At 41.2% G+C, this 72,089-nt stretch overlaps 1 long non-coding RNA gene across 1 annotated transcript; it reads right to left on the reverse strand.

The window, feature by feature from the left end:
- Nucleotides 1-29,681: 29,681 nt before the first annotated feature.
- Nucleotides 29,682-48,492, reverse strand: LOC119861074. The gene is made up of 3 exons (XR_005294789.1): nt 48,281-48,492; nt 30,926-30,968; nt 29,682-29,759 (listed from the first exon to the last, which is right to left on the reverse strand). It is a non-coding gene; the product is annotated as an uncharacterized LOC119861074 (long non-coding RNA).
- Between the last annotated feature and the right edge of the window lie 23,597 nt (nt 48,493-72,089).

The raw sequence follows: 72,089 nt of genomic DNA on the forward strand, positions 1-72,089 counted from the left end.
TGACAATCATGAGTTTGCAGATTGTATACAAGGTGCATTCCCTTTTGCTTGTGCAATTACACACACACACACACACACGGATATTTGGCCCTGGAGCACTAACTTATCTTCAATGCTTTGTGAGTCTGGGGGATTTTGTGGTCTCTGTGTGGTATGTTATGCTCAGTAGTTCAGACCAATTTAAAATAAGCATTTAAAAATGAGCATTTTCCGTAAGTGAGACTGCATATTAGAACTGCTCTCTGTACACTTTCTTCATTTACTCACTACAGGTTACAAAATATAGATGTATTCTAAATACATTCAAATATTAACTGATTATTGGTCCTGGTGCAGTAAATGTCTTGAGGGGAGCCAGTGACATCACATCACTGACATGCTAACTCAGACTCACAGCAATATACTACAGTGTCAGTTTAATTTCTGTAGGGCTGTATGATTTCTCCTTCCCTGGAAAGACGAGCAACCTATACCCAAACAGAGCAAACTAACTACATCTTTCCAAGTGGCATGCAACAAACTGCAGCTAAAATTAACCCAGGATACAGTGCTAGTTCAGATTTAAATAAGAATGTACCCCTCTAATTTAGAGGCAGGAAAACTGCATTAATTCTTCTCTTGAGCTTAACTTCTCCTTGCTCTACCATATCCTTGCTTCCTTCTATTTTTCTACCAAGCAGATGGGAGCGAGACACTATTGAGCCCTGAAGCACGTTCTCCATACCCCTGGACTATATTAGTCAACAGGGAGACAGAAGGTTGGGATGGGGTAGTCCAGGTGAATCCAAAGCCTAATGTCCATGGGCTTCATGGGACTCAGATGGATAATAGGTCTCCCTAATGCCAGAACTTTGTAGGGGGGAGAGATGGGCAGCATCACATCATAGTTCTGACCCAGGGCCAGCTGCCTCAAACCCACTCCTGCCACTCCCTAGCTCCAGAGGCAGTTCTGCAAATGATCTCCTTGCTTGTTGGAAGTACAATACAGTACTTGCTATCTTTCCTCTCCTACAGCCACTGCTCAGGTAGCCTGAACTTCTCCATTAGTATGGAATACAAATTCCCCAGCTCTGTTTGCTGTCCTAGTTGGGATCTTTCCTCTCCATTCCCATGAAATATGGTAATATCATGAGAATGGGAGAAAGCTAGGACTGGAGACCAGTTTTATAGTCCCTTAGCTACCCCCTTCATTGGCTTTATCCAATCAGCCCTCTCTATCATGCTGTTTTATTCCCCTCCCCCCAAATCAATTTTGTGTGTATGTATTTCTCCCTCCCCACTGTTAAAAGGAGTTTCCCTCCTTTCTTGATGTGGCTAAGAGGAAGTAAGGAGCCATGGACAACAACCAGAATAAGAACAAATAAATCGGCTAATATTTAGCCATGTCCCAGGCATCAGTAGGAAGCTGAAGTGCTGCCTGCCTGATAATACTGCATTCCTAACACAAGATGGTTAACACCAACGTTATCGACAGCAGCACTTACAAGCCCAATCCCATGATCTAAAATGGACCTAACCAGGAAGTTATGTGGCTTTTCCACAATCTATTTCCCAAAGGTCCGAATGTCCAAGTCTCCCCCTTCTAAGATAAGGGTAATTGAACAAAGGAAGAAGTCAGCTCTGAGGTGTGCATTCTGCAGTTGGATTCCATTTTCCTTGTCTTCCCACTAACACTTCCCACACAACTCAGTAAGGGGGTTTAGTGCCATTAAAACATCTTTGAATTAATCCTTTAAGAAGAGCTCTATCCCTTGAGTTTCCACATGCAATGGAGCAAGCTGGGTCGTAAATGCACTCACCCACATTTTCCATGATCTCCAGTAGATTATGTGGGGAGGGAAAGAGCCAGGCCTATTGTGATTGGGGACTTGAGATTTGGCAATGTGTCTGGTATGCATCCAAACTTATTGGATGTTGCTCAAATGAATGTCAGCCTTTTGAAGATAGCCCATCGCTATTAGTTATAACCTAGACCTACAGCTACAGCTTATTTTAAAAAACACAACTTTTAAACAAATGTGTGAAGCACTTGAGTGCCTTTGTGTTTCAATCCTAAGAGCTTTAAGATAGTGGATTTGTTAGGGTAGATTGAGTGCAAGTACCCTTCTTTGAGCTGTGGAGCTTAATTGGACTACAGTTGCTTCTCACTGTGTGGAGAGAATAGGAATTTACTGACTTTCATTTTCTCCACTGTACTTCCATCTGTATAGATTTTATCACCCTGAGTGTGAGGGATGAGGAACCTAAAATGGAGGGGAATCCGATGACTTGCAAAAAACCCAAGGTGTGGTGCTTCCCAAGTGAAGTCAGCAGGCATACCACTGAGGCCTGCTGGGGCCCACAAAAACAACACTGCTTATCTCCCGAGAGTGCACCCTGCACTGCGCATTATGTAGCAGAATGCAAGTCTCCTAGGTTGAAAAGATCAGAGAAGAGGCCAAAGAAATGGCAAGAATGACTGAAGTGCAAAGATTAGAAAGTAGATTTGCAAGGTGAGAGCTAGCCATAAAATAAATAAATACATAAATAAAAATAGAAGCATTGATACTATAGCACGTAAGTGACTTTCGGAATCTAATTCCCATGGGCTTTCATTGGAATTTACGTTCCAAACAAAAATAAACCCAATACTATTTTTTAAACAATCCAGCCCCTTCTCTTTTTAAAAAAGGCATATTATAATTGCTAAATGTCAACATCTGTTTTTGCACCATTCAGGCATGTAATTATAAAGCTCTAATTTCTAGAATTAATGCTTCAATTTGTATATATTTTGTTTTGAGGCGTTTCATCATTAATATAAATATGAAGTGGCTGGTCATTATTAATTTGATGTTTATTGAAAATTAATCACAACAAAAGGATATTTAAGCTCTGCCATCATTTTGTTTAGGGCTTGAAATATTTAGCAGAGAGCTATAAGCAAGAGGATCAAGCCTATTGTGCCAGACATGGATGCAAAATTTGTGTGGGGAGAGATCAGCACAGATCCATCTTGCACCCATAGCTACTTAGAAGGGGGAGGATGCAGTCCTTGGATCCAGCTCTTTCATCTTTTTATTGGTCTGTGGGTAGTAGGTGTCTCAAATATGAAGCCACCTGCTTCTTCCCATTGTCTGGTTGCTGGAAAGGGGAAGCAGCTTTACTAGATTCTCCCCTCCCCTGCTCCCCTTATAAGAAGCTTTCTGGCTGCTGGGGAAAATCTATTACTGTAGCCTTTCCTCAGCCTCCTGGCTGCTGTGAGTGTGTATGTTGGGGTCACTAATAGTGCTCTACCAGTTCTAGTTTTTGTGTCCTCTTCCCAATTGCATAGCTTCAATGCAAGAAGCCCTAGCTGCTGCTCAAGAATTTGCCAAGCAGCAATAGAGTGAAATTGACATGATGCTTTTTAGTTTCACTACTACCACCAGGCTCTGATTAGAAGCAAGGGAAACTGACAAATCTTGTTACCTCCTTTGCTGCTCAGAGCATAACCAAGATAATGGAAGCGTCTGTCTGCAGACACAGAAAGATTTGGTTCATATTTGGAATCTATCTTTGCAACAAGAAGGGCTACGTAGCCCTTCATTTTCAGACCCAAGTTTCAAAGATGTGAAAACTTTTTCCTTAATTTGTTAAAATGAAAGTTTGAAATTGACAACTTAACATTCCCCTATGCTCAACACAACAAAAACATTCCCATTTCATATGAAAAAATGAGAATTTCATTGCATTTTTGTTTACAATTTAAACTTTCTCTTTTTACTTTCAGTGTTTCAGACCCTAAAGCATGGAGGTGCTGTTTGCAAAAATTGGAGTTTCAGCTGTCACTTAGTAGCCAGTGCTGAGCCTGACAAGGGAAATTTTGAACTCCCCCACTCAAAAACTTGTCTCTCACCAACAGAAGTCAGTTCAATAAAAGATATTTCCTCACCCCACTTCATTTCTCTGATATCCTGGGGCCAACATGGCTACAAACACTAGATACAGGATCAGTTGTCAGAGTTACAAAAACTAAGTGCTTTAAAATAATCATTCTTTCCCAACTTTCACTTCCTCAGTTTTCAGCAGGCTGACACCTGTTGCCATGGTAACAGGCATGGAGTGCATCCACCAGGCAGGAGCAGGGACGTTAGATCCCCTGTTTAATTTCAGCTCTGGACAAAAGCTGAGAACTGAAAATACTATTTAACACACAACACCCATTGGACCATATCCCACTCTGACTTATGCCCTGTGCAAACCCATTACCTGAAAAAACAAGTTACCAGGGATGTAAGTCAGGGCGAAACAAGGTCCATAGGCTCAGGATTCTACAGATATAGCACTTCAACTTAAATTAAAGAAAACATCTCAAAGACGTGTCCTTTTATTTATTGCCCCTGTTATGGTGGAGGCTAGGTGACACCTGTTTGAATCTGGGGGTGTGTAACAACTACCCTGCATTCATGATAAACGTCAGAAGCAGCTAAGGGGTTTTTTGGAGGTGGGTGGGGGGAGGTTGGAGTAAGACAGCTGAAACAATAGGAGCCACCTTCTAAAACAGGCCACGTGTAAGGTCATTTAGAAACTGAGCTTTATGTGCAGGGAACTTCACTGGGTGTTGTGCATATCTGTGAGCAGAAGCAACAGAGAACAAGGAGAGAAGCAGTCAAAAAGCTAAGCAGATAGCCAGAGAAGCACTTGCAGCATGACTTTGGGAGAAAACCAAGCATGTGAGCTTCTTGGGCAGAGCACTGGCTGGAGAGAGGCTTGGACCCACGAGCAAAGAAATTACCTTCAGTTTGATTCCTACTGCATTCAGGTAAACAAAACTTTGTACATTATTTGTAAATAAATAGGACTGCATCAAAGAAATACCCGATTCCAACATCAATTTTTCCTCGTAAGGAAACAATCTTCAAAACCCTGAATGTTGGCTAAATGCTCAGGTCAAAAGACTAATAGCATCTTAGACAGTAAACAAAAATAGCTAGGAACTTGCAATCTCTGTGATTGTACTAGTTAAACAGTCTTACAGCCGGACATTAGATTGATCTGAACTGCCTGTCTCTGATCTGTGAACTGGACTCTCATGTTCCATTTACACTAGCAAACTTTAATGACTCCCGTGGGCTAGGCTGTCTAGCAACTTTAACAGAGATTTCTGGGTGGAAGCAACATAAAATTGACATATAATGCATTACACTGGATAAATATATACAGACATGATGTATGCATTACGTCCACGTGTGGATGCTATGCACTTATTCTGGAGCAGCTCTGCAGCCAGGTAAAGCTACATCTATACTACAAGCAAAGGGTTTGATTCCCAGCACACATACTGGTACATACTCAATGAGAGCTAGCACCAGTAAAAATAATAATGTAGCCCTGGTAGCAGGGGCAGCAGTAGCAGTGTCACAGATTAGCTGAGCACAAACCTGCCTGAACCCCATGGGTATGTACTTGGAGTGGCTAACCTGTATTGTCACTGTCACACTACCAAGGCTACAATATTTATATTCTCACTAGCTCAATGAGAGCTAGTGTGCATGTGAGCAGTGAATCACCCTCCTAGCTGGTAGCATCGATGTAGCCTAAGGGTTAGATTCTTTAGCGCCCAGGTGCAGCAGAGGCTGGAGGAAATATTGTGTGTGAACATACTGTTATGGTTTACACAAACCAGGCTGACAGGTGAGAACTGTTGCAGGATCAAAGAATACTAGAGAGCCTTAGCTGGGATACCCGCATTATCAGACCCGATGTGCACTGGTGACTCATTTGAAGCTTCTCTACCAAGTGTGCCAGAAGGGCATCTCCCTCTAGCCTAGTCAATAGGGGCTGTGCTAAGTTGGTCTCAGCTGGGAATCTCTCTGCATATCTTACACTTACTCAGTTGGACCTATTGCTTGTAATCAGCTGCCTTTTTTCATTATGGCTGTTTTATATCATTAAGATCTGAACAAGTCCATAACTGAGCTAACCAAACAGAATCAAGGAGCTCACAGGAGGTCACTGAAGTATTGCTATCACTAGGGAATGGAACGGAAGCAATTGCCCAGAGTACAAATTAACCTAGTCTTGAGTCAGGCTGTGACCGGAAATTCAGATACCAATGCTGGAATAACTTTTGTCATCTCTTCTATACCAAAGGCGTCGATATCTTTAAATATTCATTAAGTAAATCTTTAATATTTTAAATTCTACATATCAGTAATTATTCTTAGCTTTTTGATTACAAGCTTTTATTTGTGTCTAGTTTGAGACACCATATTTCCGTAATGGCTCAAGAGATTTGTACCTCAATTTTAAGTATTAAATTACTAGGAGATCTCAGTGTATTAATCTATACTTTCCATATCATTGGCAAAAATGCAAGACTCACAGTTTAGGGTGTTTGGGTTGGTTTTTTTTTGAAAATAGGCTGTTAATTTCACGTACAGTGTCATTTAAAGTGCTCAGACTTGGAAAACCCCACCTGGCAATTAATAGGACTCTAAGGCTGATAGGCCTACAATTAGATCTGTGGTACTAGCTACCCTTTGTGAGCAGGTTTGTCCACACCCCTCATTTTCCCTCTGTCCTGGTTGTGAAGAGACAGGACTATGAATATATAAAATCCAAGCAGCGTGATCTCCAAACACTACTGAGAGCAGGATGATTGGATAATTCACTCTTATGAAAATTCCATCCTGGATTTATTGTTGGGATACTCAGGAGAGAAACTAATTTTTTTCCAAGGTTTCATTCATTAGTTATTCAGGATCAGAAAGGCTTATACAAAAAACCCCGTGTTCCACCTAGGCTATGTTTTATACTTTGCAGACGATCACAGAGACACTCTCAGGAGGCTTGCCAAACCAGTTAAAAAGTCACCACACTTGTGAACCCAGGTTCAAGTAATTAAATAGAGGATTTTAAAGTCAAGAAAAATATTGGGCATCAATAATACATAAAACCCACTAGGTCAGTCCAGAAGTCAGTAAGGCTCCATGCCAGCCACTGAATGATAACAAGGAGAGGGAATGCCAACCCACAATGGGGAATTCTAGATAGAAACAGGACAACAGGTCCATTATCTCCACTTTCACAGCAGAACAAAAAAAAGGGATGCAGCTTGTTTGTGCATTGTCACTTACAGTTACTGACCAACATGCTCAAAAGTGCCTCTTACTGTCTTAGTGTGTTTCACCTTTGCCGCTCTCAGGGCAATGGGAAGCAATGTTGACTCATGGCTAGAGTAGTGGTGGGGAATTCAGGAGACATACATTCTATTTTCATCTGCCTCGGGTCTGCTGCGTGACCTTGGGCAAGTCACGTCACTTGTGTGCCTCAGTTTTCCCCTCTGTAAAATGGGGATAATGGTACTGACACTGCAAGTGTGCTATCCAGCATCGTAAGTTGTTTCAATTGTACATTTCTCAGAATAGGGACTACGTTTTCAACACCAAGCTCACCATCTGCACACAACTAACAAGAATACTAATCAGAATTAATAGAGTAGATCAGCAGCTGCTTCTGCAGCAGCAGCTACTGGATGGAAAGAACAGAAGATAGCAGCACAATATTAATAAGAAAAAGGACTTAATTGTTCTGTAATAATTCCCGTCTTTCTGTTACCCACCCTTTGAAAAGGACCTGGCAAGTGGCCAGTTCAGTAGATGGAGCAACATACAGTCTCTTTCTCCTCTTTTTCTGTCTAACAAACAGAGGAATGTCTGATTTTTTTGCTTAAGAACTAGCTGGATTCATCATGTTGAGAATTGCCCACTATTGATATTTAGAAAGACAGAGAGAAAGGCCACTGATATGATGAATGATATATTTCCCCTTCACGGGCTCATTGCTGGAGCCAGAGTCACCCCTCCTTCTTTCTGCCTCTCCACTGAACCATAATCATATTTTAATCTTCTCCATAACTTGGGGACATCAGAGGGAGGTGAAGAGATTGCTTTGCTGGAGTGTGACAGTACTAGTAAATGTGATAGAAGTAATTAAATCCTATTCAGTCGGCTTCTGACTTTCCCCATCCTTAACTTTCTTCTTGAAACTTCCAAAAATAGGTTTCCCAGTCGCTGGCTACACTAATTCACCCCACCCTAAAATGGGCCTTATTATATATTTACTTATTTGTAGTGTGGTAGCAACTGGGAGCCCCAGTCAGGGACCAGGACCACATTATACTAGGTATTCTACAAACACAGAACAAAAAGATGGTCCATCCCTGCCCTAAATAGGTTGCAATTTAAATAATTTTGCTATGGGTGCATGCTGGCCATAGGATAACTTGTCAATGTCAAGTGTAAATGGATGCACCTACTTTTCTTCAAGATTTTATTTGCTGCCATTTGATTGCCCCTCCTGTAATGATTATCCTCTGCTTATATGAACTCTGTGAAGAGTTTTGTTATTTGTACTGTATTCTGGTAGTGCCTACAAGCTCCAGCCCAGGTTGAGTCCTTGGTGTATGAGGCATTGCACAGACACAAGATCGAAGGCAGTTTCTGTCCTAAAGAGTTCACAGTCTAAGACAAGACAGATACTCCAATGTAGACAACAACTTATAAAGTGCCAAAAGCATAAGCCGCCTTAGGTAGAATGACTAATTTTTCAAGCTATTGCTCTGTCAATCCCTATTCCACTCCATCCTTCATAAATTGGACCTTCCACACCACGTATTTACTATGTGTGAATATGACAGGCACAAGCTAAATTTAAACTCTGCATTTGGCCAATAGGTTTCTGGCAAGGCCTCAGAGACTGAGAAAGTAAAAAGGCTCAAATGTTCTAAAAAACGTTCTAAACCTGTTTATCTGGTATGTCTCCTTAAGAGTGAAAGCCTATGTGACTTTTTAGAGCCTCTTTCCTAATAATCATCATCTCCATCCACTCAAAAGATACCATGTAATTTATGTGACCAATCACAATTAACCAAAGCAATTTGAATTTCAAATGTTGAGTACTGAAGACTTGTAAAAAACTGATCATGATCAATTCATAGAGGAAACAAACAACCCAAAGAAACCAAAGTGTTAAATTATTCAAATATCTAAGGCTTTTAAAGTAAGCATATTCTGCTCTTGGACTCTGTGAGAGAGTTGAAAGAGACTAAATTTGCATAGTAAATTTGATGTTCATTATTGGCTCAGATTATGTAGCAACCTATATGTCAGGTATTTGTTTGTTTATGGAAGTGCTCATGATGTGGTGGGTGCTTTCCAAACCTTAAAGAGATAATGCCTGTTCCTAGGGGGTCACAGACATGAGTCAGAGGGAAGGGAAAACAACAGTCAATTTATATACAAGTCTCTAAGCAACATGGCAGAAATGGGGCAGTGAAGGATTTATGTGTGGTCAGGGTAGTGATCTTTCAGATGAGCTCAGGTAGTTTATACAGCGCCTGGATGGGTGCTTGGAAAAATGCAGAGAGGTGACTGTGCAAGAAGCTGAGAAATGGGCAAACAAGATGGGAATGTTGTGGAGCAGAGGGGACTTTTCCATTCAGCTACACTTTTACATCTTATTTTAAATAGGGTATGATTAGCTCACAAGAGGTGAAGATGGGGCTAGTCATGGCCTGGTAGCTTTGAAGGGGGCTCAGGAGACATGGGTTGTGTTCTGTCTATAAACTGGAAATAATGATGCTAACTTCCTTTGTAAAGCACTTTGAAATCTACAGATGAAAGCTAGTCAATATTATTACAGTCAGTCTGTCTCTGCAACCAAGGAACTGCTTCAGAAAGGAAGCAATCACTCTTCTTCCCCAACCCCCGTAGCCTTGAGAAAATAATTCCATATTTCACCCAGTAAAACCTCAGCACTAAATACAACTGGATACACAGAAGCATGAACTATACTTTTTTTAAAGATACCTCAAACTGATACTGTTTTATAGGGAACAAATAATAGTTTACATGTTGTATTCTTTAGCCATTCTTTGCTTTCTCTCTACTAGTAGGTATAGCATAGCAATTACTAGCTACCTCCAGGCTCCCTAAAACATGCACAAAGGGTAAATGAACACAAAGCCATATTAAGCCTTCTCCCTAGGAGGCTTGAGGCATCTGTCATTACTTGAGAGTGTCTCATGGAAATATTTGCATTGTACAGTAGGAGTGTCTACCTGAAAGACGACATCACCAAAGGGAAGAAGGAGCACTTGGTGGATGGGAATGATTTTTCCACCTCTCCAGCTGCAAAAAATGAATTCTGCTTCATTGTCTTCCATCTGAAGCCAGATGATATAGGAGAACAAATGTTTCACATTCTGGCATTCAGCCAGGAGCCAAGACTGCTCCATACATTCAAAGCCAGCCCAGTAAAATTAGCCTATCTGGTAGTGAGCTATAGCCATACCAAATCAGGCCATTCTAGCTAGTCCAGTAATTTCCCTAGCAGCAGGCAGCACCAATTATTTCAGAGGAAGATATACCCCTCCTCCTTAATCCACCTACTAAATTGCATCTCTTTCGGGGGAGACTCTCTCCCCAGACTGCAGCATGAGATTAGTTTATGCCCCGAAGAGTAAGGCTTGATTTTCACTGTTTAATTTTGCGTGACTGCAAATGTTATTACTGTCCATGGGATTCTTAAATCCTTTCCAACATCCAGCTAAGTTATTTGTCAAGAAAGGAAACACTTCTTTACACACCATGCAGCGAACCTGTCCTCTACATTGTTGTAATGAATAACCTAGATTGACTGACTACATTGTGTATACAAAGAACAGTTCCTTTCATCCCTTTACCTTTCACCACTTTGCAATTTTGAGCATCTTTTTGATCATGAAATGGGGATTTCCAGTGAGTGGTTTATTATCCCCTTTGTTATGCCTCAGTAAAGTTCCAGTCCTTGTAGTCTCTCTTCATATGAGAGACCGCCTATGCCTTAAACAATTTTCTCTGGCAATCCATGGACCTTTTCAGGCTCTGGTATAGCCCACAGTGATTAAGAGACTCATCACTGACTTTAATGGAGTTACACTGCTCAATGGCTACATGCAGTGCTTCCAACTCCACAAGCACAGGGAGGAGGCCAAACAGCCTTGTGTAATAGCTCTGCATTTGAAAGAACCAACTCCTCCGCAGCCATTTCCTTTGAGCTAAGTAGTAGTAATCAGGATTACTACTTAATAGCAGGGCCAGTTTCCCCTACCCTCAGTGGCTGAACAAATCACTGTATTGACAATAAGAAAAGGAGTACTTGTGGCACCTTAGAGACTAACAAATTTATTTGAGCATAAGCTTTCGTGAGCTACAGCTGTAGCGCACGAAAGCTTATGCTCAAATAAATTTGTTAGTCTCTAAGGTGCCACAAGTACTCCTTTTCTTTTTGCGAATACAGACTAACACGGCTGCTACTCTGAAACCCGTATTAACAATGAGGGTCTGGAAATTCTGTTTCTACCTTTGGGCTCAACCTGGATTCCCCCCATGCAACACTGCTGGTTGCACAGTGGAGATGCACAATGTAAATGAGATCAGAATTTTGACCTCTAGACTTCAATTTTCAGTTAGTGATGCAATTTTCTGGACTCTTTCCTTGAAATCTTGGAGGCTCAGCATGAAGGAGAAGTACATCTGCCTCATGTTCTCCCAGGGGCTCCAACAGTTCCTTGAGTAAACAGTGTCTGGAAACCTACTGTGATCAATGACGGTTTAGTATTTGCCATCTCCTCATGAGGCCTTGGATTGCCCTCCCTCTACCAGCAAACATTGTGCAGGTCCCCAGGAAAGCTGCCCCAGTGAATGTCCATCTGGGACTTGAATCATTAAGTAGGAGGGGGAACATAATGCCTGCAAGTGGGGAGACATGCATGTGCAGCACCATCTCCTTTGAGCAACTATAATGAAAATTAACAGATCTATTTTTAAAAAAATAAGTAGGTGCATTGCCATCTGTCCTCATTATAAAATATTCATGTGAAAGTCAGTATATTGTCTGAGGTCTAGGATTTTTTTAAGGGAGCAAAGAGAAAATTTTCAATTACATTCTGTCAAAGCACCTGGTGTATTTTTAATTTTAAATTCCCTCTGCTTGCATTTTTGGGGATCAGGCTCTTGAAGTTAATCACTGTACAGGGAAGTTAATTCCTGCTGATTCTATTGGTTGGCATTTCTTTCTCCATATTCACAAGCATCTGAATCTCTCCCACTGATTGGATAGTATGTCTCTAGTTTCAAAAAAAAAAAAAAAAATTATGAGTGGGAGATGGTTCCAAAATGTAGATTTATCCTTCCAGAAGCAAGAGACTTGGCAGCACTAAATGGTGATATTTGCTGGTTCAGGACTTAATGAATGTTGGCAGTAATGCTCTCTGTGCCCTACTTAAAAAACTGTCATTTTCTCAGCATATGATGTTCTGTCTTGTGTCACATCATGAAGTGATTCAGTGTATGTAAATCACCATCAGTCTGCAGCAGTTCATGGAGAGGGAATATTTCGTCTTTGTTTGAAATTAAGTACCTGCTACAACACTCAGGGCATTTATGAAAGGGGAAAGTGGAAGAGATACATGTGAAAATAAGCAGTTACTCTAATTTTGCTGGTAGATAATCACTACTAACATTTATTTTCCATTGAAACACAGGTGAATAAAGCAAGATACCTACATAAGTAAGTGGGTTGATTTTTTTCAGAGACGCTGAGCACTCCTGGTTCCAACTGACATCACCAGGAGATAGATGTACTCAAAACCCTTGAAACTCCCCACATATTTAGATGCCAAATTCTGGATTTAGAGCCTGAACTCTAAGCCCACAAGTTTGAAAATTTTCGCCATAGTTATTTGTATTGCCCCCCCCAAGTCCTGTCCAGCAATAATTGCTCTAGTAGCCATGTAACAAACTCCATATTGAGCATAGGCAGAAGGGGAAGAAGAATCTTTCCTATTTACAGGCAAGCAATGCAATCCCACCCCTGCACAGTTGCCAGAACTGCTAGTCATAGAGACAGGCACCCACAGCTGTGGTCAATAGAGAAAACAAGACCTGCTCTTAAAGGGAGAGAACAGAGAGGGGAGGAGACAGAATGGCTTGAGACAGCAGAGGAATAATAGTTCGGCACCAGACTGCCTCTGGAAAAGCAACCAGGAGCCAGACAGACAGAAAGGCTGCAAGCCTTGGAGTTGAAGGGCAGATAGACTCAATTTAAGGGGAGTGTTCATGAATTGATCTGACTGAAAACAAACTGAAGAGGGTCACTTTGGAGAAGCTGGGACCCCTAGAAAGACCACACCAAGTAGTGTTGACAGGCCAAAGCCACAAGATTTTTAGCTATCCCCCAACCTCTCTCACCATCCAGCATTATCAATATCATTCTTTGTAGTCCCCTCTTCTCCTTCACATTATAAATGCTTAGGGCTCTGCAAACATGCCAAGTTTCACTTTGTTTATGTACATCCAGAACTTCTATTCCCCACTCCCCCCAAATCAAAACCAGGATGAAATTTCATCCATTTCACTACTTGACAGCAAAAGCTCAAATTCTAAGGCCAGAAGAGACGATTCTGATCAACTAGTTTGACCTCCTGTAAAACATGTGCTATAGATCTTAGCCAGGATCATTTGTAGAGCATATCTTTAGATTTTTTTTTTTAAATCTTGATTTAAAAATAGTCAGTTGATGAAGAATCCAGCATGACCTTGGTAAGTTGTTCCAATGGTTAGTTACTCTCAGTTAAAAATGCATACTTTATTTCCAGTCTGAATTTGTCTAGCTTCAATTTCCAGCCATGGGATCATCTTATACCTTTATTAGGCTGAAGAGCACATTATTAAATATGTTTTCCTTCTATAGATACTTATAGACCGATGATCCTGCATTGACAGTTACATTTTGAGACCTGTCAGTTTTTAATCTATTTAAAGTGTGCTCATTAAAAAAACTAGAATGATATAAAATTAATCAAAATGAGGCACAGCATCAAGTCGAATGCCTTACAGAAGCCCTTATATTGCATCAACACTATTATCTTTATCAACCAAGCTTGAAATCTCATTAAAAGTTAGTTTGACAGGATGTATTTTCCATAAACCCACACTGATTTGCATTAATCATGAACTAGAGGAATGTAACATAACCAAATTCTGTATCAGTCACCCCATGATCTTGCCCAGTATCAATGTGAGGCGGACAGCTCTATAATTATCAGGATCATCCTGTTTTCCCTTTTTTAAAAAGTGGCACATTAGCTTTTTTACAGTCTTCAAAACTTTCCCCAATGCTCCCGGACTCATTGAAAATCAACATGAATGGCCCAGCAGGCTCCTCAGGCAGCTCTTTAAAAACTCTTGGATGCAAGACTTGCCGATTTATAAATGTTTAATTTTAGTAACTTCTGTTTAACATCCTCCAGAGATACTAGTGGAAGGGAAAGAGTTGAGATGGCTTCATCTGTGTTTTCCCTAAATACAGCTTAGAAATATTTATCGAATACCTCTGCCGTTTCTGCATTATTATTGATAGTTCTACCCTTTCCATCTAGTAATGGGACATACCATTGTCAGGATTCTTTTTGCTCCTAATATATTTTTAAAACTCCTTCTTATAGTCCTAACTCTATTGGACATAAATTTCTCCTGGTGTCCCTTTGCTTCCTTTGTCAATTTTCTACAATTCCTAATGATTTATATTCATAACTATCAGCTTCCCCTTTCATTTGTTTTTATTTATTTATTTACAGATAAATGTGATTTAGAGGGCAAATAAAGGGTTTTTTTTAAAACTAGGATAGCCTCCTTCCCCCAGTGTGACTTTTGAAGCATCTAGTAAGGTGTTCTTAAATTATTCCCAGTTGTCATACACAATTTCTGATTAAATTCTTCCCCCCAGCTGATTTGCCTTGTAACTGTTTTCAGTTTTGTGAAATTGGTTCTAGTAAAGCACCAGGTGTATATAGTAATGGTCAGGACTTCATTCTGTTTGCACATTATAAATGTGATCAAGTCATGATCATTTGTACCTAAGCTACAATTAACTTAGTTGTGTGATCAGTTCCTCTGTCAGTTAGGACAGAGTCCAGTATAGAATTGCCCTATGTTAGCAACAAAACTTTGAGTTAGAAAATTGTCATTTATAATATTTAAAAATTCCAAAGATGTTTTAGCCCTGCACATGAGATCATTCAGCTCATTGGCCAAGCATGCATCACTCAGACTGAAGCCCCCCCATGATCACTGAATATTTTTCCTTACACATTGTAATAAGTATCTAAGGAAGCAGTCATTCTGTTCCCTAATACCATTTGGTAGTTTGTAGCAGACACCAGATAATACCCCATCTTGTGCTTTATCTGCTAGGAGATTGATAACTCGGAAGAAAACTGCAACTCAGAAACAGGTAATGCCATTTTTGACAAAGTGCCATTTCCCTTTTTGCCCACTCAATCCTTCCTAAATAGGTTGTAACCATTGATTTTTAACATTCCAGTTGTGTGAATCATCCCACCCAATTTCAGTAATACCAATGAGGTTGAATTTATGCTTATAAATGAACAATTGAAATTTCTCGTTTGTTACCCAGGCTCTTAACAGTGTATAGGCAACCCCAAGAAATTTCTCCTCCATGGCCTTTGGTTCCTTGATTAATTTTGTTTTCAACATCTCAATTTTGTGTTAACTGAGTACTCATATCTTTCCTCTTTTTACCTATTAGTTTAACCCTCTTCCGACTACTCTAGCCAGCCTGTCCCCATGGAGATTGCCACCCATCTTCTACTGTGGTGGTGGTCACCCAACCTACAGAACCCTTTTCTCCCCATAGAAGGTGTACCAATGTTCCACAAAACCAAAGCCCTCTACACCACACCACTTACCTAACCAGTGATTTACTTCCAGAATCTTCTGCCTGCTTTTGCTCATGGGATAGGAAGGATCTCAGAAGATTGTTTGGATATTCTTCAGCACTCTGAGTTCCCAGAAGTCATCTACTATTTGTGAGAGATGCTGTGATGTAGTGTCAGTGCCGATATGAACCATCACCAATGGATTCTTGCCTGTAGGCTTCAGGAGCCTATCCAGTCTTAGATGGCTGTCTCTTGTCTTGGCTCTGGAAAGGCAGCATATTGACCTGTCTCTTGTAGAATGTTCTTTTGATTCTTCTGAGTATTGAACATTCAAAAGGATAGTCTGTCTATCTTGGACAGTTGGAAAACTCTGGGGTAAGCTTGATTTTCTTACATGTTGGGCCAAGCTGCCATCCACACATGTTCCATACATCTCCCCTTCCACTGGGGCTGTTGGATCTTGATATGTATCTTCTATAATTTCCATGCTGAGTACCTGAAACTTCTATTTGAAACTTCTGGCCGTTGAATTCTTCCTGCTTCTCTTCTCTCTGATGACCAGTGTGCTCATCCTCTTCCATCTCCAACCATGTAAAATGCTGCTGTGAGCTCTTGCATCTGGTGGTTACAAATTGCCAGGCCTCTTCTCTGACTTCCTGTCTCACCGATTCCTTTGTGGGCAGCTCCATTTTTCCTTCAACTGGGAGTACTGGTGTTTCCTGAACCTATTCTCTAGGAACTCTTCAGCTTCTCTTTCTTTTCTCATCCAATCCAATTTTTTTCCCCTGTGCCACAACTACCAATTTGCACTTCATGCACAGGAAATCCCTTGTGTTTTCAGGTAGGAAAGAATATGACATTTCCATTGCAGGTCACCAAAGAGTGAAGTTTTGATTTGAACAAGCATATGACATTCTTAAAGTTTTACCCTAGGTTAAAATTGTGTTTTTAACAGATAATTTTGCCCTTTTCCTAGAAAAAACTTTCTGCACTTAAATGGCAGTTATTTTCCCAGGTATATGTTGTTTCCCTTCAAAACTAGCAAAAAAGGTGAAGTGGAAAAATTACTTTGGGGAAGTGCTGAAGATTTTTTCTCACTGATGTAGCCAAGACCATTTCTGAGTTTGTGGTGCCATGATTGAACTGGTCATTAGCTAGTACTAAAGAGTGATGCATAATTCCTCACTCCTACTTCCTTGGAGTCTGAAAGTCATTTCTGTGTTAAAATGTCAGCCTGTTGCAGGAACAAAGGATCTATGGGCATAAAGGAGGGGATCTCTCTTGCAATTCTCCTCCCAGAGATTGCTCTCCAAGTGTTCAGTTGTCACACACCTTCCCTGCCAACTCCCCATGGAACAGGCTGCTGGACTTTCCTAGAAGATCCATTCGATTTGCAGACTAGAGTCCAGGATTCCCATGCATGGCAAAGGATTCCTATGCACAAGCTTAGTGCCTATGCAGAAGTGCTCGGTCCCTCTAACTCTGGCACTTATCCTTGTCAGCCCTTCTACCCAGGAACTCTCCTGGCTGCAGCTGCCCAAGGGGCCTGTTTAAAAGACCACAGTGGAGGGTGATGCCATAGACAAGTAACACACTGTATCCCAATGCCTCACTTGTGGTCTGCCCATTTCTCACCACCTCCCCTGCACAGATTTCCAGACCTATGGGGAACACTCTGCAGTGTCTGTACATGGTGTCATAGAGATGACTGAGCTCCCTTAGGTGGTCTTATGCAGGGGTCCCCTCCACTCCCATGGTGTGTGGGGGGAGTCACAGTGATATGATTGGACCCTGAGATTGTCTCTGCTGATACAACACTGCCTTGTTTAGGGATAATGTCCACCTGATGCTGTGTGAGATGATCAGTGAAGTAAATTTGGCAATCAGCAGCATCATGTTCCTATTACGCCTCTGGCACTTAGGGCAGTAATGAAGCTCCTCCACTCCTGTCTGTTTCTGGCAAGTCTTTCAATGGTTCCCCAGAGGTGCCCCAGGTTTTTCAGCTCTGCTTCCACAGCTCTTTTCCATGTTGTCTTCAGACAGCCTCGTTTTCACTAGCATTCAGGTATCCATCTTATTGCTACCCTGGTGATGGAATCTGTTTCCATCTGAAGCAAATGGTCAATCCATCTGCAATGCCTGCTGGCAATGATGGTGCTCATATCCTCTTGGATGCACTGCGTCAATAGATCTTGGTTTGAGATTGTTCTGGGCCAAAAGACATGGAGGATTTTTCTGAGGCAGGTTGTATGGAATGAAAACAGTTTGGCCATATCATACTTTCTCATTCCCCAGTATTCTGTGCTAAAGTAGTGTTGAAAGCATGTAGCTCTGATAAATCTTGAGTTTGGCTTTGGTGTTGTATTTTGAGGATTTCCAGACTATATTTAAGCTCCTGAAGGTGTTTCTGGCTTTATTGATTTTGTTCTGGATGTCTTGGCTTGTTCCACCATCCGTTGCTGCCCAAGTATGTGAATGTTTCTACATTATGTTCTCACCAATCTTCTGTCCATACTGGTGATGGTGAGGCAATATTAAAAAGGTCATGATATCTGTCTTATTGCGATTTATTTTCAGTCCAATTTGCTGGCTGAATGCATTGAGTCGATTTGTTTATGGTGTTGGGTATATGATAGGAGAGCAACATCAGCTGTGAAGTCCAGGTCTTCAAGGGAGAAGAGTGTCCATTTAATGTGTCTTGGCATGTCTTCTGTTGTATGCCACATTAGCCAGTTGATGGCAATGTTGAAGAGGATTGCAGACATGACATACCCCTGATGTTCTCCTGTTTTGATGTCAAAACTGAGCTCACGGTGATCAACACTGCATCTAAAGTTGAAATAGAAGCTTTTGATGACGTTGATTATATGGAAAGGAATTCCATATGCCCATAGAATGCGCCATTCTGTGAATGCTATCAAAAGCCTTCTCAAAGTCTATGAAATTTATGTAGACTTGCCATTGCCATTCTAAGCACTGTTCTATTATGTTTCATAGAGTGAAGATCTGGTCTGTATATCCATGCCCTTTCTGAAAACCAGCTTGCTCTTTTCTAAGAATGCTATCAACTACCTCCGATATACGCTGGACTAAAATCTTACACAATGCTTTGCTTGGCACAGATAAAAAAGTGTGATACCATACCAGTTATTACCAAAGAAAGGAACTCTGCAATTGATTGTATCTTCACTATAACCTCATTGATCCACTTATCTGGCACTTTTTCCCTTTCCCAGACTGATATAAATAGAGGGGCCAGGATAGATGCTGCTAATTTTAGATTTACCTTGAACTATTCTACATTCAAGTTATCCTTGCCAGGAGCTTTCCCATTTTTTAGGGATTTGATGGCTTGAATGATCTCTTCCTTAGTTGCAGTGTCTGTGTTGATATCGAGATAGTCTTCTGCCTCCTGGATGTTTGCTTCCTCTTTAGGTGGCTCCCTGTTCAGCAATTCTTTGAAATGCTCTGTCCAGTGCATTTCTTGTTCTTTTTCAGTTGTTAGTAGGTGTTCTTGTTTGTTCCTGATCAGAGTGTTTGTCGGTATCTGCCATGTCATTTTGTAGACAGTTTCTTGTTCACCATGAGCAGCTGCATCCTCTGCTTGTGTTGCCAAAATTATCAATGTAATGCCATTTGTCTGCTCTCACAAGGCATTTGACCTCCTGGTGTGCCTTGCTATACTGCTCATGGTATTTGTCCTTTAGCTTCTGGGATTTAGTGTCTAAAACTTTTTTCTTCAAGGCTCATCTGGTTTCTATGGCATTCCAGATGCTGGGTGTAATCCACTCCTTCCTTCTCTTCTGCCTGTAGCCTAGACAGGCTTCAATGCTCTGATTATAAATTGCTGTTACTTTGTTCCACTTCTTGTTGATCTCATCTGCATTCCCCATCTCTTCATCAAGGTCTGCAAGTGTTTGAAACCAGTTCTTTATTTTCAGAATGAAGGCTTTCTGTATTTCAAGGGAATTTAGCTTGCCAATATCATAACGTCTATGTCCCTTGTTTGGTGGACCCACACTTCAGTTTTAGCTTGATGGATGCAGTCACGAGGTGGTGGTCGCTGCCAACATCTGCACCCCTTCTTACTTTCACATCTGTCAGAGAGTGTTGCCATTTGCCATGAATCATGATATGGTCAATCTGGTTCTTATCTCTGCCATTTGGAGAACACCATGTGAGCTTGTGAATTTTGCAATGTTTAAATAGGGTTCTGCTGATGACGAGGTCATTCATATTACAGAAATCAACAAGCCTTTCTCAGTTTTCATTCATGGTGCCACACCCATGTCTTCCCATTGCTTTGTCATTGTTTGAGTTGTCCTTACCAACCTTGGCATTCAGGTCTTCCATGGTGATAGTTAGGTCCTGATGTAGTACTCTCTCTAACTTCGCCTGTAGTGTAAGGTAGAATTTGTCCTTTACTTCTTCATCACTGTCATTCATCAGAGCATAGCACTGAATCAGCGTGATATTATGATGTTTCCCTTTCAGTCTGGCACTCATAAGTCTGCTGCTGCTGGATTTCCATTCAAGCAGGGAATACTCCATTCCCTTCTTCAAAAAGGATGGCAACATCCTCATGGTGTTGTCCATCATCCCATCCAGAAAACAGCAAAGTTTCTCCCCAGGCTGCTGTTAAATCTTCCAGATTTCACTTTTAACCTAATGCAGATCTGATCTTGGACTTCAAGAGCTATCATGCATTAATCTACTATGGAAACTATTCCTTTTTGCTCTATGAAATAGAGAAGTTATTTAATTTATATACAAAGTGTATAGTAGAATGCTGGCCAGTTTGCACACAATGTACCTACTTATCCCTATGAAGATAGGGTAATACTACAGGGTATGTCTACAAGCATCTAGGAACGAAGCTCCCAGACTGGCTAGACAGCCTCATGTTAGGTGGGATTGATTTAGCACACTAAAACTAGCAGTGTGAGCATTGTGGTTCTGGAGAAGGCTCAGGCCAAAGGGTTTGGGAAGAGGGGGAGGTGTAAGACTGAGCTGCCACCTGAGCCATCCATGCTGGTAATTTTAATGCACTACCTCCAGCTCAGCTCATGCAAGTCTGTTTTCCTGGGCTGGGGGTTTCACTCTCAGCAGCAATGTGCACATTCTGTAAGCAACCCTCGTATGTAACGGAAAAATCCTGATGATTTACCCTGTTGCTGAAACAAAGTAGTCAAAGCCTGGCTGAAACAGGGCGTTAGAATTAAAACTGAAGAGGCCATATTGTCATGGTGGCTTTACTTTAATATGATTGACATCCAGTGACCTTCTTGTCTGTACTTTATAGGGCCCTACTCATGAATGTAGAATGTTGACAATTGGGTCACCTTTCTGCCGATTTTCTTTACATGCAACATGAAACTGTTTTCTATGCATAATTAAACAGTCAGTGATCTATAGGTATACATCAGAGTGTGTGCAGGGTCTTGGCTGGTGCAGTGCCACCCAAAATAAGATTAAGCTAGGAGACATCTTTTTCAACACAGAAATGCCATTTTATAATAGATCATGTCTATAACAAGAACTAGGAGTACTTGTGGCACCTTAGAGACTAACAAATTTATTAGAGCATAAGCTTTCGTGAGCTACAGCTCACTTCATCGGATGCATTCATCGAAATGCATCCGATGAAGTGAGCTGTAGCTCACGAAAGCTTATGCTCTAATAAATTTGTTAGTCTCTAAGGTGTCACAAGTACTCCTTTTCCTTTTGCGAATACAGACTAACACGGCTGCTACTCTGAAACCTATAACAAGAACTGTTTGAGAATTTGAAAATGGAGGGCAACCTGGGTGAAAGATCATGAAATGGTAGAGTTCATGATTATAAGATATGGTAGGAGGGAGACCACCACAATAAAGACAATGGATTTCAAGAAGGCAGACTTTAGCAAACTCAGGGAGGTGGTAGGTAAAATCCCATGGGAAGCAAGTTGAAGGGGAAAAACAACTGAAGACAGTTGTCAGTTTTTCAAAGAGACATTAAGAGCACAAAAGCAAACTATCCCACTATGTTGGAAAGTATGGCAAGAGACCACCATGGCTTAACCAGGAGATCTTCAATGATCTAAAACTCAAAAAAGTCCTACAAAAAGTGGAAACTCTGACAAAGTACAAAGGATGAACATAAACACCACAAATATGTAGGGACAAAATTAGAAAAGCCAAGGCACAAAACGAGATCAGAATAGCTAGGGACATAAAAGGAATCAAGAAAACATTCTATAAATACATTAGAAGCAAGAGAAAGACCAAGGACAGAGTAGGCCGATTACTCAATGAGGAGGGGAAAAACAAACAGAAAATGTGGAAATGGCAGAGGTACTTAATGACTTCTTTGTTTCAGTTTTCACGTTGGTGGTGATTGGACATAACATAGTGAATGCCAGTGAAAATGAGGTAGGATCAGAGTATAAAGTAAGGAAAGAACAAGTCAAAAATTACTTAGACAAGTTAGAGGTCTTCAAATCACCAGGGCCTGATGAAATGCATCCTAGAATACTCAAGGAGCTGACTGAGGAGATATCTGAGCCATTAGTGATTATCTTTGAAACATCATGGAAGATAGGAGACATTCCAGAAGACTGGAAAAGGTCAAATACAGTGCCCATCTATAAAAAGGGAAATAAGGACAACCAGGGGAATTAAAAACAAGTCAGCTTAACTTCTGTACCCGGAAAGATAATGAAGCAAATAATTAAGCAATCAATTTGCAAAAACCTAGACGATAATAAGGTGATAAGTAATAGTCAGCATGGATTTGTCAAGAACAAATAGCATCAAACCAACCTGATAGCTTTCTTTGACAGGGTAACAAGCCTTGTGGCTAGTGGGAAGCGGTAGATGTGGACAAATGTAGTTCTGGGTGCCACATTTCAGGAAAGATGTGGACAAACTGGAGAAAGTCCAGAGAAGAGCAACAAAAATGATTAAAGTTCTACAAAACATGACCTATGAAATAATTGAGTTTGTTTAGTCTGGAAAAGAGAAGACAGAGAGGGGACATAACAGTTTTCAAGTACGTAAAAGGTTGTTACAAGGAGGAAGGAGAAAAATTGTTCTTCTTAGCCTCTGAGGATAGGACAAGAAGCAATGGGTTTAAATTGTAGCAAAGGTGGTTTGGGTAATTAGGAAAAACTTCCTAACTGTCAGAGTGGTTAAGCACTGGAATAAATTGCCTAGGGAGGTTGTGAAATCTCCATCATTAGGGATTTTTAAGAGCAGGTTGGACAAACACCTGTCAGGGATGGTTTAGGTAATACTTAGTCCTGCCTTGAGTGCAGGGGACTGAACTAGATGACCTCTCAAGGTCCCTTCCACGTCTATGATTCTATGTCAACACATACAATACTTAGAGCCTTAAAGTTACTGATAAAATAATTGAATAAAGCACAAATATCCCACCTTTATCATATTCTATCATATCATTATCATATCGTTTATCATATTCTACCTCTTTTTCAAAATATGAAACATTTCAAACAGATCCATTAAAAAAAATCTAAATTCTTTTTTCAAATTTCCAAAATCTTGAAACAACTAAAATTTCAGAATTGGAGAAGTTTGGTCTAGCTCTTGTCCAGCTTACAATGTCTCAAGATCATAAGAATGCATCATGGATTAATATTACTGGTCTTACTCACATGACTAATTCCAAAAGGAATCTGTGGGATCACTTCTTGAGTAAGGTAATGAGGACATTATCCCCATATGTGATGGGTGGTAGGTCCAAATGTTTAAAATCCCCCAAGATTTTCCACCAGAAAAATCATGTTACAGATGGGCAGTTTTAAAACTAATTCAGATGTAAAGGCCTTTGTTGCATACAAAGGTATGCCTGATTTCACACACACCCCCCCAAGAACTTGAAACTCAGCACAGGTTCATCCAAAGACTTGCTAAATTTCAATTAATTTTTGTGTGAATCTTCTCTCAATTTCAAGTGCAGGCTTGAGTTTCAGAAAAACTTCCTTGGAGGATCCAAGAGGTGAAGGCACTGTAGATACCACTAGCCAATGTCCTGTTAAGCATAGATTTCCCTGAAGAGTGGAACTGTAGGGTTGGTCTACAAAGTTAGGTTGGCTTCACAACATCACTCAGGGGTATAAAAAAATGTCACACCCTGTGAAATATACTGGGGCGGGGGGAAAAAAAGCAACCTAAGCCCCATTGTAGACACCACTAGGTCTTCCATCGACCTAGCTATTGCTTCTCTGAGAGTGGATTTACTAGAGTGATGGAAGAACTCCTTCAGTCACTGTATTACTTGTCTACACTGCAGCAGTAGCATTTCTAGTGTAGATATAGACCAAGGTCCAAAAGAACTGAGATCCACAGAACCACCTGGAGGCCAGTATGCTACTGGAGAGGAGTGCGGCAAGGATACATGGGGAAATTAGTCAGTTGGTAGCAGGGATTGGCCCTGGCTGCTGTCTATTGCCTCCTGTGTTTCAATGTTAGGATTTTACTATTATGTATTATGGGGCATGTTCTCAGACACTCCATAATGCACAGCATGGTAACCTGCACACATGGCAGGCCAAGCACTAAAGGAGCTGGGGCCCACCAAAGAACAACAGCAGGAAGCCGGGGCAGTGGTGCTTCCAACCAGAAGATTGAAAAACATTTTTTCCAACCAAAAAAAAAATGGCTTCAAGATTAAGCACAAATTGAAGAAAATTCATTCATTCATTCATTTAAAAAAAAAAAAAAAAAAAAAAAAAAGGATTTTCACTTAAAAAAAAATCAAGTCAAATGTCATTTTTTTGTAAAAAAATGGGGGGGAGCATTTTCCTTGTATCTATTTCCAGCCCCTCCCATTATTGCATTAGTAAGCATTTACACAGAAGCACTATAGTGGCAGTAGTTGCAGCTTTGCCCCATAGCATTTTAAGTGTACACCTAATTTACACCTGAGCAGCTCTGTCCAGATGGCCATAAGATCTCTCCCCTGTACCCCTCGGTTGCTTTTCCAGCCTGAAATGTTCCAGCAAAGCTGGGCCAATTTATTATTGTAATTCAAAAGCAAAAAAGCTTTTTATTTGGTGGTGGGGAAAGGTGCAGGGGAAAGGGTTGAATACAGCAGCAAAAGTGACCAAATTAATGGGAATTGACTTAATTTATAAAATAGTATTTCTGAGTAGGGCTCGGTGAAACTGGTGGCAAAAGATTGTGAGAAGTTATTAAAATGTTTTCACTAACTTATTTCACACTCTTCCCCCTTCCCCCTCTTATTTGTGTGTTTATGGAATTTCAAGTGTGTAATTCACAAGTGTCCAAAAATCTAGGAAAGCCACCTTTTCTTGAAAAGTTGCACTTGTGAATTATGAAAGCTCCTGGAAGAGGTGCTCTGCAAAGACACGGTGTGAGAGAGGGTCTAAGCTCTTCTCCTTCTGTTGTCTCTAACAATACTTTTCATTTATACACATTTCTACACACACTGGCTCTGATCTCATAGCTTCAGTGTAACTCCATGCAGGAGTAAGGGTGCATGTGTGCAGATGCAGTTCCAGAAGGAGGGTGTACAGAATCCAAGAGGAGTGCCAAAAAACACAGCCACAGCCTTTAAGGACTCCAACACCAGTCAGAACTCCAAGTTTCCTTAATATTCTAGGAAGGAGATTTACAGGATGGCTGGCTTTCTCCCTTTACCTTAGGCATCAGGCCAAGAGCCATTTAACACAGTTCAAAAGGTCCTTACCTCAGCCTTGAGTCAGAGCAACCAAATTTATAGTAAAATTCTACACACAAATAATGGGGGAGCGGAGGGGGAAGTGTGGAATTGCATTAAATCAAATAGTGGAAACATTTAAGTAAATTCTCAATCTTTTCCCAGCAGTTTCACCTAGCCCTGCTCAAATACTATTTTGTAACATTACACTGATTCCCATTAATTTATAGTTAAAAAAATTTTATACAAAACTTTTATGCTGAGTTTGGTTGCTCTGAGGTAAGGGACTTATGAACTGGGTTATGTGGCTCTTGGTCTGAGGCCTAAGTGAGAAATATATATTAGAATCCAGATCAGACTAGTGACCTGCATCCTACATGTATGATTTCTAAGCTTTCCCTCTGTTCAATTTCCTTTTTGTGTTTATATAGCCCTACCCCAGAGCATAGGATGGATCCTTGACTGCACCCAGACTGTCCCTTAACAGGATAGAAACCCCTTCACACAGGGCCCTTATCTAGTTATATTAAGAAGGTAAATCATTATCCTATTTATCAGATTGTAAAATGAAGTGCTTTCTAAGAAAGGTTAATTGACTTGCTGTGTCCCAATTTCTCTGCTTTGTTGTAACAGGAGAGTGATTATAGTTATTCGAAAGAAAATGTGAAAATATACTGGATACAAGATGTCTACAACAGCAAGTAGATCGATAAATAACAATCCTAATACTCAGAAAGGTTAAGTGGCTTACATAGAAGGCATTGTGGTCTAGGTATAGGCCTAGCAACAGGACAGATGGTTCCTCCTAACCTTGGCTCTAGCAGTTGTTGTTTGACCTTAGGCAAATAAATTTAGCACCAACCCTCCATTTCTCCAGCTACAAAATGATTATTTACCTACCTGATTATTAAATATTTAATACTACATAACCGAAAAGCAGTTTTAAGGTCACTTCCTGGCTGAGACAGGAATAGAGATAGGGATCTCCTGGCTCCTCTTAGACTAGGTTTTTGGGTGACACCAACAACTCCTATTTAGGGAGCTTTTTACAAAAATCTGGAGTGGGACTTTGAGTGAAGTTGGTTTTGATTTTTTCTCCCCCACATGTAGATCATGGAGAGAAAAAAAAAAAAAAGGGTTTCACAATGACTGTCTCCTATCTCATTTGAGGAACAGGAGAACAATACACTCAAACTCCTCCCTTCTTTTGTTTGAGGTTTGTTTGTTTTTTGGTAACTTGACAAAATGAAATATTCAGATTTCTAAAATTCATTCCTGGTGTGAAAGCTTCTGTGCAAAGTTTCAGTGAAGCTGAATTTTTATATCTAGGTTATAAACCCTTGCAAACTGAAGCCTATAATGCTGACAGCAGTTGTAACAGCAAAAATATGAGTATTAACACTAATACTGATCTTTTGCTGCATCTCCCCAATGGGCATCAAGTGGAAGAAATTATAAAAGCATCAAATATAATCCATTAAAAGATTTTTCAGCATGTGATAGACAAGTTTTTATTTGGTTCATTGTAAAGTTTGAAGGTGGATGTAGTGTAAAACTAACTGATTATTATAATGGGAGGGAGAGATGAATGGTTGAAGTAGTAAATTGGCAACCAAGAGAGGTGGGTTAAATTCCTGCCTCTACTACAAACATCCTGTACAGCAAGACATTTAGAGAGATTTTTAAAAGGTATTTGGGTGCTTAATGCCCATTGAAATCAATGCCTAAATACCCTTAAAAAAATCTGGCCCTTAATCACTCAGTTCCGCGTCTGTTACATGGGAATGCTCTGTTTCCTTACACAGTCTGGATTGTCTTTTTTGACAGTTAGTGCCTCAGGCCAAGGACTGTGTGTATGTGCATTGTCTAGCTGTTACTGTCATACAAGTAATAACTGCCCTCCAGGAGGGAAATCAGACCTCTCTATGTTTTGTAGTTCCTTTAGGAGCAGACTCAAGACAAGCAAATTTACAAAGCACTGATAATTGGAACGTGGTGTCCTTCATCTCATCAACCTAGGTCAGGGCAAGAGGCGCAGATTAAAGCAGTCTCCGACATTCAGTTGTTTTGCAGTATTGTTGTAGCTGTGTTGGGCCCTGGATAAGAGACAAGCTGAGTGAGGCAATGTTTTTTCTTGTACCAACAAACCCCAAACCTTGCTAAGCTCATCAGAGCCAAGCTCCACACAAACCAGGACACAACAGTTCAAAGAGTCATGAGACTCTGAACATGTATATCCACTAATACGATGATCAATATTCCTCCCACAGACATGGGCGCTGACTCCATGGGTGCGCCGGGGCTGGAGCACCCAGAGGGAAAAGTTAGTGGGTGCTCTGCACCCACTGGCAGCCAAGCTCCCCTCACCCCCCACCACCTCCTCCTCTTCCCCCGCCCCTGAGGGCACCTCATCCCTGCTCCTCTGCCTACCTCCCTGCATTTCCCGCCCAGCTGCCATCAAACAGCTGTTTGACAGTGTTAGCATGCTCCAGGAGGGAGGGGAAGGAGTGGGAACATGGTGCACTCAGGGGAGGAGGTGCAGAAGAGGCAGGGTTGGGCCAGGGATTTGGGGAAGGAGTTGGAATATTGGCAGGTAGGGGCGGAGTTGGGGTGGGGACTTTGGGGAAGGGGTTGGAATGGGGGTGGGAAGAGGTGGGGCAGGGCCTCATAGAAAGGGTGGAGTGGGGGCAGGGCCAAGGGCAGATGGGGGGTGTCAAGCACCCACGGGAAAGAGGGGAAGTTGGCCCCTATGCCCACAGACATACCTCCCAAGATCCATGGAGCCTATGCATGCCTATCGCAAAATAGCGTGTACTGCATCCAGTGCATCAAATGGTGAAGCCAGACAAGCACTACACTCTTGAATGAAGTCACAAAAATAAGACAAAAACCTATCAACTCTTGATGACCCCTTTCCTCAAGCAATCACTCCTTATCGGACCTCAGTCTTCAGCCTCAAAGGAAACTGATACACAACATTTTCAAGAAATGAACCTGGGAAACGGAATTCATAACTCTGCTAGACACTTAAAAAAAAAAATCAGACTCAGAGACACTGATTTTATGTCTTACTACAAGATTTTATAACCTATTAATCCTCCTTTGTCCTATGACAGCAGAGGTGTCAATTGCCCACTTCATTTTAAGTGGTCTCCTGCAACATGTGTTAGCCTCTCATGCTTAAACTGTCCAGACCTGAATAAGAGCTCTGTGAAGCTCATAAGCTTGTCTCTTCCACCAACAAAAGTTGGTCCAATAGAAGATTTTACCTCACCCACCATGTCTCTGTTTTGACATTCAGGTCAGCCTGCTGAGTCTTAATTTTTCCCCATAATCTATCAATTTCCTATAATACTTTTTTCTTTTAAATACAGTAAAATATACAGGAGTTCACCTTGAGTATATGTCCAACAGGATATATAACATCATATGCGGTGGTAATGGAGCTGACATGCGACAATATACAAGATAATTGCATATTTTTTTTTAACAGTGGAATAAAACTTGTTAGTACGAGCCAACAATTATTACTGTTGACAAGTTGCAATCATATTGGGAACTAATTTTATGAAAAATAACTGCCTTTCTCTGTAACCAAATCCAAATATGTGTCAGAGTTAAGCTCACATTTTATCAAGTGGCTCGGGATCTTTCTATAGTCCAACCCGCTTTTCCAGTCAAGCACTCACTTCTATAAGGGAGAAGGAGGATTAATGAGTTATTGATATGGCATAGTACATTTGGTATTCTTCAACAGCAGGAATGCCATATTCCCATCGTAATAACCCAAATATATTTTTATTAAAATAAAATCTCCTGCTAATTATTAAAAAAGATGGGAAGAAAAAAAAATATAAAGTCTAAGTACAAGCTGGGAAATGTAATGTTGAAGCCACAAATACTTTGGTAGTCGTTTAATCATTTTAAATGGAATGGCTTTACAAATGAAGCAGGTCATCCCTTAGGGTTTATGAATTCTACATTTTTAGGTTTTCCTCACCTAGAAAATAACCTCAATGAAAATTTAATCTGCTGGGGGGGGGAAAGCTTCTAGTAAACTGTTCTCTAATTTCCTTTCAAAGTTTAGCTATGCCCACACTATCAGTTTTAGTCTGTCATTCTGAGAGAAAGTGAAATATTATTTGGAAAATTTATAACCCAACAATTTTTTAAGTGTGTTCCCTGTGCATGAAACATATACATAATTGCTACTTCATAAAAGTTTGATAAATGAGAGATAAAATGCATGCAGACTTGCCTGTAACGAACGTAGGGCTTTATTCCAAAGGTCATTTTAAATAATGAAATAGATTCACTCAATCTGAGAAAACTAAAAAGAGAATTAACAAACGCTGCAAAAGGATCTAAGATGAATACTATCCAAGGTCTAACATTTCTTAGCATCTTGCACTTAAACATGGGATTGTTGTGGTTTCATTCTAATCTTCTTTGGGAACCACAGAACCGGCATTTGACTGAGAAGCCAGCACCCTCCCCTGCAGAGGCTGCATCTGTCACTTCCAAAATGGAGTTTCTTTGGAAAAATCAGTAAACAGCATCACCTTTTACAATCTGTTAGATATACTCCCAGGGTACTCTCTATTCTGTTTCATGTGTGATCATTGTCCAATTTATTATATTGGTGCTGAAAGATGGTTTCCATTGTATGTAGACTTTCATGTTCTTACTGGATAAACTAGGACATTACAGGCTTTCAGATCCCGAGGGACAGATTTACAAATGTTTAGTTTTCACTGAACAGGTTTTGCAATATCTTTCTGCTTGGGTTTTACATATCTACATGAAGTGACATTCCTGGCCTGATACCAGTTTGACTTAAAAATGTCCTGTTAAACGCTTAATCCTTAAAAGCAAGAAACTCAATTTATTTTAAATCATAACTTAAAAATTGCTGAGATAAATTTGACAGCATCACTAACAGCAAGGACAGAAAGCAATATGATGTACAGTGCATGTGCAAGGCTGTTTGCTTCATTACAAGAAAGAATCTAGGTGACTGATTCAAAAGGGGGTCAAGATAGTAATGACTGATAGACAATCAAATGGCAATGAATGACTATGTGAAATGAGTTGGTGTCTAGGTCAGTTCATAGCAGACAGGTGTCTGCAATACAAAAAAAACCCACCACAGTGGGCACCCTTGTTGTCAGTCTCATTATGGAAGCCAAGCATTAACTGGGCATGGAGAATGAATTAGAGATAGTCACTCAGAGTCAGGATTGAGGCATATTGGCAGTATGGGGTTGTTTATATTGCCACTGCCTGTACTATTCTTGCTTCAAGCATAAATAAGACTTCAGTCTCCAGTGTTAATCTGGCTATGAACTAGAAAACTAAACATAGGCCTAAAATGTGTATGCTTAACTTGGGTGGTGAGTTATATGTGCAATCATATGTCAAGACTGGAATTTACTCCATAGATTTCATTAAAGTAAAAAATAGACAAAGTAAAACCTTCAATGTGCCAGTACTTACACTTTGTTTTACAGAGCACTGCTGATCAATGGAGCTTAAAGTCCTGTACAAAGATAGATAGTATTAATTCCACATGTTATAGATGAGGGCTCAAGTGGCTTACCCAATATTACCCCAGACCTCAGTTGCAGAGGTAGGACTAGAAACAAGATCTCCAGTCTATTGGGCAAGCCTGCTACAGTACATATCCACAGTGGATGGCTTAGCACAAGCCGTGCCATGCCACCGCATTTTAAACACTATTATGAGGACTACCATACATCATGGGGAGTGTTTAATCAATAGTATAAAATACATTGAAGTCTTCATAGGCCACAGACTTATGTAATTGTATGATGACAGTGAGTTACGCTTGATGAGGGAAGGAAGAGAGATTCAGTTTTCCACCTTTTAATGACAAGAATGATTTCTAAACAGTTTATTGAATCTTTGATCACATAAAACAGGGACAAGTAACACAGAGCAAGTCATAGCACACACAGAAAATGTGGCACACCACTGTATATGACATGTACTCATTGCTGACACTCAGCATTCCTGGTGTTCTCCCGATCAAAAGTTAACAGCTATGCTGATTTGTGTGATGAGGATAAACATCCCCTGGGCATCAAGTTTTAGACCCCCAACAAAGCAATATTGCCCATTCAATTTCAAACAGAGATTTTTCAAAAGTAAAAAGCTGTCCATTTATCCACTGAGACATATTTCCTTCTCATTTCTTCCTCATAAATTTGTTGAATCCGTTGGAGCTATACCAAATTACACCAGCTGAAGATCTAACCCATTATCTAAAAATCTATTTCTCACTTAAGTATAGTTATTTACCTATATGTGGAAATTACATATTATTCAACAGAAAACTTTTCTTTCTTTCCTTTGACTGATTGATTTTTTTTCCCCCCGATGCCTGTGGGAAAGAATTTTCAATGAACCATAGACAGCCAGTATATATGGTTCATGGGTAATGGACAGTGTCTACACATTCAAGCTTCAGAGGATGAATTTCAAGCATTACTACATGTGATATAGAGATATCAATTGAGCAGGCACAACAGCTTTTTCAAACTTTCAAAACGTATAATTTTTCTAACCTTTATAGAAGTTTGCTGTTAGTTTGCAAACTTTTTAATTATTCTTACAGGATTAGAAATAACCCAACATGAGATGGAAAGTTATTCTTTAACAAAATAAAACAATTAGAAGACCATTTCCAGGAATCAGATACAGTAGAATCAGCATTTATCAGACCTTACAATGCAGCCTCAGACATCCACCTCCCTCACTATCACTGAAGTAAAAAATTCTGAATTTATCATTCATTCTGCCAAATACTAGTATATATGTGATCGACTGCCACATATGCTGGGGGTGAGGGCACACACGCACGCACACACACACTGCTTATCTTAAATACCATCCAATTAGTTTAAATGAAAATATAAATATTATGTTGCCATTAATCCACTTGCAAATTTTGGGGTTACTGCTTATTGTTGCTAGTGTTATGTTCTTCAGAACTTACAATTTCTAGATCCATTGTTTCTTTTGATCTCCATATAATCATAGTACCGTATTCTCTTGCCCTTTTCATTTATTCCATTAGTACCAATAACCTTCTCCTTACTAGAAATATTGTAATTTTAAATAGGTATTTTTGTTGGAGGGTTTTTTACATTGCCAAGTAAGATCGACAGCAACAGGATTGGAAAGGCCCCAAGTAGCAGCCAAGAGCTACTAGATACTAGTAGGCCATGTTGGGATAATAGTTTCCTGTATATTATTGTATTTAAACACATTGGACCAATTTCCCCCATTGCAATTCCACTGAGTCAGTGTAATTACACCAAGAATAAATGTGGTTTGTAGCCGCTAGGAGAGTTCTAGAAGGGTGTGCTTCTTCCTCCACATATCTATATCTATAAGACCAGTTGGATGGGAGAGGGGTAAAACATGACTGTAGAACATAATAGACGGGATCCTAGAACAGATGCTTGTTTAGATTTAGGATTAAATTCTGAACCCTACCCTCACCAGGTCTCCATTTTGGTAGACATAAATCAATATGTTAATGTCCAAGTATCTGATTGCTACTGTAGCCATCTGAGGTTACCTAAATTGCACCTGTCAATAACTGTGGATGTAAAAATGAGGTCATTGTTTGAAAAAGTAGGTGCTGAGCATATGTTGAGATCCACAAGAGCCAATTTAAAAAAAAAACCCAGCAATTTTTAGGAAATCTTTTTCATCTAATTGTTTTGATGTAGCAACGTGGAACACCTTATTTTTAATAAGGCTTCTACTAGTAGTTTTTCAATGGGGAAACTTTATTCTTTTTTAAATTAAAAACCCTTTAAGTGTTACAGTGGTTAACTATAAGCAATAACCCACTTTATGATGGGTGATATTATACACTCACACTTCATGATTATTGCTTAATAAGCCTTATATTCATAGTTATTTGGGAGGAACCTTTGAACGTAGTCCAAAGGTGCTGGCCTGGGACTTAGGATATGTGGGTTTCATTCCTAGTTCTGCCACAAGTTTCCTGTGTGTCCTGGAACAAGTTGGTTAATTACTCTTTGCATCAGCATCCAAATAAATAAGATCATATAAAAAAAGATTAACTGACTTTGCCAGCGTTACACAAGGAGTCTGCCGTAAAGTCAGATTTAAATCCAGCTAACTCACAGGGATGTGAGGATAAATCTATAAATACTTGGAAGGTGCTTAGGTGCGATGGTCCATATAACTAGCTATAATCTAATCATGCAGTGCAGTCTGGACTTGATTCTACTTCCAATGAAGTCAGTGGAAAGGCTCCCATTGATTTAAATAAGAGTTGAACCAGGCATTACATACACATCTCATATAACAATACACTGTTGTTTGTTATTGCTTCTTTATAGAACTGCCTATGGTACATGGTAAATGTATAGCAGTATAGTAGGAATGAATTTAATCATTCTTCTGAAGGTAGCCCAGAGGGGTCAAGAGAGTTATAACTGCAGAACCAAGTCTTACCTGCTCACTAATTGTATCTTTGCATAAATTACATCAGTAAACAGATTGCATAAAGTTGTCCTGTTCCCAGTGGGAGCAGCCCATCCCAGGTTTTTTGACATCTTTAAAACCACTTGTAATGGGGCACACTACATCACTCTGTCCAGTAAGTGGCAATGTCATTCCCGTCACCAACAGTCTTGTACAAAATATTTACAGTGTTTCTTATCCTTTAGCACAGGGCCAGAGATCTCAGAGCACACTGGACTCAGTTAGCCCAGGTCCTCATCACTCACAGCCTTCCTGTGTCTTCTTTTATAACCCTCAGTTGATGGCTAATTGGTTCATTTGCCCTCTGAGCCTCATCAGCTAATTAGCTGCCTATCCCCACTCTGCCTTCTCCAAGGGAACTGATTGGTGCCTATATGATCAGTGTGCTGGCTAAGGCTTCCAGCACTCTGTCAGATCTCCCCTCTTTGAGCACAATCATCATCAGGAAATGTCTTTTTTTCTTGGCCACTTCTGTCTCCAGTTCAGTATTTAGAAAGCAGAAGGTATAAATATTCAAACAGTGACATTTACATGTTCTACAATTTAGAGATTTTTTTAGAATTAAGCACACATTTAACAAAAAGCATTTATGAGGTATTCCAAACTGTCATAAAATAGCATCATTTAGAGATTTGCAAGGAAGTTTATTTTCAGCTTCATACACAGATTATAGATATATAATGGATATTTTAGCAATGCCCCATAATACATCTTCCAGCTGCAATAAAATTTGAAATGGGCAGTTGAGTCACTGCCCTATATGACAGCGGGTATCTGATTACAAAAAAGGGCTCAGTTTAATTTTTTATGCGTTATCTGAGTCATGTTCTAAGATGGCTACACTAGTGAGCTTATAGCAGCACAGCTATACCGATGCAGCTTGCAACTGTAAGATCCCTCATGTAGCTGCTCTATGCCAATGGGAGAGAGCTCTCCCATCAACACAATTAAACCACCCCTATAGCAGCAATAGCTATGTCAGCAAGAGAGTTGTCTCCCACCAACATAATGCTGTCCACACCATGGCTTCTGTAGGTATAGGTGTGTTTTTCACACCCATCAGTATAAAATATGTTCCTTAGGGAAGTACCAGTGTAGACATAGCCTAATGGAAATCCATGAAACCTGGAAAAAACCCACCCCTCCCCCCACAACAACTGTAAATTCTGAGGATTTAGGGATTTCCTTCAGATTTTGCTGTGTTGTCCAGAATCTAATCTTTCACTTAAAACAAATGAAGTTTGAGACATCCTTAGTTGTGAAGATAGCCTTGACAATGTAAATCTATTGGCTTTGTGATGCTTCAGTCTGAAACAATAGATTTATAGGACATATCAACTCCCTGCTAATCGCTGTAATGGAGAGTCAAATCTGAAGGCTAATTATGACTCCTTAAATTTCAAAATCATTAACCCTTTACTGGTGATAGTTAGACCCAAAAGACATTCAATTGTATGTATTCTAGTTCAGCATTGAGAATCTTTGAGCATAGCAGATAACTAAGTTATAAAACTGCATAAGTTCTGTTGCACATTGGAGCACACACATTTGAATTTGAAATAGGAAGTGGTATGTGTATATTACAGTTATAAGTTGCAGGATAGATAAGTGAACAAACAGCACTGGAGATCAACGTAGGTAGGACTGAATTCATCATTAAAGTAACATTGCGAGGAGATCACTGACTAAAGGAGAAGAGGCATGAGGGATTTAGTGGAGGTGGGGGAGCAGGTTGCTATTGCCAAGATTTTAGTTAAAAGGCCGAGAACCACTGCAATAGAATGTGCATCTGTGTGCATATTCCAGATGTTCAGTTTAATAAACTCAGGATGCACCCATAAGCGAAGCATATTTCAACTGTATTGAAAGTGTTGATCCTACAGGTTTGCACTTATTCAAGAAGAAATATAGCTAATTAAATTTGATAATTTAATTTAATCTAGGAGTGTGGTGGATAGAGAATAGAAGTTACAAATAGAGAATCTTTCCAATAATTTATAGTGTACAAAAACACACTCGATTTGTATTGTGTAGATAGATATTAACATTGTGCCACTTTGTAAATCCTATGGTCCATTAGGAATTCAACAGTTAGAGGTAGCTGAATACTGGAAGAAGGGTTGTGAATTTCCTCTGCTAGCTACAAAACATGCTGTCAAGGTTTGCTGTTTGTTACTGCTTCCCTTACCCCATGTGGGAAAGATTAGTGGTTTGGCAGTTGCACAAAGGGAAAGCTTCGCTGTCACTAAGCACAGGAACTATCCCCGGTGCTGAAAATCCCTCGGAGTGTTTATGTGGTAGGGACTGACAAATATTTCCAGATCCCAAACTATTTCAGGCAGGCTTGGGTTTAGAGAACCCTTCCAGCTCTGGCTGGAAAATGTCAGGCTGTGATATAGGACATTTGGGGCTGTTTCGTAAGTGCAGAGTTTCAGAAGCTTCCTTAATTGTCGGACTGGTCATCAGTTTTCACCGGAAATAGTTTGCATCCTGCGCTAGTCTCATGAGTAAAGAACTGGTTGGTACCACTGTGAAATAGAATGGTCATTCCACATCTGTGCTTCTACATAAAATGGATTGAAAAACCCAGAATCTACTCCACAATTGTCAAGGTCCAAGTATGGCCTGTTAGAATTTGCATGTTTAATCTTAACTAACTGTTCTCAATTGTCTTAGTTGCTCACACTCCTTATAGTCTATAGGAGAGATTGTGAACCCTTTTCTCATGCTGCTGAGCACTTTCCCACTTACATAGCACTATTCAAGTCAATGGAACTATTTATGTGAATAGTTGCTCCCCACTGGGACTAAGGGTATAATCTGACTAAATTTTCTGAAAAATCCTTGCAAAAATATTTAGATTTGTTAACACATTGCATGAGAAAAACAATGGCTAACTTATGATATGGGAACACATTACCCCCTTTGTCTAACACCATCTCTTGGCAACTAATTACAGAGAATGTTGTAATGCAGAGCCTGATCAGACCCTTTATAAGAGATTATATACTGTAATGGTTCAAAACACATTGCTTATAGTAGTGTTAGTACAATGCATTGGACCACTATTTTTGGCAAGGCAGGTAGCGATATCTTTAATTAAGGTTGCCTGGCACTTCCCATTGTAAGATCCAGTTTTTAGTTGTTTTTAATTAAGTCAGATTCTAACTATTCAGGCTGAAATTTTCCAAAATGGATGTTTGCCAGATGCTCAGTTGTTTGGTGTTTGGAAATTTTCAGCAAAAATTGTTCAGCCATTTCCAGAAACAAGATTAAGGAAAATTATGTTTGACTTATGTTAAATTGTTGTAAGGCTTTGGGGTTGTGTTTGTTTTAAGAAGCTCTTGAACCTATATGCTTCAGAGCCAGAACTTAAAATTTGGCAAAGGGGTGCTCTCAAGGATGAGCCTTTTACTGTTCCCATGAAAAACTGCCTTAAATCGGTCAAGTTACACAACAGCAGCAGCAGCTTCATATGGCTATGTTGTAGTCATAGTGGCATGTACAATGGATTTCCATCTTGAAAGGTCCTTTGCAAGTCTGTTTCCTTAGGCAACAGTCAGGATGAGAGGATTTAGTCTCCTTAAATCCCTCAAAATTGCATCTTCCAACCTCAGTCACGGCTAGTCTCATGCTCTGCTTCCTTCAACCTCAGTTCTATAAACCTTCTGTAAAAGTGTCAAGTAATGAGCCTTAAAAGAACTTCACTTAACACATGGTCAATAGAGACTTGTTCAATGTTGGTGACCTTAAATGTGGTGTTTCTGAAATTGTGAATGTTCAACTTCACAACTGTGTTATAGATTCATAGATATTAAGGTCAGAAGGGACCATTCTGATCATTTAGTCTGACCTCCTGCACAATGCAGGCCACAGAATCTCACCCACCCACTCCTACAAAAAACCTCACCTATGTCTGAGCTATTGAAGTCCTCAAATCATGGTTTCAAGACTTCAAGGAGCAGAGAAGCCTCCCTCAAGTGACCCATGCTACAGAGGAAGGTGAAAAACCTCCAGGGCTTCTTCCAATCTGCCCTGGAAGAAAATTCCTTCCCGACCCCAAATATGGTGATCAGCCAAACCCTGAGCATATGAGCAAGATTCACCAGCCAGATACTACAGAAAATTCTTCCCTGGGTAACTCAGATCCCACCCATCTAATATCCCACCTGAGGGGATTAGGCCTATTTACCATGAATATTTAAAGATCAATTAATTACCAAAATCCCATTATCCCATCATACCATCTCCTTCATAAACTTATCGAGTTTAATCTTAAAGCCAGATAGATCTTTTGCCCCCATTCTTCCCTTGGAAGGCTATTCCAAAACTTCACTCCTCTGATGGTTAGAAACCTTCATCTGATTTCAAGTCTAAACTTCCTGGTGGCCAGTTTATACCCATTTGTTCTTGTGTCCACATTGGTGCTGAGCTTAAATAATTCCTCTCCCTCTCCTGCATTTATCCCTCTGATATATTCATAGAGAGCAATCATATCTCCCCTCAACCTTCTTTTAGTTAGGCTAAACAAGCCAAGCTCCTTAAGTCTCCTTTCATAAGACAAGTTTTGCATTCCTCAGATCATCCTAGTAGCCCTTCTCAGTACCTGCTCCAGTTTGAATTCATCCTTTTTAAACATGGGAGACCAGAACTGGACACAGTATTCCAGGTGAGGTCTCACTAGTGCCTTGTATAATGGTACTAAAACCTCCTTATCCCTACTGGAAATACCTCTCCTGATGCATCTCAAAACCGCATTAGCTTTTTTCACAGCCATATCACATTGGCAGCTCATAGTCATCCTATGATCAACCAATACTCCACGGTCCTTCTCCGCCTCCATTACTTCTAATTGATGCGTCCCCAACTAAAATTCTTGTTATTAATCCCTAAATGCATAACCTTACACTTCTCACTATTAAATTTCATCCTATTACTCTTACTCCAGTTTACAAGGTCATCCAGATCCTCCTGTATGATATCCCGATCCTTCTCTGAATTGGCAATACCTCCCAGCTTTGTATCATCTGCAAACCTTATTAGCACACTCCCTCTTTTTGTGCTGAGGTTAGTAATAAAAAGATTTAATAAGATTGGTCCCAAAACTGATCCCTGAGGAACTCCACTAGTAACCTCCCTCCAGCCTGACAGTTCACCTTTCAGTAGGACCCATTGTAGTCTCCCCTTTAACCAATTCCTTATCCACCTTTCAATGTTTATATTGATCCCCATCTTCTCCAATTTAACTAATAATTCCCCATGTGGCATGGTATCAAACGCCTTACTGAAATCTAGGTAAATTAGATCCAATGCATTTACTTTGTCAAAAAAAAAAAAAGTTACTTTTTCAAAAAAGGAGATTAGGTTGGTTTGGCACAATCTACCTTTTGTAAAACCATGTTGTATTTTGTCCCATTTACCATTGACTTCAGTGTCCTTAACTATTCTCTCCTTCAAAATTTTTTCCAGGACCTTGCATACTACAGATGTCAAACTAACCAGCCTGTAGTTACCTGGATCACTTTTTTTTCCTTTCTTAAAAATAGGAACTATATTAGCAATTCTCCAATCATTTGGTACACTCCTGAGTTTACAGATTCATTAAAAATTCTTGCTAATGGGCTTGCAATTTCAGGTGCCAATTCCTTTAATATTCTTGGATGAAGATTATCTGGGCCCCCTGATTTAGTCCCATTAAGCTGTTTCAGTTTCACTTCTACCTCAGATATGGTAATATCTACCTCCATATCCTCATTCCCATTTGTCATGCTACCATTATCCTCAAGATCCTCTTTAGCCTTATTAAAGACTGATGCAAAGTATTTGTTTAGATATTGGGCCATGCCTAGATTATCCTTGACCTCCACTCCATCCTCAGTGTTTAGCGGCCCCACTTCTTCATTCTTAGTTTTCTTCTTATTTATATGGCTATAGAACCTTTTACTATTGGTTTTAATTCCCTTTGCAAGGTCCAACTCTACTTGACTTTTAGCCTGTCTCACTTTATCCCTACATGTTCTGACCTCAATAAGGTAGCTTTCCTTGCTGATCCCTCCCATCTTCCACTCCCTGTATGCTTTCTGCTTTTTCTTAATCACCTCTCTGAGATGCTTGCTCATCCAGTTTGGTCTACAACTCCTGCCTATGAATTTTTTCCCCTTTCTTGGGATACAGGCTTCCGATAGCTTCTGCAGCTTTGATTTAAAGTAATCCCAGGCCTCCTCTACCTTTAGATCCATAAGTTCTTCAGTCCAATCCATTTCCCTAACTAATTTCCTTAATTTTTGAAAGTCAGGCCTTTTGAAATCAAAAGCCCTAGTTGCAGATTTATTTTTGTTAATCCTTCTATTCAGTTTGAACTGAATTAGCTCATGATCACTCAGGTCACCATGATCACGCAGTTTCCATTAGTATTTACTTTATTAAAAACATTAAAAAGGGCTCTATCCATATCCAAATTAGATCCCGGTGGTCTATAGCACACCCCAAGCACTATCGCAGGGGAGGCTCTACTAGTTTTCTTCCCAAACGTAATTTTTGCCCAGATGGACTCTGTCTTATCCATTGCATCGCTTCTTATTTCTTTACATTCTACCTCATCATTGATATACAATGCTACTCCACCACCTTTACCTTTATTTCTGTCTTTCCTAAACAGCACATACCCTTCAATACCTGTAGTCCAGTCATGGCTACTATTCCACCATGTTTCTGTTATCCCTATAACATCTTAATTTTTGCTGTTTGGCCTCGCTCACATTTTGTACCCTATTAGGCACAGTCATTCTACAGCCAGTATAACCTATTAGATTGGTATCCACACTGCCCTTCATCCTTATATATATTCTCCTACCCACGGCTGTATCTTTTCTTACTTCGTCTTCTTCCCTCTCAATGCTAAAATCCAGCATGGAGATTACCTGGACATCTCCTAACCATCTCCCCCAAATTCCTAGTTTAAAGCTCTCTATCAGTTGTGCCAGCCTCCATCCTAGAAGTCTATTTCCTTCCCTACTCAGATGAAGTCATCCCGAGAGAACTGTCCTCTGTCCATGAATGCCTCCCAGTGGCCATACATCCCAAAGCCCTCCTTATAGCACCACTGCCTAAGCCATCTGTTGACAATCATAATCTTGTCACACCTTTGTTGCCCTTCTCTTGGAACAGGCAGAATGCCACTAAAGATCACCTGAGCCTCGATTTCCTTAAGTGTCTTCCCCAGCCTACCATAGTCTCCCTCAATACTTTCCAGCGAGAATCTAGCCATATCATTTGTTCCCACATGAAGGATAATTAGGGGATTCTTTCCTGCTCCCTTTAGTATCCTTTTCAACCTCAGGTCTACATCCCATTTCTTAGCACCCGGAAGACAGCACACCCTTCTATTCTCTCAATCAGCTCTGGTTACAGGCCTGTCTATTCTTCTCAATAAAGAGTCCCCTATCACATAGACCTGCCTTTTCCTGGTGACAGTGCTATTCTCCAGTCTCTCCCCTGTTCCCTCTGCCTGCAAGTTCTTTACATTCCTATTCTCTCTTATAATCCTCTTCAACCCATCCTGTATCCTCCTGGGGCTCATATTTGGTGTAGTCTCCATTGACTTGTCCCCTTTTCCTATAGGGCTAGCCGCTCTTCTCTTCTTCCTTGCCCTTCCACCTTCAGTGACTACCTGCTGAGCCCCCTCTTCATTTTCCAACTCTGCAAACCTGTTTCTAAGCTCTATTTCTCCTTCACTAGCCCATCTTTACCTCTACCTGGTTCTTTTAGTCACATGCTTCCACTAACCACTTTCCTCACCCAGTCTCCCCTCAAAATTCCCCAGCCCTGCTTCCATCTGCGAGTCTGAGCTTTTCCCTTCAGATACCTCATATCTTTGCTCCATCATCTGCTCAAACCCCTTTCTAAACTCAACCAGACTTTCCACCTCCATCTCCAGACCCCATATCTTTTTCTCCATCAGCTCTATCAGACGGCATTTCATGCAGAAAAAACTCTTACCAGGTCCCCCCTCCAGGATCATGTACATATCACAGCTTCCACATCCAGTCATCCTCAATGCGTCTTCCACTACAGGAGTCACTCCCACAGCTGCCTCTGTATCTGTCATCGCCTTCCCACCTAAATCCTGTTAATCTGGGAACCACAAGCCACACCAAAAGACCACCCCCCACAGCAAAAACAAACCACAAACAAGCACCACAATACCAACTCCCACTCAAACACCCCTCTTTACAGCTCTGTTTGTTGGTTCCTGTGTCACTGCAGCTGAGTATCACTGGCTGGCTACCTTTATAGGACCCCTAGTCAGAAAAGCCCCACCCTCTAATCAGGGCTCAGCTGTACTATAAATACAAAACCAAATACAAATCCCTTTTCTTGGAACAGAACTCTCACTCAAACTCCACTGTTTACAGCTCTATTTGCTAGCACCTGTGCTGCTGCAGCTGTTCTTTTAACGCAGTTTAAATGTCATTGCAGAATACAGCGGGCTTTTTATAAGGAAAGTGTGGAGGGTCAATGTGTTCCCAAATACATGTCTTGATTCTACGGAAACAATCCACTTATGTCTATAGATATTTGTAACAGAACACCCTCTGGACACCTGGACTTCAGCCTGGAATGAGTCAGCCTCTGGTAGAATGAAAATTAGACAACTGAGCTTCCTCTAAGTACAGAGCAAACTTTGAAACACCAAAACTGAACAGTGAGTATTATCAGAAAACTTTTAATAGGTTATAGCTAATGGGCTTCCCAGACATCTTTCAAAATATCAAAGACAGACCAAATCATCCTGGTATTAGTAATTTCTAAGCTATTCAAAGCAATAGTGTGACCATTAAGATCTGAGAAACAATGAATTTGTGATTGATTCACCATGTGCTTCAGTTCGTAAATTCATTCTGCATCATTGGTGATGTGCAAGAAATTCACACCCTCAGATCAATAGTTTTTATAGCTTCAGTGAACTACCTGAATTAGATTTTAGAAGAAAAGATCACTGTCTCCAATAGTGATAAATTTTGGTTTATCAAGTTTTTGACCACAAAGGCCGAGATGAATTTTGATCAATGAGCCCTAGTTTTTAAAATGGTTTTGATAATCACATGTGATGTGTTGCAACATAGAAATAACACATCCAGATAAGGTTGGCATTTTTAGCTTCAAAACAATGAATGCTTCCCTATTTGGGCTAGCCAGCATGATGAACTCACAGAGTGAGCTCTAGTTAGTGAGAGAGAAGGGACATCTTGTGGCTGAGGCCCAGTTAGTGAGAGGAAAGGGACATCTTGTGGCTGAGGCCCATGCTTGAGACTCAAGAGACCTGTTTTCCATTCCAGGATCTGCCAAATACTTCCTGTGTGACCTCATGCAAGTTATTTCATCTGTGTGTGCACTCCAGTCTCCCCATCTGTAAAATGGGAAAGTTGCACTACCCCACAGGGATTTCATAAGGTCACATTCATTAGAGCTTGGAAAGTGTAAGTCAGTAGCAGCTTTACCTCCTGTGAAGCATTTTGATGGAATAACCCAGAGGACTACACAATGATAAATTGTGGGGAGGGATAGGATACAGAAGGACCTAGACAAATTGGAAGATTGGGCCAAAAGAAATCTAATGAGGTTCAATAAGGATAAGTGCAGGGTCCTGCACTTAGGATGGAAGAATCCAATGCACCGCTACAGACTAGGGACCGAATGGCTCGGCAGCAGTTCTGCGGAAAAGGACCTAGGGGTGACAGTGGACGAGAAGCTGGATATGAGTCAGCAGTGTGCCCTTGTTGCCAAGAAGGCCAATGGCATTTTGGGATGTATAAGTAGGGGCATAGCGAGCAGATCGAGGGACGTGATCGTTCCCCTCTATTCGACACTGGTGAGGCCTCATCTGGAGTACTGTGTCCAGTTTTGGGCCCCACACTACAAGAAGGATGTGGATAAATTGGAAAGAGTACAGCGAAGGGCAACAAAAATGATTAGGGGTCTAGAGCACATGACTTATGAGGAGAGGCTGAGGGAGCTGGGATTGTTTAGTCTGCAGAAGAGAAGAATGAGGGGGGATTTGATAGCTGCTTTCAACTACCTGAAAGGGGGTTTCAAAGAGGATGGCTCTAGACTGTTCTCAATGGTAGCAGATGACAGAACGAGGAGTAATGGTCTCAAGTTGCAATGGGGGAGGTTTAGATTGGATATTAGGAAAAACTTTTTCACTAAGAGGGTGGTGAAACACTGGAATGCGTTACCTAGGGAGGTGGTAGAATCTCCTTCCTTAGAGGTTTTTAAGGTCAGGCTTGACAAAGCCCTGGCTAGGATGATTTAACTGGGACTTGGTCCTGCTTTGAGCAGGGGGTTGGACTAGATGACCTTCTGGGGTCCCTTCCAACCCTGATATTCTATGATTCTATGAAATCCACTACTGCCTAGCCACAGTGTATTCTGATAGAAGGGAGACTTCTCATTTACCCTAGGTTCTCTTTTTATCTACGTTCTGGAGAAAATTTTCATGCCTGCTATTGATTCTGTACTTTAAACAAAAACAATCCCCTTCTTCCTTTTCCCAACAACCTATCATTTTTAAGCAGCTGATCTCTTTCTGACATTTACAGAGTGCTTAGGGTGCAAACAACATATATACTGTATTACAGGCACTGACATTTTCCTGACAGCAATCCAAATATGCTTTAAATGTCTGTAGTGTGTTGGCTCTAAGACAATCCAATACATTAGGTTGCGAGTGATCAGAATCTATTACCATCTGATGGCTCTAAGGCCCTATATTAAATGAGATAGGAGAGAGTTGATGGTTCAGTTCCCCATGGATGTCTCCACAAACTCACCATCACAGCTGGCTCTACTGTTAACCTTGCTAGCAGTCATCGCAGAGACCAAGGAATGAATAAGCATAGAGAATGAACTACTCTCCCATCACTATAGATGGGATTCCTCTAAGGGTACGTCTCACAGCCAAAAGCTGTGCATGGGCTGACTTACCAGAGCTAGCTTGAATCCAGCTAGCACAGGTAATAGCAGCATAGACAGTGCAGCATGGGCTTCAAAACAGGTAGTACAAGACCAGCTCATGCCCTTGGTATGTACTCGGCTCATTAGCCTGATCTGAAGCCCTTGTTGCTCTGTCTTCACTACTGTGGTTACCTTCAGTAGCTGGATTCAAGCTAGCTCAGGTAGGCTAGCCCATACACAGCTTCTGCTTGTAGACATACCCTTAGTCTCAGGGTTGTGAAGCTTGAACTGACAGCTTGTATTTTACCTGTTCCATTGATAAATAGAGGGTGTCAGTCTATAAAGAGGTCCACCCAGGACTTTTCATGAATATCAAGGGCTTGATCCAAAGCTCACTGAAGTAAAGGTTTCCATCGACTTCTGTGGGCATTGATTCAGCCCTGAAATTCACTAAAACAAGCTTTAAAAGAGTTAGAATACACATTATTATTGATATTTTTCTCACCACAATTCTATCACTTTGTATTTCCCCACATCCAGGTGCTCTGAAAGGAAATGCAAGATGCATATTTTGCTAGTGCTCACTCTTGGCAATCTGTAGCTTTTATTAATAGGGGGGTTTCTTCCCCCCTAATATTCAAGCCTCTAAAATCAGATTGCAACTGTTAAGGGTCAACTGCTGGTCTTAAAGTGTTCAAAGAGGCACTCTCTAGACAAACTGTCTACAATTACTATCCTACCCAGACAAAAATGTTTAAAGTTTTTATCTTTGTAAACAGAATTTTATAGTCTATTGTGGAACAATAATTTGTTATTTTGCCTTGAGTGGCTCTCATCTTTAGTAAATTAAGTACTCCAATACCATGAAATCAATGAAGTTACAGCAGGGGTAATTCAGTGGTGAATTAGGTGCCATATTTTCATGAAAACTGCCTTGCAGTTTATACTCACCATCACTAAATTTGCCCCTTATTAGGAATAAGGAATCACCTTACTGGTAACATGGGAATTACAGAAAGTCCATGAAAGATTTAAAATCAGCTGACATGTTTTGTTTCATTTTGCTAAAAATCACCTCTATTTGCACTTACTGAGATGAAGTTTTACTCCCAAAATCCCTTTTCTGTCTCACCTGATGGCAACATTCTCATAGCCCTACTTGATGTAACCTGAATAGCGTTAGTTTCTCATATTTCTGCCTCCCCCGCAGCATTTTCAGTCAGCACTAAACAAAACTTCTCCAAAGCTCTCTCAATAATGGAATTATGACCTGGCTTTTCTTCCATAGCAGTGGAAAAAGGTCTGTGCTAAAGTGACATAAAAGAAAAAACCACATGTAGTTCTGCACTAATGTAAAATGACACTCACTTTCTCCATACAGAGGCATAGAAATGTCCTGTGCTACATGGGGAAATGCAGTCCCTATAAAAACCACGTGCCCTCTGAAAACTTGAAAATTTCCATAACATCAGGACAGCATTTGTCTATGAACTACTGGAAGTTGCTAAGAATAACTGACCTTGTCATAGCCTAGCCCCAGAGCATGATGTGGTGTTAACGTTTCAACACCAAGATAAAAAAAGAACACTAACATTACTAATACACAGTGGGACCATCTTAGATGAAGTTTGGATAAGTACAGTTAAGGGGCATCCTGAACTGTTTGAATAGACTTTCACCACCCTTAGACTGAAGCTTCACTCTGCATATGGGGACAAAAATCTTCCTGCCTCTTGACACTGTCGGCATGAATATTTAAGTTTGGCATACGGGCAATAGGTGGGGAAGCTCCATGGGAGATGGGGAAATTAATCCATCGCAGGCTGCAGAAAGGAAACAGAGCTACTTCATGGTCATTGACTTCAGTGGGAGCAGATGCAGGACCCTCGTTAGCAAAAGATTAACCATTTAAAAGACCAGGCTAAGTATGACACAAAGGACCATGTTAGTCCCTATAACCAGTTCAGACCTATTGTGTGTGAGTAATATTCTATAGGGTCCTGGTTCAAAGCCCGTTGAGGGAAAGACTCCCTTTGGCTTTAATGTGCTTTAGATGTGGTTCAAGGAGCTAGAGCGTGCTATCAATTACAGCTTTGCAATTTCATACAGTAAAAGGCAGAATCTGGCCCAAGAAGGAGAAGTTAATCCTAATTATGCTTTGCTTAGTTCCTCCAAGAACACTCATCTAGCATGGCTTCATATAGATAGCTACTCTTATTTTTCCTGACTTGGCATTTTTGAACATGCGAGATGTCTTGTCTCAGAATTGCATTTAGAAAACAGAAATCACAAATGCTTCTACAGAGAACTACTGAATGCCTTATCCAGATGATTGTGTGCTGATTACAGCATTTTATTTGTAAATGACACATTTCTATCAAGAATTTCTAACATTGTGCTAGGAAGATGAGCAATGCCCTTTCGAGATAACTAGCAACTTCCTTTTAAGAAAATAGATCTCCTAAAATATTGTGTGGAGACCAAAGTAATACAAATTACTTTTTTCCCTTGGTGACACAGGTAAAAAACAACAAAATAAATTAACAGCAAGTTATAGCAAAACCAAAATCCAAAACCTTTTGTTTAAATTTCATATTAAACACTTGTACTTAAATTATTGACTGAGACTGAAGTCTAAAATAAAAGAATATTCCTTAGGAGTGAAATTCATCCCATGACAGAGGGCTCTTCAAAGGTTTCATCTGTGGCAGAGATGTACAAACAATAGAAGTAAAGGGTTAGATTCACAAGGGGCCTAGGCACCATTCACAAAATAGAGAAGGAGGAGATGGTGCCCTTATACCCAGTAACATGGTGATTAGAGCACCCATCTGGGATATGGGAGCCCCAGATTTGAATCCCCACTCTGGAACAAGGTGTAGAACTCAACTCCCCCCATCCCATATGAATGCCTTAACCACCCAGAAATTAGTTATGCTGAGGTGGAGCTATCATAATCTCTCCTATTGAATCAGTTCCACTATGTCAATTAAATATTCCTTGGAGAAGAGAGAGTGAGTGACTCTATAATCTGGTGGTTCAGGCACTTCCCTGGAAGGGGGGCACCCAGTTTCTGGTCCCTGTTCTGAAGAATATTTCTACAAAGTGAAACTGCTTCAACAGAAGAACCCGAGGAAGCCCTTTAGTTTAAGCATATCCTCCCCTAGAACTTAAGGAGTTGGAGTACTCTGTGTTTTCAATTCAGCCTTCTAGGGGCACAAGATAGGGAAACAAACAGACACACAGAAAGACCCCACAGAAGATTCTAAAACAAATTATTCTACTTAGATAGCACAAAAGATACATAGATCTAGACAAAAAACCAAACAACTATATGCATTACCCTACCGCAGTTTCCTTACTGTTCAGGACAGTTCTTTGGGCTTAGGACAGGCTCCTCTGGGGTATTCAGGATCCTTTCTCTATTCCTTACCCTCCTGCCCAGAGTTTCTCATCAAGGGCCTTACAGTCAACTAGTTTAACTCTTTTTGTTGCCCTTTCCCTTCAAAATGGGCAGTTAAATTTCCTTTCTTTGATAACCATCTGTCCCCTTTGTCAGTGACTCCCTGATTAGCCTCAGTAGGTGATCAAAATCCCCTCCCAGGTGCTTATGAAGTGATCTGTGGCTTAGTTACCACCCCTTTAGAGTTCAGATTTGAAAAACTGGTTTTCCACAGGCAGCAGACATCTCTTTGTCTAAGGCTGCTCTCTTTGAATGAACAATCATCAAGGTTTATCAACCCTCTGGTGTCTGGGTATGAGGTATACTACATCATCTAAAGATGTATAGCAGCAGTTCCACTCCCTCTGTACCAGCCACAATGCATATGCCTAAATGGCAAGGCTGAGCCCTTAATAATTATCTATTTCAGCTGGTAAATGTTGTGAAGTTTGGCTTCTGGACCCAACAATCAAGGAACTAGGCAGTTCAAAAGCACACAGAGTGGGATTCACAAAGGTATTTGGGCACCCAACTCCCATTGAATTCAATGGGAGTTAGGCATGTAAATCCTTTTGTGAACCCCACCCATGGAGAAGTAATATTAACTAAAGATTTTTAGAACCTGAAAGCTTTTGCATGAAAGTTGAAATCTCTTCTTACTTTACTGCTCTAGCCATTGCTGATGGGCCTGCTTCAGCAATTTCTTGAGAAAGTGCGTTATGGGGATTAGATTTTTACAACTGTTAATTTGAATCCGATAACTTGTACTGAGTAAGTGAAAATATTAAAAGCTTCCATGGCATGTAAAATGCTTCATGCAGTTTTGTTCAGTAAAAGCTCATCTTTAAAACACTTACAATGAAAGGAAAAGCAAAGGGAATTTAGTCACTCTAGCTGCCCATGTTTTAACTGAGGTCATCTGAACTACAATTCCCAGAATGCTGAGAACAGTTATGTACAGTAAGTGAATATTAGGGCTGAGGAGAGAGAAGGAATGTCAAATCTGATTAATATGATATCCAACTGATAGCTTGATTTTTTAAAAGTCCATAAAATGTAATAATTACTATATAGTATTTCATATTAATAATATGTAGATGGTAACAGTAATTATTAAGCAATGGTAAAATTAGGGTTGCTAAAGTTAGACCACATTTAAAATGTACTAAGTTTTCTAGGCTGTTATGGAGGAACTGTTCCATGTACCTAGCTGAATAAACAAGCAAAGACTGAGAATGCTTCTAAATTAAAGCTCACCTAATTGATCGCACTTCTGATGAGAGAGAGAGAGAGAGAGAGAGAGAGAGAGAAGAATTAGTTGGTATGCTCACTACCAAGCAGACCAACTATTACAACAGTGACAGGAGATAAAATAAACTGTCATTTCCAGTAAAATAATGAGGAGTTTTGAACACTGGTATTTCCCTGTAATGAGAAGGAAGTGACAGCAGTGAATACACCAGCGACAATCACTGCCTGTCTTATTTTCAGATTTAAAATTCTGCCATACACGTACTCTGCACAATGTTGGCTTGATCAAAACACCACAACATTGTTATGTTAGGAGGAGTCCCAGATCTCATGTGAGGAGAATTTTTTCCTTGTACAGGCTTCACAGCATTAAAACAGATAAACAGATTATCTTTTTATTAACTGTTGTCTTGGGTCTCTGTGGGAACTCAACATCAAAAAGGAGAAAAATCACCTTCGGATCAGCATACTACCATAAATCCATACAAAACTTCAAAAAGGAACAATTTGTTACCTATTTCATGCCATAATGCTGCTGAAACAGATGGAAATCAGAATTGCAAATACTATAGTCCTCTGTATGATGCGGTAAAGGCAGGTTACCATTGGCTCTACTTAAAAGGCTCCCTCTGCCGATACAAACAAACAGTTCCCAAGCTTTAACCAGTCTTAATCATTTGGCTAATCTGAACTTCTAGCTGTATTTCCAGCTATGTAAATTTAGGCAGCCAGATCCATGGAGTACCTTCCCTCTTCTGGTCAATGGATAGTCCATCCCTTTAAAGGTAATATTTATAGAAGATTTTATTTTCTTTTTGTGCACCTTAAATTATGATAGACATTAGGGGCTGGATTCTGGACCCCAGCTCTTTTCTGTTTGTGCTGCTCTAAAGAGCTGCCCTAATAGATTTGAGTACTTAAGTAGCTCAGCCAGAGGAAAAAGGCCCATTACAAGATTGGGTGGGTTAGGTTCTATGGCCTATGATGTACAGGAGATCAGACTACATGATCATGATGGTCCCTTCTGGCCTTAAAGTCTATGAGAACCGGGGAGTCTACTGATGTAAGGGGCAATCTCAGATTGGGTAAAGATGTGCTGCCCTGCAGGCATAGGGAGAGTTTCTAGATGTGGCCAGGCTGTGGAGAAGATGAACTGTATGGTGTTCCAGTATCATCTGGCCAGATCCCTTTATGATTACTCTAGCCAAAATGATTTAGAATAGTGCCCCCCCCCCCGAGCCTCCTGCATGTCATGAAACAGCTGACTGGGAGGTGCGGGGTGGGAGTGGGAGGCGCTCATCGGCGGGGCGCTGGGAGCAGTGGAGAAGCTGATCTGGGGGCTGCTGACTTATTACTGTGGTTCTTTGGCAATGTACATTCGTAAATTCTGGCTCCTTCTCAGGCTCAGGCTGGCCACCCTTGGGCCAGGGTATAATCTCTTAGCACTCATTGCCAAATTATCCTGTGTGATTTGGAGGAAGGTAGGAGACAGTCTGACCCACTCTTCAAACCATTTCCTGTCAGACAGCACAGGATAGGAGCTATGGAAAACACAGACAATTATCAGGAGAAATACATGGCCTGTGAGGCATGAGTTACTTGACTATTTAAAAATAAATGCCTCTATTTCTTGTTACAGCTCTAGAGATTACTCCAAGGCTAGGAAGCTCCATCCCCATTTCTAACTGAGTGCAATGGTTTGTGTCCAACCTAACTTTTGGGTTGGTTGTTTTTGTTTTGTCTCAGGACTTAACATTTTTCTCTCCCTCTGATCTTGTGCAAAGGAAAGTTCCCATTGAGTTGAGGGGGTGGTTTGGCTGCATTAGGACTGACTGACAACTGGTATCCTGTCTCCCTGCCTGACTATATGAGTAACTCCCAATCAAATCAATGGGAGCTCCTCAAATCTGACCCCCATGGTTGGGCCCAGTCTCTTTAGTTTGTGCCATGTTCTGTTCCTCCGTCTCCTGTTCTCAACCCCAGCTCAGCTGTAGTATATGCAGCATTGTTACAGCACAGCACTGCTATCCTTTTAGAAATGTTTCCCATCTCATCTTTATGGGAAAGATTAAATAACATTAGACAAAGTGAAGCTGTACAGTTACAATTTAGAAAAAACACAATTGTCAGGGAGTTACCAACGTGTGTACTGATGTGCAAGAGAGATTAAGAACAATTGGCATAGGGAATTTCTTAACATAACCTCAATGTCAGGTCTTAAACACTGATGTACCAGTAATCTGCCACAGCAAAGTCCCCCCTCCTCCATCCCAGATGGCAGTCCTCTTATATATCTCATCTATTTCTAACACACCCCACTCAGTGTAGTATTTAGGAAGTGCTACACAACTAAGCGGCATATGTCCAGAGTTGGATTTCACTGGTCTCTGAATGTGGACACTATATCTTATTCATCAGGATCTGTTTAATTAAAAGTATGGTAATTCAATCCAGGAAAAATAACTGATTGAATGTGGGAATCTCACATTAATTGGGACAATGTTTTCCACCGCAGTTTTGTTTTTCAGAATGTGCTGTAAGGGGAACGTTCTCCCTGGTATGGCAGAACGGCACACGGTCCTCAGTGCCCCTGGTGGCCTGTGCTTGCGCTGTGCAGGGGCTGCGGACAGAGCAGCTGTACAGGCCTAGGGAAGTGGTCTTCGCACCACCCCTTGACAGGAGGGAGGGAAGGGGCTAGGCTAGGCTAGGGAGCACAGGATTTGGATGCACCAGGATCCAGTGACCATGACACCACACAAGCGGCTGAAGTAGCAGCTGCAAGGAGGGCTCTATGCCACACTTCTGCACTCTGATCCCTGATGTGGGGGTGAATCTCAACTTCTCGCCTTGTGCCCATTTATAGAGCTTTGGGTTTTCAATTGACTTGACAATACAGTTTTGTTTATAACAGCATCTTAGTCCCTAAGAGATATATAAATCACATTCTTCTATTACTACATACATCATCGTTGTCTATCATTAATTTATTTTTCAATAAACCTGCAGATGCACATGGCTTTATACAATGGGTAAAATATGCCACCCAAATAACAGACTCATCTCAGTCATACCTGTGTAAATTGACATCTTTGGAATTACACCAAGTTTACGCTGGTGTAAATGAGATCAGAATTTGGCCCCAAGTTCTTTCTTCCACAGGCTCACAATACCAGCTTCACTGATACACTGACAATTTGTACTACTCTGGCAATGCAAAGCATCCATAAACCCCAGTTAACTGGCTAGTTAAACCAGCTTTATGGCTGCTTTGTGTCTAGAGTGGTGCAAACTGCAAAATAGCTATAGAGCATGCTGGTGCATCTAGCCTATAATCTAAAGTCCCACAGCTATAGAATACAATTGACAACACACAGAGAGGGGGCTGTGACCTTTATAACCAGAACTTTTCTCTTGTTTCATTATTTGGGATCTATAACTGGAACATTTCTTATATTTTCTTATTTGGGCTCTCTCTTGAATTTTGTGGTTGTCAGATTGTATACTGTTTTCTTTCCATGTATCCTTTCCATAGCAGGAGGGATTTATTCTCAGCACACAACTGTGAGGGAGAGACCAATGTGCATAATGATGTGTGGGAGAGATTGAGAAAAATGTAGATTTTTGAAATACGGGCACAGGGAATTTGTTAACAGGACCTCATAAACTGTGATATGCTTTTTAGCAGCACAGCACAGAACAGCATTTCCTCATAATAAGGAAGTCCTTTCCCTCTCTTATGTCAGTGGGTAGTTGTGGTGATGTCATGGGCTTGAAAGGAGTTAATAGTAGGGTGACCAGATGTCCCAATTTTATAGGGACAGTCCCGATTTTTTGGGGCTTTGTCTTTTTTTTCACACTTGCTGTCTGGTCACCCTAGTTAATAGGCAATTAATTATGTCACAGGTGTAATAGATGGACCTAATTAGTTGCTTCTTAGCCAGAGGTGTGGGACTGGGAGACATCAGCTGATAATGTAATGGACACCTGGTGCCCATAAAAGGGGAGAGAATTCAGTCTGGAATGACAAACTCCTGTGAAAGACCTGAATAAGAGTCTACAAGAGAGCAGAGACTTTAGTAAGAGTGGTTCTGAGGGACCAGTGCTCATTGTTGTAACTGAGAAGAAGATCCTGGAGTAGTTGAGGAAGGAGATTCCTATTTTAGAATGAAAAGTGGTACTACCAATCCCCTCTGCTTAAATTCAGGAACATGCAATTGGTAGTATTGCTAGAGCTAGTGTGAACTTTTTCAATGTGCTTAATATATGTATCTAACCTTTCTAGTGTTTAATAATTTAGTGCCATATTCAAAATTAAAAGGCATATGTCAGAATATGGCCATAGATCTCCTTTCTACATGGAGCTGCCTTCTCGGTTTGGATTAGTTGTGGAAAAGAATATTTCTCATGGAAAAAATTACTAATCTACTATTCTGTGGGGAAAGATGTGTTTAAAGATAGGAGTCTCTCACTGCACTTTAATAGTGACAAGACTGTGTCCTTCTAATCTCTTGTAGCAGCTAGACTGCATCCAAAGTTCCATGTCCCTGTTTATCATAACTGCCATAACAGATTGCAGAGAGTCAGTCAGTGAAAGATCTTATCTCTTACCTAGTTTTAAAAATGAACTCCAGAACCTTGAAATGGATCCAGGATGAGACAGCATGCTAGCCTAGTGCAGGAAACTCTATTGTGATCAATTAGCCTAATTCATCAGCTGATCACAACATGTTGTACCAGCTGTTACTTCCACATGGCTTTCATGGTCAGCCAGAAGTAGAGCATGTGTAATAATCTAATATGGGGAGAAGAAAAGGAATATTTCCAAGCTGAAATGACTGGATGCGTGGAGGAAAAAGGAGGGTGAACTACTTCAGCACAATCTACCCTTGCTACTTGTTCTATTCTGATGCTATTATTTCAGATGTGCAGCAACCTGGAGGCTACACCTACTTGTGACATTAGTGTGACTGTATTAGGAAGGAGACAACACAAGAAGCATATTCCAGGTCTCCACATTCCTAGATGGAAAAATTAACATTAATCCTCTCAAAAAGAAAGGAGAAGAAGATGTGTCAGACAGCTCTGGAACACTGAAAGCTGACCCCCTAAAACAGGAGACTGCATGCTCACTACCATATATAGATATTAAAAGAGGGACCTATTGGGGAAATTCTGGTACTAAGTGAAATTGTAAGCAGAATGGCCACACTCTTTGTTGGGAGTGGAATATTACATTTGCCTGTTCAAGTTTGAAGGGGATGGGGAATAATTTCATAGCTGGAAAAAAATTCTGCTTGTGACTACTAGACTTGGGATTGGGGTGGAAATGGCAAAGAACAATTCAAATTAAAAATGCCAATTTTGCCAAGATCACTAGCTGCAGGGCCATTAATAGTGCAAATTTAAGTAGCCCTCACATTTTATACAATAGCAGAAATAATATGTGGTAGAGAATAGCTCAGCTCTGTAGCTTTCCCAGAACTACAATCATGTCTGTCAAGGATGCATAGGTGAACCAGCCACAGAATCAGATGCAATATGTTTGACTTGTACTTTGGACAGCAGTATCCCCCTTCTTCAATTCTTTGACCCCTTTTAAATATGCACCTCCCCTCCCACCGAAAGGCAGGGATTTATGAGTGAGTAGCGTATGATCTTTCCCTGAAGTCACACCAATAGGCTGAGGCCAAATGTGTGAGTACTCCCATTGAAACAATTCATGTGCTGAAAGTTAGAATTGGGGCCTAAGCACAATCTGAAATAATCAGCAGCTCATAGGGCTGAAGGCTTACTGGACCATCCTCCAAGTCCAGGAAGAGCTAATACACACCAAAGTCTCTACCAGGCCCTTCCCTCAGGGCACGATTATTAATTTATATAAAACACTTGCAAAGTATCACAGCACAGAAGTGTTTCCTCTCACAAGGCTGTAGGGGCCCAGAAGCCTTTCACTGTACACTTTGCTCCAGTCATAGGAGCCAACTACCTTCCAACAGCTCTCCTTCCAAATAAGCTCTCTCAGCCCTTTATAGGCATCATCTGTCCCCTTTCCAGCAGGGTCTGATATTGAACAGGCTGGATTGGCCAGGATTCTGGCCCTTAAAGCAGACCACCCTGTTACAAGGGCAAATGCATTTTTTCAGACTTGTGTTTCTCATTGGTTCTTGCTTCTCTCCAGAGCAAATTATTATTGTTCTGTTGTACAGCGTGAGAAATTTGGCTTTTCCCCACCCTTCATATTTTCTTTAAAGCCAGGACTTTTTAATGATGATTGTAAGGATTTCTTATTAGTGGTGCTGATGTTTCATTTAAAGTATTATTAAATTCTATTCTAAACATACCAAGATCAAACTGTATAGTTCCCTCCTATGCTACTCCAATGATATTATCTGAAGAGGAAATAATCACTCAGCCTTTTTTGTATGGGATGCACTTCTGGCACAATTTCAATGGTAACTAGAGTTTTATTTTATTTTATTTTTAAACTTTAACAAGCAGTTAGACACATAGTCCATTATGGATGCTACAAAGATTTATTCACAGTGCTCTTGTGTGTGTGGTTTCTGAGTTAGTCCAACTTGCAGATATGTGAGCTGAATTAAGTTTCCTCAGATGATTCTGTCCAGTTGGCAGTATACAAAGGTGCAGAGAGGTACATGTTTTAAACTTTATTTCCTACAAATGTAACATATTAGCTGTGACATAAATTGGTTTACTTTTAAGACTCTTTTATTGTATTGAGTGCCACAGAGAGCACAACTAAAGGATGAGTATTCAAGTGAGATGAGCGGGGACTTCATTGCATAAGTCATTCATTTTAAAGGGAATTATACGACTAAATTTTTTTCCCTTGTGTTGCATATTTACCTCTCAGTAACTGCTATTCAAAAATGCTCTTCTCATAACCTGGGTAAAGCAAGGATAATGCTATGTTCAGGATAGCTAGATCCTCTCTTGCTGGGGCTGCTTCTGATCTATACTAACACTGTTTCTTAGAACATTTACAGTTTACAGATGTACTTAAAGTTGTCTCCAAAACTTTACCCTGAGGAATCATGGTCATTCCTTTGGTCCAAAGTTTATATATATATATTAGGGCTGTCGATTAATCACAGTTAACTCACTTGATTAACTCAAAAAAATTAACTGTGATTAAAAAAATTAATTACAATTAATCTCACTGTTAAACAGTAGAATACCAATGGAAATTTATTAAATATTTTGGATGTTTTTCTACATTTTCAAATATATTGATTTCTATTACAACACAGAATACAAAGTGTACAGTGCTCACTTTATATTATTATTGTCATTACAAATATTTGCACTGTAAAAATGATAACCAAAGAAATAGTATTTTTCAATTCACCTCATACAAGTACTGTAGTGCAATCGCTTTATTGTGAAAGTGTAACTCACAAATGTAGATTTTTTTTTGTTACATAACTGCACTCAAAAACAAAATAATGTAAAACTTTAGAGCCTACAAGTCCACTCAGTCCTACTTCTTGTTCAGCCAATTGCTAAAACAAACAAGTTTGTTTACATTTATGGGAGATACTGGTGCCTGCTTCTTATTTACAATGTTACCTGAAAGTGAGAACAGGCATTCGCATGGCACTTTTATTGCCGGGGTTGCAAGGTATTTACGTGCCAGATATGCTAAACATTCATATGCCCCTTCATGCTTCGGCCACCATTCCAGAGGACATGCTTCCATGCTGATGATGCTCATTAAAAAAATAATGCATTAATTAAATTTGTGACCTAATTCCTTTGGGGAGAATTGTATGTCTCCTGTTCTGTTTTACCCACATTCTGCCATATATTTCATGTTATAGCAGTCTCTGATGATGACCCAGCACATATTCATTTTAAGAACACTTTCAGAGCAGATTTGACAAAACACAAAGAAAGTAAGAATGTGAGATTTCTAAGGATAGATACAGCACAGTTTAGGAATCTGAAGTCCCTTCCAAAATCTGAGAGGGAATCGGTGTGGAGTGTGCTTTCAGATATCTTAAGAGAGCAACACTCTGATACGGAAACTACAGAATCCAAACCACCAAAAAAGAAAATCAACCTTCTGCTGGTGGCATCTGACTCAGATGATGAAAATGAACATGTGTTGGTCCGCTCTGCTTTGAATTGTTATCGAGCAGAACCTGTCATCAGCATGGACACATGTCTCCTGGAATAGTGGTTGAAGCATGAAGGGACATATGAATCTTTAGCACATCTAGAACATAAATATCTTGCATCGCCGGCTAAAACAGTGCCATGCGAATGCCTGTTCTCACTTTCAGGTAACGTAAACAAGACGTGGGCAGCATTATCTCCTGCAAATTGTAATCAAACTTGTTTGAGCGATTGGCTGAAGTAGGACTTGTAGGTTCTAAAGTTTTACGTTGTTTTGTTTTTGAGTGCACTTATGTAACAAAAAAAATTCTACATTTGTAAGTTACACTTTCACAATAAAGAGATTGCACTTCCTGTAAGTATGGCCTGCATTTCTTGTTCGAGCTAGCTAGATTAAAGCTTGCTTGGAAATGCCTATACATGCTGCCATCTAACCTCTGACTACAGTGTAAGATGTACCCTAAGTCTCTCAATGCCTTAATTCCTCATCTGTAAAATAAGGATATTAGCACCTCCCAACCTCACAGAGGTGTTACGAAGATAAATATATTAAAGATTGTGAGGTGTTCAGATACAGTAATAAGTGACAAACATAGAGGAGAGGCACAGTTTGGGGGGGTGGTTCTGAAGGTTTCTAAAAATACCTCTTCTGTCATAGGGACAAATTCTGTTCTGTTATACATTCAGAACTGCCATTAACTTCTATAACTATTGAGATTCTTGACAGAAAAAGAGCACTGCTCATACTAACTTTGATGCAAATTATTCACATTTAAAATAAACTGAATTTGGGGGTGGGGGAAGCAAACTCAGTTGCATAGCCTAGTTTTTTCAGAGGTGATGAGCACCTGCTTGCAGGACTGGTCCTCCAATCCTCATCGCACAGTTGGAGTTCCTATGTGTGGATTCATCAAACTTATGAAGGGAGTAACGTTATTCCTAATTGTTGTCTCTGAACCTGACACTTTTCTATTGCAGCTGTTTTTATGGACAGCATATCTGTATGGCTGAACTATTCGTTTGTTAAATTGCCTTCTTTGGAGATGAATTATTTGGATTAGATATTATACACCCTAGCAATACTTCCGATTTTTTAAAATGACTGCCTCTGGTTTTAGATTTCCATTATCATTCTAAGAACATTGTGCAGTTCTCACTACTCTTGTTCAATCTTTTCACTTCATGCTGCCATTTCTTGCAAATTGCAAACAAATGGAGTTGTTCTAAATGTGGCATTATTCAATTTCACTCACCACTTCTCAGTCTGGAGACACAGCAAAGTTCTTTTTTTTTTTTTCTAATTACTCCTATCTTGCCCTGTGATTCCCTTTCCATTCTGAAAAGGCTTGACCATTCTGCAATTCTTTCTGTCTTTATCATCTCTACATAAATAGGAACACTAGAGATCCAAATGTGCTAACCCTGTTGCATATACAAGTAATGCGACACCCAATTAGATACTGTTCCTATCACAAATAATCTTTTTAACCAGTTTTTTATTCACTGCCATGCACTACCCTGGAGCTTTGTAGCTTACAGCTTAAGTAGAAAGCTGTCATTGTTTCCACTGGGATTTGCAGTATTAGATGCAAGAAGACTAATCACACTAGAGGTGGCCCACAAGTTATAGGAATAAGGTTTTGTTTTGCAGGTTTTAAAGGAGCTGTGCACTTTAACGCATACTGCTATGGGGATGAGCATAGGGATGCTAAATGCAAGGAGGAATTGGATAAAAATCCCTGCAGAAAATGAGGGGAGCAAAATGTTTTGTCATCTTTAACAAAAATCAGTATCTATTTGTTACACTTGTATGTGCCAGACAACTGAGGTTTTCTAAAAGCTGTTTGCAGAAAACTCTGGATTGGGTGAAAGACACACAAGAAAAATGCCAAGCTAATCTCCTCTTCTCCTTTATTGTGACACCAATAGCAAAGTAACAAGACAATTGTACAACTCTACAGTATTCTATAGTAATGTTCCACCACATTGCAATATACAGTGTAAAATCAATTGGATGCAAACAGGCAGACCTTTGGGAGTGATGGAAATCTGTTGGATTCCATATGGGCACAAAGGCCTGCTCAGGTGGAACCAAGTGCAAGACGGTGGCTGTGACAATGTGAAGGTGCTGCAGCCAGTAAATAGCTCCCTGCCTGTGTCATTGCTGCTGGGGGCAGCACATATAAGAAAGAGGAAGCCAGCAGCATCTGCTTTCCTTGGGTAGTTCAAGCAGGGAAAGCTTCTGGGGATTACTTCTAACTAGCATTTTCAACTGAGTTGTTTGTATTGTGTGACGTAGTGAACAGTAAACAAATCCCTAAGAAAGGGACTTTAAAAGGACTTGGGCATGGAGATGGATTCCCTTCCCTGGCTGGTGAAACAGCCACCAGTTTGCAGGGCTCTTAGCCTCCAGTATGTGGCAGAGTAAATACTCACTCAAAAAGCCCAGTAAGCACCAGCTGGCTGGGAGCAGGATTTGTCAGCAGGAGCAGTTTTTTCCTTCAAATAGAAATGTTTCTTTGCTTCACAGATTAACAAACAGTCTTCAGATGTATGTTTTAAGAAAGGCTCTGACTGGCAAAAGGATGGTTGCTCACTGTACCAGATGAGAAAGAGAGGGGCAGCCTAGGAGAGAGAATTGGCTAGGCATCAGAAATGGGCTAAACAAAGGCACTGAGGGAGGTCAGGTTGGAAGAAATGAGACCTGAATTGTAAGCAGGAAAAACAATGTTACTCAGTGATTAGGGCCACTACTGTGGAATATTTGCTCTTGTTAATAGGGGGATAATGCCACATTGGGGTACATTCTCAGTATCTTTGTCTCTAACTCTGATATGCACCCACCCACACACACACACACACATTGTTCACAGTTGTATTGACTCCTAGATACTACCCCTTTCTTTCCCCAGGACTCACCTGAGCCCTTTTAGTACATACAGGGTCCATGCTAGGTGAAAGGGAAGTGACTGAAAAGGCTGAGGTGATGTTTGAGAGGGTGGACGTTATCCCCTATCTAGTCTCACTGAATTTATTTGGAAAAAGGTACATAAGAATGGCCATACTGGATTGACCAAAGGTCCATCTAGCCCAGTATCCTGTCTTCCAACAGTGGCCAGTGCCAGGTGCCCCAGAGGGAATGAACAGTAAAAGGTAATACAGTAGCACACTAAGGTGTATTACCTTTTACACATACACACTGGAGTGCTGAGGCCTGCTGTGACCAGCAGGGTGTCACTGTTAGTGCAACTCCAATGTGGCTGCACTGCCAGGGAGTTGGATGAAGAGAGGGCTACCAGTGTCTAGAGCTGGTGTGAAGGCACATGGACCCAGATCCTCAAAGGTATTTGAGCACCTAAATAATTTTGAGGATCTGGGTCATGATCTCTCTGCAGATGGCTTTTGCCCCACCTGAATCCAGGGGTGCTGGGACAATTTGTATAGTGGGGGTGCTGAGAGCCATTGAATCAAACTGTAGACACTGTATATAATGGAAACCATTTCAAGTCAGGGGGTGCGGCAGCACTCCCAGCCTCCCTTGTTCCAGCATCTATGTCTGAATCCCCCGGGTTTGTGGGCAGAAATCAAACTCTTTTCTGTAGACAAGCTATACCTTCCCCCCAGGAGATGATGTGGGGGAATCTCCCTGAGGAAACCCTGGTTTCCTCCCTGAAAGTCCCTTCCATGGCTCTTAACACTGAAGCTGATTATCTCACCTATTAGGTAAGTGCAACAAAATACCGTACTCAGGTTTGTTTCTGCAATTCAGTTGGAGGTACAAAACTAGGAGCAGAAATTTTTCCCACAAAAGGGAGTCTACCCTTCATTTTAAGGTGTTTATACATTCCATACAGGTCTCACCGTGCACTTATCATATCATTAATTATAATGTCCTGGGGCCAACAAAAATACCCTGCTTGGGGAAGAGCAAAACAATGCTGAAAGGTCAATGGAAGTAACAGCATGAATTAAAATGGCAGGCAATTAGACTGGCTAGAGTATCAACAAGATACCCCACGCCCTCAAAAAAAATCACAGGGTGCTAGATCAAAGAATGCACGCAAAGGATAAATGAGCTCAGGGGAGTCTCTGGCCAACTGACAACTATAGGAAATACTGTGGCTTCAGTGCCTGCAGCTTATTGATAATAGTGGGAGGACCCTGCTCCAAGGTTTCAGTTAAGGAATCCACAATACAATCTATGGATAGTGAAAAGGATATTTCCTACCAGTGCACTGTTGGTTTTGGGAGGTTTGCATAAGGATTTCTCATGTGCCATAGGAGACCATGAAAACAAATGTAGTTAAAATTAGCAGTCCAAATCTTCCCCATATAATGCACCATTCCATCAAGGTTTTGGGGCTCAGGATGTAATAGTTTATTGTATGTTGAGGATTTGGAGTCGTAATTTTAACATTTGTTTTCATGGTCTCCTATGGCATGTGTGAAATCCTTATGCTTGACAATCTGTCCCACCTTGTGTTTAGCTCAGACACTCTAATTACTTTCTCCAGATCTAAAGAAGAGCTCTGCAGCTTGAAAGCTTGTCCCTTCTGCCAACAGAAGTTGAGCCAGTACAAGATATTACCTTATCTACCTTGTCTTTTTCATTTTCTATAGAAATGTTTCAATTTTTTTTTGTATCAAGTTGGCTCCACATGAGTTAAATCCCAGGAGTTACCATATGATTATGATACATTACAAGATACCATGGCATTTTACAGAGTAGCTCCAGTATACTCAGGGAAATGACTTTGTCACATCTCATATCATGTGTGATATCATGAGGAAAATCAGCAGCTAGCTTATACCACTACTGAGTGTTTCTTTTGTGCTCTAGTTCTGTAAAGGATAAATTGCCATCATTACTGAGTCTTCACAGCTTGTAATAGCTTTTTAAAGATTTATGGAGGAGTGAAGGAATGTTGCATCATATTTGTAGACTTTCCTTCTGATGCATGTGCTTCAATGTCCAGTAGCCAAACTAAAACCATATTTGTACATGAGCTTGTTTCCATTTTGGTCTTACATGTGCAATGTAGAGATCCAACCCTGCCATTTACAATGCATGGGCAGACTGGGACTCTCTCCGACAGTGTTTCTCAAATATGGCCACCATGGCCACAAGCGGCCACCAGGGGCTTTTCTTGTGACCACACCCTCCTGAGTGGTGATTGGGGTGGGGGTGGAAAGTAGCAGTCCCTCCCCCTCCCTGGTGCTCCTGGATGCCCCACCTTGATGTTGGTTGCTGGAGCTGCCAGCAGAGGTTGGGCCCTGCTGCCCTCTGGAGACACCTGGGGCACGACACTGGAGGAGCAGGCAGCTGGTGAGTTCCTCACCTTCCCAGGGGTGGTGGAACTCAGGCTTTGGGCTTCAGCCGCATGGCTTCAGGCTCTGTCCCTGGGCCCCATCCTCTGGCTGCAGGGCTTTGGGCTCTGACCGTGAGGCTTCAGACTCCAGTCCCCCACTGTTTTCCCCACCCATTCCCATTGCTCTGGCACCTGCTGCCTCCCCCAACCCTCCATCCAGATGCTGACTCCGTGGGTGCTCCGGGGCTGGAGCACACATGGAGAAAAATTGGTGGGTGCTCTGCACCCACCAGCAGCTACCCGCCCTGCTCCACCCCCCTATTCCAGCTCGCCTCCACACTGCCTCTGCCTCCTCCATCAGCGCACTGCGTGCCTGCTTTTGTCCCCTCCCTCCCAGCGCTTGCGTTGCAAAACAGCTGTTTCGTGCGGCGGGGAGGAGGGGGAACACGGCGCACTCAAGAAAGAGGCAGGGCCAGGGCGGGGATTTGGGGAAGGGGTCCAATAGGGGCAGGGAGGGGGCGGAGTTGGAGCGGGGACTTTGGGGAAGGAGTTGGAATGGGGATGGGGCAGGGGCAGAGAAAGGGTGGAGTCAGGGTGGGGCCAGGGGTGGCAGGGCACAAGCACCTACCAGCGCTGGGGAAAGTTGGCGCCTATGCATCCAGGGCTTAATTTGTCCCCGGCTTCCCAGGGCTGAATAAGTCTTCTATGAAAGGTGATATTTGTATGTTTGTTTATCACTTTTCACAAAAAACTTACTAGCTAGCAATAAATTACAATAATTTGGACGTGTAGATGTCCATATTTATTTGGTTTTCCTAAAGCTAATTAAGTATTTTAGGAAAAAGTGTGAGAGTGGCCACCAACAAGAGTTGGCGGCCTCACTCTAAGGCCATCAAAAAATTTGTCCTGAGAACCCCAGTGCTAGTCTGCCCATGCACTGTAGGTTGCAGGGTTGGGGCCTAATTTTATGCTAAACATTCTAGCATACAACCTGTTGGCTACATCAAGTAAAACCTCTAATTTCCACTTCTGGACTTCCATCTGTAAGTCCCTTTATTTTCAGCTAGACAAATCCATTTACAACTGCAGTCTTGCCTGGGAGGAAACGTATGACATCCCCTGAACAGTTACGCAAATCCTAGTTGTGTAATGGAAGTATGTGGTATCAACAGGTACATCCATTAGGAATACACTTCTCCTATGAATAGACAACATTGGTTCATATCATCTCCAGTTTTCAATACTACAAATAGAACAGTGAAGTTTTAAGTCATGCAAATAGGAGTTGTTGCAGATATTCCATTTGAGTATGCAAATAAACTAATTATTTATGCAGCAGGAAAATGCTAGCATAAAGTATTTTGAAAGCCAGATATGTCAGTAAGACTTTAAAATTCATTACAAATCATGAAAAAAACTATAGCTATACAGAAGAACCTCAGAGTTATGAACACCAGAGTTACGAACTGACCAGTCAACCACACACCTCATTTGGAACTGGAAGTATACAATCAGGCAGCAGCAGAGACCAAAAAAAGCAAATACAGTACAGTACTATGTTAAGCGTAAACTACTAAAAAAAAAAAAAGGGAAAGCAGCACTTTTCTTCTGCATAGTAAGAGCTGTATTATGTCAATGTTCAGTTGTAAACTTTTGAAAGAACAACCATAACATTTTGCTTAGAATTAAGAACATTTCAGAGTTATGATCAACCTCCATTCTCGAGGTGTTCGTAACTCTGAGGTTCTACTATATAATATTTAGCTATGCCTTCGTATATAGTGCATGTAGTATATCTGATAATAGCATTCCATTCAAGCATATCTTAAAAGGATGTAGGCCAAATAAAAAATTCCTTTGATAAATGAAGCATTTTATCTTAATATAGTAACCCACTGTGATAGATCTGAAAGTTTTATAATCTTAATCAGAAATATGCACAGGGGTAATGTTTCAACACACACATTAATGAAGATATCACTGGAATAAAATAAGCAGTAGAACTGGTTGAATGCTATTCACAAATAGTTTGACATGGTTCTGCGTATCCATTGTCAGATACATTAGTGAATGAAGTTTCTCTTAATATTCCATCATGGATTTATGCAGCTGAACAATATTCAGAACTCCACATAGCTCATATTTATCAAATACATTATTTGTGATTTTCCCCATGAACTGGCAAATAATTTGTACACTTCTGCTGTTCAAACAGGTCTTTGAACTGGTGCCAGATTATTTTTCTTGTTGAATTTACCAACTTTGTGACTCACAAAGAAACTGTTTTCCCATACAACAGAAGGTTGAAAATTGGACAGATTTTCTTTAGCGGAAGAAAAATGATGTTGCTACCATAATTTTGCTGGGTTTGTGGATGTGATAAATACCCAGGTTAGCTGTATGCTTACACTCCCAAAGAAATGAAATAGAGACATTCACCGTAAACAGAAACGTATTTCTAAAATCCATGTTAACATCACTTTATCTGTTTTTTTTATTCCAATACCATCTTTGTCTGGTATGATTTGCAGAGACTGTAGACCTCTTCAGCATGCCTTGCTAGCCATAGATCCCATTATGTGTTTAATAATTGACTATTCCATAGACCATTCGTGCATTTTTGTCTGGAACTAATTCGCCTTTGCATCAGCCTGAATGTACAGTCAATTACAGATGTGATCTCACAAGTGCTGCAAGGACCACATTTGTTATTCAATCCGGGTCTGTTAAAAGTTACATCCATGCCAAGCGCAGCTTGGAAAATATCCTAACACATGTAACTACTATACTGAAACAATGATTTATTAAAGTAGATGGTTCATCAGAATACACCTCGAACCTTTATTGAGAAAGTTTTACCTCACATTATGCTCTTCAAATCAGCTTGTGAATTATCCAGGGCTATACATTACAGATTAACATGACAAATAAACTACTTGCAACTGTAAACTGAAGCAAACTTTGCAGTAAACTTGATGTTATTCATACATATTAATCTCTCTGCAGCAGAAAAGTACAGGAAAGTTTCCATTGTCTTATGTAGACCTGTTGTCCCACTTTCATTGATCAAAATTTATGAATTGTGGAGGTGCTGCAAACTCAGCAAAAAATGGTGCATAATAAAGAGGTCGCTTACAAGTATATGATGATTTGTCTCATCACAGAACAGCATGTTTGCCACCTTTTTATACACTGATCCAAAGCTCACTGAAATCAATGGAAGGACCTCTGTAGGCTTTGGATAACACCCTAGATGAGTACTATTTACTTGTCACAGTCCTAATCAATTTAATGGGAGTGTTGTCGAATTAAGGAATATAGGATGACAGGCACATCTAATGAATTTTTCACCCAATTAATTTTACTGACAAAGGGACAAAAAGATCTATTCCTCCCTCAAGAAAACTTGTCCTTAAATTGTAGTTAGGCATGGAGATCAAACTAGTCTTTCACCCTAGAGGTGTTTCTCAAACATAAAGTTGAAGTACACTAGCAGAACAATGTGGGAAGTTTGCACTAACATGGCATATACTCTGTTCTGTGGCTAAATAGAAGACTTATAGAATCATAGAAATGCAGGGCTAGAAGGGACCTTGAGAAGTCATCTAGTCCAGCTCTGTGCTGAGGTAGGACCAAGTATACTATTCCCGGTAGGTGTTTGCCCAACCCATTCCTAAAAACGTCCAGTGGTGGGGATTCCACAACGTCCCTGGAAGACCATTGCAGTGCTAAATTATCCTTAGTTAAAAAAAAAGGTTTTTTCCTGACATCTAACCTAAGGCTCCCTTGCTTCAGCTTAAGACAACTATTTCTTACTTCAGTAGACATGGAAAACAATTGATCATCACCCTCTTTATAACAACCCTTAACATATTTGAAGATTGTGTTATCAGGTCTTTCCCTCAGTCATCTTTTCTCAAGACTAAACATTCATTGTTTTTTAATCTTTCCTCATAGATCAGATTTTCTAAATCTTTTATTGTTTTTGTTGCTCTCCGCTGGACTCTCTCCAATTTGTCCACATCACTCCTAAAGTGTGGCACACAGAATTGGACAAAGTACTCCAGCTAAGACCTCACCAGTGCTGAATACATCAGGACAACTATCTCCCATCTTACATATGACACTTCTCTTCATCCACAACAGAATATTAGCCTTTTTAGCAACTGCATCACATTGTGGACTCATATGAATTTGTGATCCACTATAACCCTCAGATCTTTTCAGCAGTATTATTGCCTAGCCAGTTATTCCCCATTTTGTAGTTGTGCATTTGATTTTTTTTAAGTGAAAGATTTTGCATTTATGTTCATTGATTTCAGATCAATTCTCCAATTTATCAAGGAGATTTTGAATTCTAATTATCTCGTCCAAAGTGCTAGCAATCCCACCCAGCTTTGTGTCATCTGAAAATTTTATACGTATACTCTACACTCTATTACCCAAATCCATAATGAAATATGGAATTGTCCCAGACCCAGGACAGACCCCTGATGGACCTCACTAGATACATCCCCCGCATTGATAACTACTCTGAGTATGGTCTTTCAACAAGTTTTGTACCCATTTTATACAATTTCATCTAGACCACATTTCCCTTCAGGCAATCCAATACCTTTTATGAGTACTAAAATTCACTGAAAATGTTTAATGTGTGTTTGCCATACTAGATTAGGCTAATGGTCTATCAAAGACCAGTATTACCTTCAGCGATGGCCAATATTTAATGCGTCTGAGTGAAGGAAAATCCCCACACAAAACTGAGTTAACTGTGAAATAGTGCATTGTATAATGAGAGAAAATTCTTTCCTGACCCCTGCAGACAATCACTTATGCCCTGAAGCATGAGATTTGATTATCTTTCTCTTGGCTTAAAAACACCACAAATATCCACAAATTATCCATCCCTCTTAAAAAATAAATCCATGCACACTACTGGGCTTAACAAATCCTCAGGCAGTGAATCCTATAAACCAGAGGTGGGCAAACTACGGCCTGCGGGCCACATCCAGCCCTCAGGACCATCCTGCCTGGCCCTGGAGCTCCGAGCCGGGGAGGCTACGCCCTGGCCCCTCCTGTCCCTCCTCCCCCGTAGCCAAGCCGCTGCACAGGCAGCACGACTGGCTCTGACTAGGATGTGCAGCTGTGAGCTCCTGCTGCTCTGAGCAGCATGGTAAGGGGGCGGGAAGCAGGGGGGTTGGATAAGGGGCAGGGGGTCCCGGGGGACAGTCAAGGGACAGGGAGTAGGGGCAATTGGATGGGGCAGAGGTTCTGGTGGGGGCAGTCAGGGGACAGGGAACGGGGGGCTTGGATAGGCATGGGAGTCCCAGGGAGCCTGTCAGGGGGCGGGAGTGTGGATAGGGGGTGGGACAGTCAGGGGACAGGGAGCAGGGGGGATTGGATGGGGTGGGGTCATGGGGGGGCTGTTAGGGGCTGGAGGTTCCAGAAGAGGGTGGTCAGGGGACAAGGAGCAGGGGTGGGTTGGATGGGGTGGGAGTTCTGAGGGGGGCAGTCATAGGGCAGGAATTGGGAGGGGGCAGATAGGGGGCAGAGGCCAGGCTGTTTGGGGAGGCACACACAGCCTTCCCTACCCGGCCCTCCATACAGTTTTGCAACCCCGATGTGGCCCTCAAGCCAAAATGTTTGCCCACCCCTGCTATAAGTTGTAGGAAGTTGTACTTTTTGTCATTTTTTTTATTGCAAATTAACTAGTCTCTAATTTCATTGTCACCTGTCATGCTCATATTACCAAGGAGGAGCTCCGTGAGCTCGAGTCAGCTGGCATGAGCCAGCCATGGGTGGCTAATTACAGTGTAGACATACCCAAGTGATCCTGTGCAAGTTGCTTCATGTACCTTAGATTCTCAATCTGTAAATTAGGAATAATACATTACCCATCTTGGTAGAGCACTTTGAGATTTATAAATTTTATATTATTCTTTGGACCCATTCATTCTCAGCTATATCTGTCTTAAGGTGAGAGGACCCAAGTATCCTTTTGTTTTTAGCTGCTATTGTATAACGATCAGCTGTCTTCTCTAAGCCATCTGTCAAGATTTCTTGTCATTCTCCTTATGTTATTCCTATGTATTCAGAGCCCATCTGTGTATGCAAGAAGTTTAAACTCTTTTTGCCAGGATGCCTAACCTCTCATCCAAGATAATTTTCCCATGTGTCCATTCTGCCTATTCCCCCAATCCGTCATAAACATCCATCTAGACTTTCCTCAATAGTTTTTCCTAATCCAAACCATTTGATATCATCATCATCACCAATCACTAGCAACCTGCTATCTACTTCCTTAAATTCCTGTGTGAATTATGTTGTATGTTTTTTTTTGGAGTTCTGTATAGTAGATGGAGTTAGAGCAGGGGTGAGCAAACTATGGCCCACAGGCCAGATCCAGCCTGTCAGGGCTTTGGATCCAGCCCGTGGGATTGCTATCCCCGTGGCGCCGCGGGCCCCATGCTGCTCCCGGAAGTGAACGGTGCCATGTCCCTGTGGTCCCTGGAGAAGAAGGGGCAGAGGGCTCCACATGCTGCCCTCGCCTGTGGGTACCTCCCCCGAAGCTCCCATTGGCTGTGGTTTCCCGTTCCTGGCCAATGGGAGTTGCGGGGGGCTGTGCCTGCAGGTGAGGGCAGCACGCAAAGGCCTCTGCCCCTCCTCCCCCAGGGGCCGCAGGGACATGGTGCCGGCCACTTCCAGGAGCATCATGGGGCCAGGGCAGGCAGGCAGAGAAACTGCTCTAGCCCCAGTGCGTGCCACTGCCACCCCAGAGTTACTTCAGGCAAGCGGTGCTGGGCCAGAGCCCACGCCCCAAACCCCTCCTGCATCCTGCACCCCAACTCCCTGCCCTGAGCCCCCTGCCACACCCTCCTGAACCCCAACCCCCTACCCTGAGCCGCCTACCACATCCCCTCCTGCAGTGCAACCCTCTTCCCTGAGCCCCAACCCCCTGTCCTGAGCCTCCTCCTGCACTCTGTATCCCTCCCTGCACCCCAACCGCCTGCCCTGAGCTCCCTCCCACACTCCTCCCTGCACCCCCGCCCTTAGCTCCATCCTGCATCCCAACCCCTGTCCTGAGCCCCTTCCTGCACCGCCTCCCACACCCTGCACTCCCTCCTGCACCCCAATCCCCTTCCCCAGCCCTACATTCATAGCCTGCATGCAATTTCCCCATCCAGATGTGGCCCTTGAGCCAAAAAGTTTGCCCACCCCTGTGTTAGAGAGTTGTCAATTGGCCTATTGATGTATTCATCATGATTGAGGACTAAAATAGTGCACTTTTTGTTTGCTGCTTTGATCACTATCTGGTGGATGAAGTTCAGGGACTGAATAGCTGTCCTCTTGACGGTGGAAAAGTTTTGTTGGATGTGATGTCTGTAAGGATTTCAGCCTTTTTTTAAAAATCCTGAAGCAATCAATGTAATGATCAATTTGTAGGTTAGTCCACCATGGGGTATCCAGTCAGACTATTCTTTTTCTCTTATGACTGTCAGTAGGGATGTGGTAGTGTGGATAGAGTCATCTTTGTTGTGAAAGAATTCTTTGAGGCAGAGTCGGCTCATTACAACAATCTAACCCACTAACCTTGCTTTGTTGTCTGATTTTTGAGGTGCTAACTGCCCACTTCACCTTGAATGGTCTTTTGCAACATATAGAATCATATAGGACTGGAAAGGACCTTGAGAGTCCAGTAGTCCAGTCCCTGGCACACGAGACAGGGCTAAGTATTATCTAGACCATCCCTGACAGGTCTTTGTCTAACCTGCTCTTAAAAATCTCCAATGACAGAGATTCCACAACCTCGCTACACAATTTATTCCAGTGCTTAACTACCCTGACAGTAAGGAAGTTTTTCCTAATGTCTAACCTAAACTGTTCTTGCTGCAATTTAAACCCATTGCTTCTTGTCTTATCCTCAGAGGTTAAGGAGAACAATTTTTCTCCCTTCTCCTTGTAACAACCTTTTATGTGCTTGAAAACTGTTATGTCCCTTCTCAGTCTTCTTTTCTCTAAAACAAACCCAGTGTTTTCAATCTTCCCTCATAGGTCATGTTTTCTAGACCTTAAATCATTTTGTTGCTCTTCTCAAAACTTTTGCCAATTTGTCCACATCTTTCCTGAAATGTGGCACCCAGAACTGGACACAATACTCCAGCTGAGGCCTAATCAGCGCGGGGTAGAGTGGAAGAATTACATCACGTGTTCTGCTTACTCCTGCTAATACCACTCCTGCTAATACAGTGGTTCCCAAACTTTTCGGCATCATGCCCCCTTTTTAATTTTTGAGAAACCTTCATGTCCCCCACTTCCTTGTCCCCTGACCGCCCCCTCCCGGGACCCCCTGCCCCTCTGAGACCCCCTGCCCCTCCAACGCCCCCTGTTCCCTATCTCCTGACTGCCCTGACCCCTATCCACACCCCCTGACGAGCCCCCCGGGACTCCCACGCCTATCCAACTCACCTTCTCCCTGTCTCCTGACCACCACCCCAGAACCTCTGTCCCATCCAACCACTGCCTGTCCCCTGACTGCCCACCCAGGACCTCCTGACCCTTATCCAACCCCCTGCTCCGTGCCCCCTTACCAAGCCACTCAGAGCAGCAGGACTGGCTTATTGGAAAGCCTGGGAGGTGAGTGGGCCCAAGCCACGCTGCCCGTGTGCCGGCATGGCTGCAGGGGAAGGTGGACAGGAGGGGAGTGGCTGGGGGCTAGCCTCCCCGGCTGGGAGCTTAAGGGCCAGGCAGCCTAGCACCCCCCTTGGAATTTCTTCATACCCCCCCAGGGGGCGTGCCCCCCAGTTTGGGAACCCATTTTCTAATACATCCCAGAATGATTTTGCTTTTTTTGCAACAGTGTGACACTGTTGCCCCATATTTAGCCACTATGACACCTAGATCCCTTTCCGCAGTGCTCCTTCCTAGGCAGTCATTTTCCATTTGTATGTGTGCAACTGATTGTTACTTCCTAAGTGGAGTACTTTGCATTTGTCTTCATTGAATTTCATTCTATTTA

The sequence above is a fragment of the Dermochelys coriacea genome, chromosome 9 (genome assembly GCF_009764565.3).
Source record: "Dermochelys coriacea isolate rDerCor1 chromosome 9, rDerCor1.pri.v4, whole genome shotgun sequence".
NCBI lineage: Eukaryota > Metazoa > Chordata > Testudines > Dermochelyidae > Dermochelys > Dermochelys coriacea.